The sequence below is a fragment of the Serpula lacrymans genome (genome assembly GCF_000218685.1).
Source record: "Serpula lacrymans var. lacrymans S7.9 unplaced genomic scaffold SERLAscaffold_20, whole genome shotgun sequence".
Lineage (NCBI taxonomy): Eukaryota > Fungi > Basidiomycota > Agaricomycetes > Boletales > Serpulaceae > Serpula > Serpula lacrymans.
Window position 1 is genome coordinate 53322 of NW_006763309.1, and position 60566 is coordinate 113887.

At 43.1% G+C, this 60566-nt stretch overlaps 14 protein-coding genes across 14 annotated transcripts; 4 read left to right on the forward strand and 10 right to left on the reverse strand.

Annotated features, from left to right (window-relative positions):
* Window positions 1–243: 243 nt before the first annotated feature.
* On the reverse strand, window positions 244–639 carry SERLADRAFT_443871 (uncharacterized protein; the record flags this gene model as incomplete). Its single annotated transcript, XM_007324495.1, has 1 exon — window positions 244–639. The coding sequence occupies one exon, from the start codon at window positions 637–639 to the stop codon at window positions 244–246; it is 396 nt and encodes a 131-aa protein (XP_007324557.1).
* Window positions 640–6644: 6005 nt separating this feature from the next.
* Window positions 6645–7703, forward strand: SERLADRAFT_412091 (uncharacterized protein; the record flags this gene model as incomplete). The annotated part of the gene is made up of 4 exons (XM_007324496.1): window positions 6645–6907; window positions 6959–7107; window positions 7153–7551; window positions 7588–7703. 4 exons carry the CDS (start codon window positions 6645–6647, stop codon window positions 7701–7703), a joined length of 927 nt encoding a protein of 308 aa, XP_007324558.1.
* Window positions 7704–9560: 1857 nt separating this feature from the next.
* Window positions 9561–10096, reverse strand: SERLADRAFT_403728 (uncharacterized protein; the record flags this gene model as incomplete). The annotated part of the gene is made up of 1 exon (XM_007324497.1): window positions 9561–10096. The coding sequence occupies one exon, from the start codon at window positions 10050–10052 to the stop codon at window positions 9882–9884; it is 171 nt and encodes a 56-aa protein (XP_007324559.1).
* A 3869-nt stretch (window positions 10097–13965) lies between these two features.
* On the reverse strand, window positions 13966–14603 carry SERLADRAFT_403731 (uncharacterized protein; the record flags this gene model as incomplete). Its single annotated transcript, XM_007324498.1, has 1 exon — window positions 13966–14603. The coding sequence occupies one exon, from the start codon at window positions 14251–14253 to the stop codon at window positions 14011–14013; it is 243 nt and encodes an 80-aa protein (XP_007324560.1).
* Window positions 14604–15160: 557 nt separating this feature from the next.
* On the reverse strand, window positions 15161–16973 carry SERLADRAFT_443875 (uncharacterized protein; the record flags this gene model as incomplete). The annotated part of the gene is made up of 3 exons (XM_007324499.1): window positions 15161–15601; window positions 15717–16022; window positions 16950–16973. The coding sequence occupies 3 exons, from the start codon at window positions 16971–16973 to the stop codon at window positions 15161–15163; spliced, it is 771 nt and encodes a 256-aa protein (XP_007324561.1).
* A 1402-nt stretch (window positions 16974–18375) lies between these two features.
* Window positions 18376–19483, reverse strand: SERLADRAFT_412092 (uncharacterized protein; the record flags this gene model as incomplete). Its single annotated transcript, XM_007324500.1, has 4 exons — window positions 18376–18497; window positions 18556–18597; window positions 19168–19205; window positions 19362–19483. The coding sequence occupies 4 exons, from the start codon at window positions 19481–19483 to the stop codon at window positions 18376–18378; spliced, it is 324 nt and encodes a 107-aa protein (XP_007324562.1).
* A 6237-nt stretch (window positions 19484–25720) lies between these two features.
* On the forward strand, window positions 25721–26058 carry SERLADRAFT_443876 (uncharacterized protein; the record flags this gene model as incomplete). The annotated part of the gene is made up of 2 exons (XM_007324501.1): window positions 25721–25832; window positions 25910–26058. 2 exons carry the CDS (start codon window positions 25721–25723, stop codon window positions 26056–26058), a joined length of 261 nt encoding a protein of 86 aa, XP_007324563.1.
* A 6376-nt stretch (window positions 26059–32434) lies between these two features.
* Window positions 32435–33944, forward strand: SERLADRAFT_443877 (uncharacterized protein; the record flags this gene model as incomplete). Its single annotated transcript, XM_007324502.1, has 6 exons — window positions 32435–32515; window positions 32554–32687; window positions 33121–33269; window positions 33348–33514; window positions 33567–33800; window positions 33852–33944. The coding sequence occupies 6 exons, from the start codon at window positions 32435–32437 to the stop codon at window positions 33942–33944; spliced, it is 858 nt and encodes a 285-aa protein (XP_007324564.1).
* Window positions 33945–41069: 7125 nt separating this feature from the next.
* SERLADRAFT_353225 (uncharacterized protein) lies at window positions 41070–41300 on the reverse strand (the record flags this gene model as incomplete). Its single annotated transcript, XM_007324503.1, has 1 exon — window positions 41070–41300. The coding sequence occupies one exon, from the start codon at window positions 41298–41300 to the stop codon at window positions 41070–41072; it is 231 nt and encodes a 76-aa protein (XP_007324565.1).
* A 2969-nt stretch (window positions 41301–44269) lies between these two features.
* SERLADRAFT_343518 (uncharacterized protein) lies at window positions 44270–44506 on the reverse strand (the record flags this gene model as incomplete). The annotated part of the gene is made up of 1 exon (XM_007324504.1): window positions 44270–44506. A coding segment is annotated over one exon (237 nt), but the record flags the coding sequence as incomplete, so codon positions are not given.
* Window positions 44507–44517: 11 nt separating this feature from the next.
* Window positions 44518–44959, reverse strand: SERLADRAFT_403732 (uncharacterized protein; the record flags this gene model as incomplete). The annotated part of the gene is made up of 1 exon (XM_007324505.1): window positions 44518–44959. The coding sequence occupies one exon, from the start codon at window positions 44957–44959 to the stop codon at window positions 44795–44797; it is 165 nt and encodes a 54-aa protein (XP_007324567.1).
* A 7729-nt stretch (window positions 44960–52688) lies between these two features.
* On the reverse strand, window positions 52689–53893 carry SERLADRAFT_480614 (uncharacterized protein; the record flags this gene model as incomplete). The annotated part of the gene is made up of 1 exon (XM_007324506.1): window positions 52689–53893. One exon carries the CDS (start codon window positions 53714–53716, stop codon window positions 53477–53479), a length of 240 nt encoding a protein of 79 aa, XP_007324568.1.
* An 831-nt stretch (window positions 53894–54724) lies between these two features.
* On the reverse strand, window positions 54725–57220 carry SERLADRAFT_403735 (uncharacterized protein; the record flags this gene model as incomplete). The annotated part of the gene is made up of 10 exons (XM_007324507.1): window positions 54725–54973; window positions 55043–55281; window positions 55330–55739; window positions 55798–55926; window positions 55984–56064; window positions 56125–56306; window positions 56373–56740; window positions 56796–56927; window positions 56974–57050; window positions 57115–57220. 4 exons carry the CDS (start codon window positions 56284–56286, stop codon window positions 55584–55586), a joined length of 528 nt encoding a protein of 175 aa, XP_007324569.1.
* A 21-nt stretch (window positions 57221–57241) lies between these two features.
* SERLADRAFT_454124 (uncharacterized protein) lies at window positions 57242–57638 on the forward strand (the record flags this gene model as incomplete). The annotated part of the gene is made up of 2 exons (XM_007324508.1): window positions 57242–57301; window positions 57360–57638. The coding sequence occupies 2 exons, from the start codon at window positions 57250–57252 to the stop codon at window positions 57593–57595; spliced, it is 288 nt and encodes a 95-aa protein (XP_007324570.1).
* Window positions 57639–60566: the final 2928 nt, after the last annotated feature.

Below are 60566 nucleotides of genomic sequence, written 5' to 3' on the forward strand. Positions count from 1 at the left end.
GCTACAATTAGCAAGGTAGTGCTTGTCTATACTCGCCACAACGCCCCCTATCTTTCTATATTCCAACTATCCCTCCTCCTCAAAACCCACACCCATACATCTCTGGGTTTTACTTTGAAGGATCTTTATATGTACCACCCCACGAACAACCAGACCACTCCACTGTTCTAGGAGGCAAAGCCCATAAACAAGTTCCATGGAATCTGGGAGGATTGTGTGTTAGTTTATTTTGTGTGTGGTTTTCTAACAGCAGTTCTCATCATCGACATCGGTTATGGAGGAAGGTGCTGGGGATGGTGGAGTGGGCATGGGTAGAACAAGATCTGGCAATGATGGGCAAGATACTGGTGGAGGCAGCGATGGCAAGTGTGGGGGGTGGCGCCCTGGAAATGTGTGTCCCGTTATGGCTGGTAGGGACAACAAATCTGAGGGAGGGGAGGTGAGATACCCTTGTTGGGCGAGGATATTCCTTGCGTTGTTGCATACTGTCTGGCCTCCTAAACATAGGAAGACTTTGACCGCTTCTCTCTCTCCATTCTCGCAGTTTTTGTTACGCTTGAAATGTGCAAGCCTGGTAACACTGGGTTTCAGATATACAAGTAGTTTCTGATAAGCTCGTTGAGAACGAGTTTGAGACATATTCTGATGATGAGGGTTTTGACTGATGAATACCAAGTTACACTGTTGAAGTGTACAATCATATTGGAGATAGTAACTACAATACAGGCCTATATATATAGTGTCTACTTTAGGGTAGGTGTTTGTGTTGAGCAAACAAAGACGGGTGGTACTGTAACAGGCAATGTATGTGGGAAGTATAGGTAGGTAGCGGAGTGTAGCTACTTGTAAGAGAAATAAAAGTTCATGGTGAATACAGTTTGTAACAGTTCTTCCTCAAGCGTTGTTCCAGGGATTCTATCTGCAAGTGTTCCATGAGCAAAGTTGCTCCAATACTCAATACGGAATTGTTGTCCCGCGTAAGCTCTTCTACTAATAAAGCTAGTGAGAGGGTGACTGCATGTAGTTCGTCGGCAACAAGGAGTGATTGTTGCCAGCAATGGAATGTATCCAAAGGGTAGGTGGTGTTAGGGCAGGTGGTGTTAGACTGATAGAATAGATAAAAGTAAGTGCGCCTATCTGACATCAATTCAGTGGCGTCTACAATGTTGGTTTGTTCACGAGTGTGTGGTGAGTTGTTGCAGAAGATCCGCAAATATGTTTCTATCTCCTGGTTTACCCTTTCGGCTTCTCCATCTGATTGGGGGTGATATGTGGTCAATAGATTTACTTCCGTGTTGAGTAGCCTAGCTAGTTCTTTGGTAACTTCTGATGCAAACTGCGGTTCTCTATCGGATATGAGTTTGTTGTGTAGTCCAAATCTTTTAAACACGTGTTGGTGGAATAATTTCGCCGTTTCTAGTGCGTCAATGGTTTTCTTGCAAGGTGATAGTATTACCCCTTTGTAAGGCTGTGGTCCACCACAACCATGAGACTGTTGTATCCGTTGCTTTCTGGTAGATTTGTGATGAAATCAACGGATAGGTTCTTGAATGGTTCCAAGGTTTTTGGGCCTGGAATTGGCTGCATGGGTATTTTGGCGGGGTTGGTGATTGCCTTGCTTTGTTGGCACATGGCGCATCCTGTGACATAATCTTTGATCATCTGCGTCATACACGGCCAGTAGTAATGTCTTGTTACTAATTGGGTTATTTTTAGATTTTTAGTTGTCCTGGGTGTCCGGCAGTTACCAAATTGTGACAACACCAACAAGACACAGTCTTGGGGTACTGGAGCACAACTACAACAAGCAGAAGAAGAGGAAAAGGTGGGAGTGGTTACCCATTTGGTAGGACCGAGTTAGTTGTTGGTAGACAACAGGAGGACTTGCTGAGTCCCTCCCCATGTATTGCTCCTGTATATATACTAAAATACATGAGGTACTGTACAGTTGTAAATAAAGTTTAAAGTCTAATGTTTAGCATGTGACATGGAGAATGAAAAGTAAAAGTACAAAAAGTGAAGCGCAAGTAGGTGCTAGTATGTCAAATTGTAACACAAATCATGTTGTTGCTGAATGCATGCATGCTTTTCTTTCGGTTCCTGTGGGAATGTAATGGAAATGGGTCAGTGTTTGCTACTGTTGAAATTGTCAAGGTCAAAGCCTGGGCCTTGTTAGACAACATTGTGCAATTGAGTGTTGATATCCAAGGGCTGGTAGCTCAGTTGGTTAGAGCACCGCCATATATAGGCAGAGGTCCTGGGTTCAATCCCCGGCTGGTCCAATTTGCTTTTCTGTACTCTCTGAGTCCACTGTGGATTATTACAGCTACTCCGGCAAAAACAGTTTTTGGAAGTAGTGGTGTGTCTTCTTCTTCTTCTGTGTACAAGTCTGGTCTTCTGGAAAATTTATCTGGAATTGTCATATGCGTTCTAGGTACGTGTTTCAGGGTATAATTATATTGTGAAAGTAGAAGTTGCCAACATCTTTGCCGTGGCGTCAATTTTCTGGCTTCTTGCCAATACATGAGGTTCTTGTGATCTGTTAAGATTTCTGCCATGTGGGCACTCCCTAAAATGTAATATTTCCGTTCTTCTAGTCCTCTGATGATGGCAAGTAGTGTAAAACCTCTATCCCCTATACCGAGTTAACGGAGGGATAAAAGCTCAAATCAAACAAGTAGCGTTTCAAGTAGCGATTGAGAATTAATCAACAACTGAGGAAAGTATGTACATGGTGGTCTACTATATATATGTTTCTGAGAGTTAGCCATGAGGCGCTGACTGATGTTCTTTGTAATGGTTCTAGACTCTTGTCACGTGATGATCACGTGATCTGATATAACTACGTATTATGTTATCCGCGCTAAAACAGCAGCTTAACATATCTTATCTGTCATGTGATCAGATGTCAAAGAAAATGAAAAAAGAAACTAGCGCTCAGACTAGCGCTTCTGGTTCAAGTCGTGACAAGTAGTTTCTTGTCGTAAATTTGGTAGTTTTTTTTGGCTGGGGATAACATTTTGGAGAAGAAGGTACATGGATGCCAAACTCCATTGTCATTGGGCTGGTTCAAAACTGCTCCAGTTGCGTGTTTCGATGCATCCGCCGCAATTTGGGATGGTTTGTTTGGGTCTGGCATTTGGGTGACTGGCGCTACGTTAAAACAGTATTTTAGTAGTGTAAATGCCTTTTCTTCTGTTGTGGTCCAGTTCCAAATCCTTCCTTTTTCTAATAGCGCATTGAGTGGCCTTGCGAGTTCCAAGTAGTGGCCAATAACTTTGTGATAGAAGTTACCAAAGCCAAGGAATTTTCGGACTACGTGGACATTGGTTGGGGTAGGCCAGTCTTTGATTCCTGCCAGCTTGACGGGGTCCATTTTTACCTGGTTGTGACAAATGATCATGCCTCATTTACATCAAACATGCATTTTTCTAGTTTCAGGTATAGGTCGTTATCATGCAGGCGTTGCAATACCTGTTTTGTCCGTAGGACGTGTTCTTCTGGTCCCTTGCTGAATATAAGCATATCATCCATGTATATGATGAGCCATCCTTCATCTATTATGTCTGCAAAGAAGTTTTTCATCATGCGTTGGAAGGTGGCCGGGGAATTGCACATGCCGAAGAACATGACTGTGGGTTCAAAGAGTCCTTTCCTGGTTTTAAATGCCGCTTTCCATTTGTCTCCTTCTTTTATCCGAACATTGTTATATCCTCAACATAGGTCTAGTTTTGTGAAATGTGATGCTCCACGGAGTTTATCTATGAGGCCAGGGATTATGGGTAATGGATAGGGATCGCAGACTGTTTGTTTGTTGAGTTGACAATAATCTTGATAGGATTGTAAAGATCCATCCTTCTTGTCTATATAGAAGAAGGGGGAAGCCATCGGAGATTTTCTTGGTCTAATATATCCTTTTCAAAGATTGTTGTTAAGGAATTCTTCTAGTGCTGTGTTTTCTTTTGGTGAAAAAGGACAGATTTTGCAATCTTTGGGTCTGAATTCTGGTTTTAGGTTTATGGTGTGATCGTATGTCCTTCTTTTGGGCAATCTTTTGGAAGCCTTCTTGCCAAAGACTTGTGCAAATTCTTTGTAGACTTTGGGTAGTTTCATTATCCTCTTCCCAATATTGTTTTGGATTGCTAACTCCATAGTGGTGTTAGTTTTCGCAAAAATCCGAGTTTCATGTATGTAGTTGATTAATAGCTCTGGCTGATCAATTGTGATGCTGCAAATTGTGGATTGGTTAGAGTGGGATTGGATTGTGCAAATAGCATATTAGGGTTGACCTTATGGAGCCACGGGTATCCAAGGAGAATGTCTTCTCCTCCTAGTCCGGTGATAAGAAATTTACACATGGTGTTCCTTCCTCCTGCTTCTATCCATTGATAGGTGTAGTGGGTGATCTTTCATCTGTTGCTGATGGTTCTATTTACATTCTTGCACGTGATGGGTACATTGAGTTGTTAAGGGGCAGGCTGTGTTTGATTGCAAATTTTGTATCCATAAAGTTGTCTGTCGCCCCTGAGTCTATGACTGCTTTGGTTCCAATAGTTTTTTGTTGTAATGTCCATAATGTCAAAGTGATTGGACATGTATGATGTAAAAGGGTACCACCACATCGGCACTTCTCTATCAGTTGATCTTGGATAAGTGAAGGCTTTGAATGTGGCCTGGTTATGATGCAGCAGTCTTTATTACTGCATGTAATCATACCCCAGCATTTTTTTGTTGACTGCTTTCCTCCTTCCCACTTCTCTGCACCCTTATCTCCTTTGTGGTCACCACCATTTACCCAGTATGCCCAGTGCACTTGAAGCCATCCTGTCCTCTTCACAAATTCCCAGTTGTACGTCTCTAAGAAGCTGCCATCTGGCCAGCCATCCCAGATAAGTTCGCCTCCTTCATTTTGTGGTCCAGCTAGGGAGAGACCTGAGCACAGAATATATTGCTGGTTGAGAGTGTGTAACAACCAAGAGTTAGTTACTCTGGCGCACACTAAGACACACTATAAAGGTAGTGAAGAGGGAGTGGTTACCCCTTAGGCTGCAGTGAGTTTGTTGGTATACAACAGGAGGACTCGCTGAGGAGTCTCCTGGGTCCATCGGGGTATATATACTAATACAGAGTGTTTGTACTTATGTACTGTACAGTTGATAAAAGCAGTGGCTGATGATGTCAGAGGGCGCAGCCGGTGTGACCAGCTCCACTGCATGAGAGATTTGTAGCTGAAATAGGAATAAAGGCAGTGCAGCGCGAGAAAGAGGAGTTTGAACCAAAGGGAAAGTGCCGCATGGCACAGTGTGTGAAAACTACAGTGAAAGGTTAAAGAGGAGAATGAAAATTAAAGGTCCAAAAATATGTTATTGTAACAGAGTGCTCATACCTGTGGTTTTCTGTGATATGATACCACCATTATTCTTTTCGCGCTTTACTGGCACTGTCATTAGCTGGATAGTGGGGTTAAGGCTATTACTATTTGCCAGATGTTGCCGCATCTGTCCAGTTGGCTGTTGCTCACGTTGGACATAACCACAGATAGTTACTAAATAACATATCAGTTAACATTAACTTATAATGAAGCTCCAGCAAAATCTACTCACCAGAATCATCATATATTGGTACTAAAATATGCGTCACCAGCACTGAAATAGTGTTTATATCACCATTGGGCCACTCATCTTGGAAAGGTGTTTTGGCGAGTCAAAATATGTCAAAATGTGTTGGATAAAGCTCTACAGTCATATAGCGTGTTACTTAAAGTCAGAAAACAAAATAAGCAGCTATAAAACTCACCAAACCATCTTTTGACCAAGTTGTTGTATTAGTATCCCAAATGCAACACTGGCTGTAGAATCCCAAGTCACCTATCACCTGACCATCAGTAAATTAAAAAGAAGACTTATATACTCCTCAGAAAACAAAAGTTCATCCCCTTGCAACCAATGGTTTCAACAAAATTCTGACAACTGAGCTAAGGGATGCCATGCTCAACTTTTTCTCACAAATGGGCCAGGACTTGCAAAGCTACCATCCACACCTAATATTGGTGGGAGGGGATGGGTTGATGTTTGAAAAGTTAATACAGATGAAAAAATACCTACAATTCCATAATAACATGTTCAACAGTTTCAAACTCATCCAGCCAATCCTTCAAGTTGAACTGTGGCATACTGAATGGACTAACCTCAGTTGTTTCTTTGGAACACATTGGGGGGATACACTCGCAAATGATCTGTCAACACTTTCCTATAACGCCAATCAGATTGGGTGCAAGCCTCCTACAAATCTAAAAAAAGTAGACTACTATCCTGCATTCCACTTTGTGAATGTAGTCCTGGATGCATGCATGCTTGATTGCTGGAGGTGAGTTATTGTGACATTGAGTTTGTGTTGTTGGCTCATTAATAACAGGGTACAATTCAGAGCCAGACCTGTTTATCCATTTCAAAACCATGGCAATCTGCAATGAACTCCCAAGTTTTGATCCATTGAATAGTGTGGGTGTGACCCTGCACTGAAATATAATAGTATCAATAGCTATGAAAATGCACTGCAAGCACATCAACCTAACAAGCCATTGTTGGTGAATCTTGGATCACTGTGGTCCCCCAAGACCCTTATATTTCTGTGACTTTGGCCACATGCCAGAGCAAGCAAGCTGCAAACAAAAAAAGGAACAGTCAGACAGAAAAAAGCAGAAAAAAAGGGCTGGCCCAGAGGAAAAAACAGAAGAGACTAATCAGCCCTTTGAGGGGGACCGCACACTGGCACAAGCCATACATTTCATGTCAGACAGCCTTGTAGCTCGTGAATTTGCCTATGCTGTCACTGATGGCAACACTGAATGGGTATACAAGCACTTGAAAGTGATAGTATTCAGTTTTGCAGGTTCCTTGCACACAAAGTACTCCACATATCTTCTTGAGATGATATGCACACTCCAATATGAATGCAGTCCTAAACTACGAGATGCCATCTTGAAAAACTGGCTGGTTAACTTGAAGGGAATGCCTGAATCCTTTTGTGGTGCCGGTGACTTATTGCAAGAGCACTACAACCTCCTCCTTCAAGAATTCTTGGTCCATATTGATATTCTGTGGGATGGTGAGCTCATGTGTAACATCATTTCACAAAATGTTAATGAATTAGCTCAAATGAAGAAGGATATGCTGACAAGTTTGGGACTTGCCCACCGCACAAACAAAGAACCTGAGCCTCATAATAACCCCAAAATAGAAACATTACTTCAAACCTACTGTGAAACCGAGCTTCACTTCTTATGGCAACAAAGAGATTATGGGGAATGTGAAGTATGCAATTTTGAAAGAGGCATAAAAAAGCTAGCACATGGGAGACTCAAAAAGTGGATTGACAAGACAACCAAGTCTTGTGGCTTGATGGTTGGCATACAGAAAGTACACAATGGTGGAGATAGAAATAGAATGGAGGCTCAAACTGCACCAACAGAAGAGCAGTGGAGTAGCAAGAGTGATGCTGAAAGTGAAATTGAGGAAGAACATGAGTTTTTACAAGACTTGCCTAACCTTGGTAATTGATTTATTGTCAAAGGAGATTTGATACTAGATTATGCTGATGATGAGGAAGATGAGCACACTGCTGTACTGCAGATAAACAAGTTAGGAAGTGATGGTGAGGATGTAGGGGATGAAGACACTGATATTGATGACAAGGGTAACTAGGGTCCAATGACCATGTTCTCCTGGTTCTGTAGATCAAGATTAGTGTGTGTTATGTTCACTAGTATTAGAATGCTTACATTATTGTGTTTGCACATGTGAGGCTGCTGAGATGACTCAATCATTTGGCTGAGAGTGGCCCCCCGCTTGCATTTGGGTGATGTCAAAGTCTGGAAATCCACAAATGACTGGAGAGGCTTCCAGACAATGTCAGAAATGATAGGGCCTTGCTGAGTATGAGAGTTCCATCTTGCATTGTATACAAGAACATTGTCTCTGGGAAAAGGCCATCAGCTAAGCTAAGCAAGAATACAGAAAATAGACGGGGTAAAATTGCTAAAGGCGTCTGGGAGAGAACTGAGTAGAGTCCTTATGTCCAAACACCTATGCGTCGTTCAACCCGCAGGGATCAACCAAGGGATTCAGAAGAAAGTGCTGAAGACTACAATGGAGTGGGTCCGCAGGTGAGTCCGCAGGTCCACAGGTCAGTTTGCAGAGTCCGCACTTTTGAGTCTAAACGGAGTGGATACATCACAGCAAGTTGTGATCTTGCTGGAAAGGCGATAATACAAGTGTGGGAGTGATAATATGAGCTGAGGATGAATATAGAGTGGAGAATACGACACTGCAATGACTCCTGAGAGTCCGCATTTTGGGTCTATACGAACAGAACATCACAACAAGCTCGGTGCTTTGTTGGAAATTTTGGTTATATGGCTGTGGGACGTCTACAACAATTCTGAATTGAGTATGGCGACTTATTCAGACAAATTCTGAGTATATGGGGGATCAAAAGATAGATTTCCTTCCTTTTGGAAGTACAGTTTTATAGCAGTACCAAAAAGGAAATAGCAAAAATAGTGTAAAACATATGAGAACCAATAGGAGAAACAAAGGATAAACATTAGAAAGTGCCCATATGAAAATGTAAGAAAAAGCGAGTCATATCCTGCTAGTCCGACATCCAGACTGTTCCATACCACGAGGGACAACTCCTATATTCCATAAAAGGAAAGGGGTAGTTGATCTGTGGACAGTTGTAATGCTCTGGAGTCCATGTGGAGTCTTGCACGTGCGTGGAGTGCTGAATTAGCTCCTCGTCTGACGGGTCCAAAGTCCAAAAAGTGCGGACCCTATATGTCCGCAAATGCGGACTCTATGTATCGGCAAACATGGACTCTGCGGACTGTTGCATATTGATGCATGGTTTGTCGTAGAACTGGATTGATATGTTGGGAAATAAAGGGATTACTATGCCAGCGTCTAAGTCAACTCTACAACGGCACAGCTGAGAAATTTACCTTGTTGTACCTGTCTCTATAATAGAGATGTCCTCGCCCTTGAGTTTGTCCACAACCAATGCCTCACATTTCTTGCCTTTGTGCTTGGGCCTCTGCATTAATATTGGCTTGGTTGATGTCACATGTACACCAAAGGTCAGATTTTATAGCCTGCATTGTGGTCCACACAAGGCCCAAATAGGGCTTAATGAAGACTTTGGGCTGAGATTAGCAATCATGTTGATTGAGTAGATCAACTCATGGCTGTCCATGAGGAGTTTGATGGTTAAGTTGGGAAGGAACACAAAGGATGGGAGTATGTTTGTACCAGTGTCACCAACAGTATCAAAGATTTCAAGATGACAGTTTTGAAGGAGTCTGGTGGCATGCTCATGCATGTCCTTGGTAATTGTGAGGCAACGATAAACTATAACAAAAACTAAACCTATCTCCTTCTGCACCTGCAGGGAGTAAGGGTCCAATGAGCTTTGAGGTCGACAGACGCTAGAAATATAGCGAGTAGAGGACTTTTGAGAGGTAAGCTTCAAAGGTTCTTGTTGAGGAGTAAAGCGGGTAAATTCAGTAATAGAAAGCTAAGGAGCTATACATGAATAGGTACGTCTTTATATAGGGAACTGTCCGTTCCTCAGACCGAAAGGAGAATATACGAAAAGTGGTCTGAGGAATTAATCTACCAATAAGAAAAATGGAGAGTAACTATTGTATGACTTCTGGCTTGATTAATCAGCAGGTGAGAGACTTGTACTAATAATAGAAGATTGTCACGCGTGGTCAGGAACCGTATCCTCATGATGAGGTACCATTCTAGATAAGGCGTTATTAGTATTACCAGGCTTTACTGGGGCTTGGAGCTGGTTGGCGAGATGCCTACTACCAGTCCCTACCCAGTGTGCTGGCTGGCTGGGAGCGATGCCCAGTCTCTGATCTGTGATATAAAATGGTAACAATGGTTAAGAAAGCCTGTGAGGGCTATGAGAAGTAGAACGGCAAACGATACCTCTAGCCCTAGAGCCAGAGGCGTAATGGGAAAAGCGTTCGAGAACCAAGACATAGTGAAGATAAGGAAATAATAAAATGGTCCTTACATTACCCCCCCCTTTTATATTCTTGTCCCAAGAATCTTAGCGCCGCAGTCCGTGAAGCGGTTCGTGATCCAGTCGAAGAAGCGGGGTTTTTCGGTTGTAGTAGTGAAATTTTCGTAAGGACAAAATCGTAAAGCGGCGGAGGCGATGACACGTGGGGCGGCGGGTTGTTTGCGGTGGAAGGTGGCAATAAGCGAGGGGGAATTTTTTAAATGGTGGTCGGGTTCCCACGTCCTCTCTGTGATCGGGTATCCCTTCCAATGGACGAAGTAATCGAGCTTAGCCCCTTTGAGTTTAGTGGGCCGAGAAGCAATGATTTCTTCGGCTTCGTATTCAACTGCGCCATCAACTTGGATCGGCGGAGGTTTCGAGGTACGAGGTTGATTAGGGAACTCCGGCGTGTGATACGGTGATAAGAGGATTTCGTTGAATACGGGATGGATCGCCTTCCAGGATCTAGGGACATCAAGGAGATAAGCGGATGGGCCGACTTTTGCCTTTACCGTAAACGGGCCAAATCGTTTGTCATCTAACTTCTTCATCGGTCAATCGGTGGAGTTATGAGTTCCCTCTAACCACACCTTATCTCCTTTGTGATATTCTCGTGCTTCCGTGCGTTTCCGGTCATAGTACTTTTTGAGGTTTTGATTCGCGAGTAATAATGATTGTCGAGTTTGTTTGTGTAGTTTTGTCATAGAGGTTGCGAAATCTTCGGCAGCTTGCGAGCGCCCTGAAGGCTTCTGACCGGTTCCTTTACGAGGGTGAGAACCATAATTTACAAAGAAGGGGGTCTGATTGGTTGCGGAGTGAAGATGATTGTTGTATGTGAACTCGGCAATGGCTAGCCAATCAGCCCAGTCGTCTTGTCGGTGATTAATGAACGTGCGTAGGTAATGTTCCAGGTCTTGATTGATTCGTTCGGACTGCCCGTCAGTTTGGGGATGGTAACCTGTTGACAGACCGGGTTCAATCCCAAGGGTTTGATAGAAGTCCTTGGTGAAGTTCGACATGAATTGAGGTCCTCTATCCGATATAATCTTTTCCGGGATGCCGTGTAGTTGTATAACCGAATCTCGTAGTTGTTTGGCGTAGCCTAACGAATCAAGAGTAACGTGCGTTGGTACGAAGTGAGCCATTTTCGAGAATCTGTCAACAAAAACCTGGATAGCGTCGTATCCGTTTGACTCTGGTAATGCTCCGATGAGATCCGTTGTGATTATCTGCCAAGGACGATCAGGGATCGGATTTGGATGGAGGGGAGCATGCGGTTTTTGACGATGCGACTTTGTTCTCTGACATATCTCGCATCCTGCGACATATTTCCTGATATCTCTCCTGAGGCTAGGCCACCAGAATGATCGGTTTACTCCTTCGTGCGTCTTTCTTTCTCCTGGGTGTCCGCTGAGGCTCGTGTCATGTTCTTCTTCGATAATACGTGCCCTCAACTTTGGATCTTGGGGTACGTAGATTTTGTTTTTGAAGGACCCTAACGTCAACTCGTCTTCTTTCTCATTTCCTATCCAGACGATTCCGTCTCGTTTCTTCCAAACCTTTGGATCTTCTTTCAACTTCCTTACTACGTAATTGTCTAGTTTGTGCTGCAAAGCTAGCAGCTCGTCCAGGTAGTGTTCTTCTAACACGTCCTCCATAGTATAAATGTTTGCTTCCGCGAGCTGAGGTAGAAGGACTTGTCCTTCGTTGTCTCTCTCGCCTCTCGGATGGTCTACTCTTCGGCTAAGTAGGTCCGCTTTCGTGTTCGCCGAGCCTTTCACATGCTCTAGCTTGAAATCATATCTCGCTAGTGTGTCCATCCACCTAGCTTGTCATCTGTTTACCTTCTGGGGGTCTCGGAAGTAGGTGAGGTTTTGATGGTCGGTGAATATGGTGAACTGGTGTTTAGCTCCCATGAGGAGGTGTCGCCATTCTTCTAACGCATGCATTACCGCTAGCATCTCTTTATCCCAGATAGCGTAATTTCTCTCTGCAGGGTTCATCGATTTTGACAGGAATGCGACCGGTCTCCATTTCCCTTCTTGCTGCTGGGATAACACTGCTCCCGTGGCGTAGTTGGAGGCATCACATTCAACTTTGAATGGATCCTCGTCGTTAGGGATTGCGAGTGTGGGCGAAGTGGTGATTGTCTTTTTGAGAACGTCGAACGCTCGTTGTTGGTCTTCAGCCCACTCCCAGTCTACCTTTCCGGTGAGAATCGTCAGCGGTTTGGCAATCTTTCCGTAGTCTCTGATGAATCGTCTGTAAAAGTTTGAAAACCCTAGGAATGACTGTAACTCCTTCTTTGTTCGTGGTATCGGCCATTCTGCAACTGCCTGTACTTTTAGCGGGTCCATACGAATTGTATCATGGGAGATGATCATTCCCAGATATTCGACTTCTTTCTTTTCAAACTCACATTTCTCTGGTTTGAGATATAATTGATTGTCTGCGAGTATCTGAAGAACTTTGGATACAATCTTCCTGTGTTCTTCTAACAAGTCGGTGAATATCATGATGTCGTCGAGGTATACAATAACTGATCCTTCGTTGATTAGGTCTCGGAGAAGTCGGTCCATCATTGTCTGAAAGGTGGCTGGGGAGTTCGTGAGTCCGAAGAACATAACCAGAGGTTCGAACAATCCTCTGTTAGTTCTGAAGGCGGCCTTGTGCTCATCTCCTTCTTTGATTCGAACATTATTATATCCCCAACGGACATCCAGCTTGGTGAAGAATCTCGCTCCTTTGAGTCGGTTTATCAATTCTGGAATGAGGGGTAACGTATATTGGTTTTTAATCGTGAGGGCGTTGAGTTTCCGATAGTCTTGTACCGGTCTGAGAGATCCGTCTTTTTTCTTGATAAAGAAGAACGGGGATGCGTAAGGGGATTTCGATACTCTGATCCTCCCTGTCTCCAGGTTCTCTTTCAAGAATTCGTCAAGATGAATTTGTTCGTCTCGGTTAAGTGGATACGTTTTACAGTCTAGACCTTTGGCTTCTGGTAGGAGTTCAATTGCGTGGTCCCAGACTCGTCGTGGGGGTAGTTTGTCAAATGACGCTTTTGTGAATACTGGCTCAAAATGATGATAAAACGGGGGAACGACGTCTCTGAACGTGAGTGTTGACTTTGCTCGTTCTGATTCTTCCGCAATCTGTTGGCTTTTGGTCTGAGATACGTTGCTTTCGACGGAAATTTTGTCAATCCTGCTCTGTAAGTCTACAGCGATGACTCTATCTCCGTCTTCAGGGTGATACTCCATATCATCAGAAGGGTACGTGATGGTGTTGGTTTGCCAGTTGATGTCGGGATTCGTGCGTCGTAGCCAGTCGTGTCCTAATAAAATTCTGGCCTCTCTTTGTCCAGTGACCAGGAAGTCCATTAATTCCGTGCGACCTGCCACAGTTAGGCGAAGTGTCACATATTCCGTTAAAGGTCCAGTGCGATTCTTGGTTCCATCGGTGTTTGAGACAATAACACGAGTTGGCAGTGGTTTTGTGGAAATGTTGTGTTGCCGAACAAAGGCTTCGTCAATGATAAAATCTGTGCATCCTGAATCTATCAAAACTGGTATGACATGCGTCTGGTGATCGTCGATAGTGGATAATTGACATTGTAGCGAGAGTTTGCGTTGATGAGATGGGGGAGGGATGAGAAATCTTTGATCACATTCAACTGCTCTACGATATACTCTTCATCGTGTTGCTTGAGTAAATTGATTGTATCCGTCGTGATGTGTGGGTAACACTGGGGTGAGGCCCAGTTCCGAACCAATGCTTTGGCTCTTTCTTCTTTCTGGTCTTTAATTCGTCGAGCCAACCATTCCGCTGAATGTGGCTTAGCGTATTTCTCGGCACATGGGTTTTGGGAAACATGTTTCGATTTATCAGTTACAAATACATTTTCCGAACCGTGCTTACTGGTCAGAGAGTCCGTGCTTACTCCTGACCTTCGAGAAAATCCTTCGTCTTTGTCTCCTCCTGGGTTGTGGTTGCTTCTCTAGCTGCAACTTTCTTCAGAGGGCAGTTCCTTGCGATATGACCCGGCTGGCCACATCCGTAACATAATCTGAACCGACTCTGTTGGTCCGTATCCATGGGTACACCTTGTCCGGGGAACACACCTCTCTGAGGTTGATCCTCGAACCTTCTTGCATACTGATTTGTCTGGGGTCTCGCCATCTGCTGTGGCTGCGGCTGTTGCACATGCTGGTGCGTATACGTCTGTTGTCTGTAGATAGGTCGCGACGGCTGCGTGACTTCTCTCTTCCGTCTTTTGTCTAACTGAAACTCTTCTCTTCGTGCCTCCCATGTGTAGGCTTGCGTTTTCCACTCAGCAAATGTTTTTGGTAGGTCTCTCTGGATGATGACGAAATCACAGATTCGAGAGTGAAGATTCTTTTTGAGAATTCGATTGATCACGTCGAAGTGAGTGGTAGCGTCATATCCGGCCTTGTCCATGAGCGTTGTGAAATGGCTAAAGAATTCGTCGCAATGCTTATTCTCCTGCTTGTATGTCTCAATCTCGTTTACCGCCTGCGATCTTTCGTTTGGATTCCCGAATACTTGGGCTAGATCGGTTAGGACGGTCGAGAGAGTTGGCCATACGGGGGTAGTTGCGTCGAGAGCTTTGGTAAGCACGTTCTCTTTCCAAGCTTTTACTGTCGACGTTCCTTGGTCGCTGATTTTGGACAGGAGGTAGATGAGCTTCGTCTTCTCGTCTGGAAAGTAGGATGCGTAGGCGGTTAAGTACAACTGTAGTGCTTGGCGCCATGCTATGAATCGTTCCTTCTCTCCTTTGAATTTGAAGGGTTCTGCTGCGAGAGTTACTTTGCCGTGTAGCTGCGTGGGGTTAGACATGGATGACTAAATCAAAAACTTCTTTCCCGTAGTTTTGGTATTCTCTGAACAATCGACAGACGTTCCTGATCTGTCTTTGTTCTCTTTCCCAATTCCTTCCTTCGAGGATCTCGTGTCCAATTTTAAACACTAGTCTGCGAAATTGCGATATGCAGGCTACTATCCTTCGTATTGCGTCGCGGCAGAAAGGGGTGACAACTAATACGTGGACTCCTGTTTTAAGATAATCTCATTGGTTGAAGGCGTCGTTCTGTTCGGGAGTGAGGGGGACGTCGAAGAAGAATGGTATTTCTCGATAGAACTTGATGAGATCGGTTTCGTAAATTCCAATTCTTGTAAAAAGAAGTTCAAGAGGGGTAGGATTAAATGACGCTGTAACGTATACGTCAATTTTGGATGGTTCGAGGTAGGGCGTAAGGAATTCTAGGTAGGGTGCGGAGTAGGGTCGTCGGTGGATGATGATTCCACAGGGAAGTAGGTAGTGGATTTCTCTCCCGTCCTGTTCTGGTGAGAACGCAAGTTGGGGAGTTTCAACGTAGTTTGGAAGGTGATAGATGCGTGGAGAGATTCCGTCGGATAGTATGAGAAGAGCTGTCTTATGTTCTGCCACTCGTCGTCTGAGGGCTCGTTTTTCTTCACTGTCGTTCCGACGAGGGGGTTCTAGAATTCTCTGTTCGTAGACTTCGATCGATAGGTGCTCTAGGTGTATCGAATTGAACCTGAACAATTCTCTGGATGCTTGATCGGATTCCCAAAAGCAGGTTTGAGCAGCTGCTGATGCGTACTCGAGTAAGCGCGACGTATTGACGGAGTTGGGAGATTTCGAATGCTAAATCGTCGACGGCTAGAACTAGTCCTTCTAGTTCAGAGATGGGGGAAGAGGCGGCTGATGAGTCTTCGTAATACTCAGTTTCTGTGTTGCTGTGGGCAGGCTGGGGGTGCGTGGCAGCGTTGACAGGTACTGCAACGTGGAGGTCTCGGTTGTTGAGGGCGCGATGGAATTCCTCGAGTGAACGTCGTTCTTCGTCCGTTACTAGGCTCTCTCTGATGTTCGACAGTTTGACGATTGTAGAAGTGATCAAAGACGACAGCTAGGGTGAGGACTTGAGCTAGAACAAGTAAGAGTATTACTTCGAGGTGGGTAGGAATGTTGGAGAGAACAACTAGCTAGCTTAGCTAGAAGGCAAGTGGTTGTTTTGGATGGGGAGGAGGACGGTGAATGACAACACGTCCGAGGGATGAAGGAAAAGGTGGGTTAGGGCTATAATGGGTTCAAGCGAGATGGTACGCTGTGAACGGATTGTAGAGTGAGCTTTCTATTTTGTGAGGCAACGATAAACTATAACAAAAACTAAACCTATCTCCTTCTGCACCTGCAGGGAGTAAGGGTCCAATGAGCTTTGAGGTCGACAGACGCTAGAAATATAGCGAGTAGAGGACTTTTGAGAGGTAAGCTTCAAAGGTTCTTGTTAAGGAGTAAAGCGGGTAAATTCAGTAATAGAAAGCTAAGGAGCTATACATGAATAGGTACGTCTTTATATAGGGAACTGTCCGTTCCTCAGACCGAAAGGAGAATATACGAAAAGTGGTCTGAGGAATTAATCTACCAATAAGAAAAATGGAGAGTAACTATTGTATGACTTCTGGCTTGATTAATCAGCAGGTGAGAGACTTGTACTAATAATAGAAGATTGTCACGCGTGGTCAGGAACCGTATCCTCATGATGAGGTACCATTCTAGATAAGGCGTTATTAGTATTACCAGGCTTTACTGGGGCTTGGAGCTGGTTGGCGAGATGCCTACTACCAGTCCCTACCCAGTGTGCTGGCTGGCTGGGAGCGATGCCCAGTCTCTGATCTGTGATATAAAATGGTAACAATGGTTAAGAAAGCCTGTGAGGGCTATGAGAAGTAGAACGGCAAATGATACCTCTAGCCCTAGAGCCAGAGGCGTAATGGGAAAAGCGTTCGAGAACCAAGACATAGTGAAGATAAGGAAATAATAAAATGGTCCTTACAGTAATTGACTTCTTTTTAGGCATGGCCTGGGCATCCTCTTTTTGACACACAGCTTCAGGGCCTGTGTTAAAAGAAAGAGCACATGATGAAGGGTCCTCCAGACTACAGCCAAAACACTGGCAAGAAGAAGTTGTAGCTGGACGTGGATGGCTCATACAGGTGGAACAAGTGCACTGTAAGTCTTTACAAGGATTGTTGTACAGTTAATTTTATTCCATGGCCTTACATGTACAAGGTGCCAGGACGAGTTTTGCCATGTTTATGGATATACATAATGCCCCATCTCTCCTTTTGTTGTGTCCTGTCAGGCCTTATCCTGCCAACCTTCTGGTGGAATTCATCAGCATTTTGCACCACTCCCATCATCACAATCAAGGTAAAATTGATAGGGTCGTACCCAACACAGAGTCCATTGGTTGCATTGATTATGCGTGTTATGGGGTTTTTATGAAACAGTCTCCGGGTTTTAATATTGTACTTGGGTGAGTTAAGGGAATTGTACATGCGGATATGGAGATCCAGACTGGATTGTTCAGGTGCGTTGGCCCATAAATATGTTTGAAGTTGGGAATTGAAGGTATATTGTTGGGCAGAAAATGATGGTTTTGTGGTCAGAGTGGAGGATCCATTGCAGCTGGGAAAAGTTCCAACCCCCAAGTCCATGCTTCAACTCATGTATTAACAGTTGAACATCTGGGCGTAGGTTGGACCTTTAAATGAGGTGGTATTCTCCTGCTTTCAGTCCAAGGAAGTTACATATTCGGTCTATTGTCATCCATTGTCAGGCCTGAAACTAGTGTGGCAGTAACAGCAATCTGCACAACTTGGGGGGGCATTTGGGCAGCAATGTACCATATCTGTAGGAAGGCATTTTGGAAGCTATTGCCCCAAGTATCCAGTAAGTGGATCTCATCTATTCCTAATGCAGTTAGTTGTGGCCGCAATCCTTTGTCATGCAGGAGCTCCTCAAAAAATTGTGACGACAGCTGTTTGAGTGACAGAAGGATCATTGAGGCTTGGTGGTGAGTTATATGCCATAAATTTTCTTGCCTTTTTGTTAAAGCTTCATGAAGGGTGTGGCTTAGTCTCTGTTGCTGACCTTATACAATACATGTGACTGTCAATATATGATACTAGTAGTTGGTATATGAAGACAACAATATTGGTAATAAGGTCTGCTCCGAATTTAAGGCCCTTTGCGGGAACCCCCCACTCAATGCCTTTCAGCCACAGAGTAGAGAGCTATTACAGGTCCGCAACAGCTTAGAAGCAGTTCCAACCAACCCCGCTTAGACATTACCCCACAATGAAATCAATCACTTCCCAAAGTCCTGTGCAAAGCCTTGTGTACAGATAATCAGTAGCTTAATAGTATTGATCAATTAATGTACAGTAGTTACAAAAATCAAAGCCGTTTCCCATTAATCATGTCCCAAACACCCCAGCAAACACCTCGCTGAACAGCACAAACATCAAGCCAAAAGCTTGAGGATGTGTTGGCAAGTATCTATGATGCTCGGTGATCTCTGGCCAACTTTTTGCATCATCTGTTTAAGACAAAGAATGAGAAAGGAGAGAAACTTGAAAGATCCAAGAGACACTCACACATGGTAGTGTCTCTGATCAATGGGCCATGCACAGGCTCACCTACATTGGTGGTGATTCTTGAGCTGATATACCAACAAGCAAAGAGAATCTCCCTTTGGATAGATGCCCCCTGTAACAACCAAGAGTTAGTTACTCTGGCGCACACTTAAGACAAACTATAAAGGTAGTGATGAGGGAGTGGTTACCCCTTAGGTAGGACCTAGTTAGTTGTTGGTATACAACAGGAGGACTTGCTGAGGAGTCTCCTTGATCTATTGGGGTATTTATACTACTACAATCTTATTTGTACATATGTACTGTATAGTTGATAAAGGTAGTGGCTGATGATGTCATGGGGCCTAGCCCGCATAATCAGCTCCATTGCATGAGAGAGTTTGTGTCTAAAAGGAGAATAAAGGCAGCGCCGCGCGAGAGAGTGGAGTTAGAACAAAAAGGAAAGTGCCACATGGCACGGAGTGTGAACTACAGTAAAAGGTTAAAGCGAAGAATGAAAATTAAAGGAAAGGTCCAAAAATTGTGTTATTGTAACACATCCCTGGTAAATAATCAAATCTACATACCAGGGAGTGTTAGCTTCAATTAAATTCAGCATGCAAGCCTTGCACTCACTGCCTGGGCCCTTGAACTTGTTGTTCACCAGATCCATGCTGAGTTAAACAGGATGATCTCTGCAAAGGCAGGTCTACAAGTGTGGGCAGGCACTACTCATGAGGGACGTCGGACACAAGGTACCCAGGTCACATGGGATATTAAAAACAACTTCAGTTTTGCCAAGCTTGAAACCACCATACGGAAGCACGCACCTGTATTCTGGCACTTGATTTGCTCCTACTGCAACTCCGAACTTGTTTATGGAGACAACTATGTCCTGCATACAAACCGGCCTCAAAATCTGGTAGGTGGACTTATCATATGGCTGGTCCATTTTTAATCAGCTCTACAGGGTGCCATTGATAGTATAATATCACTTACCTTTATACGTTCAAAAAACGCCAGCTATGGTGCATTGTGTCGGACCTTGTACCTGTTTGCAGCTAAAGCCCATTGCTCAATCATTTGGGTTGAGAGCCAACTTGGACGCTGCACTGTATACAACACAGCATTTTGAGCCCTTGGGTCCATGGCCTTCCTACAAGAAGCTACAAAGCCCAGCTCAGGAAAATTTTTTAGTATAGTAGGGGACAACATATAGGTATTTGCACAAAGGAGAGACCATTGAATCGGCAGAAAAGTCAAATAATCAAGAGCTTTGCTGGTACAGTAGTTTAGCTGGAAGACGTTGAGCTGGAAGACGTTGAGCTGGAAGACGTTAACCCAGAAGCCTTTGATTTGGATGAGTTAATTAGGAGACAACAGCTTCTTGGCCGCAAGAAACTTATAGTCAAGGGATCACTTAAAGACATAGATACCAATCATCTGCAGAGAGTGATGGGCATTCACTTCCTGCAGGCCCTCATAAATTTTATACCCACTATGTCAGTCTATCACTCGGAAATGAAGGAGGCCTATAAAACAATCTCACTAAAAAGGACATTGTCTGGAACTGGGGTTCCAAAGAACAAGAAGCTTTTAATAAGCTTAAACAGGCATTCACAACAGCGCCCATATTAGCATTTCCAGAATTAGACAAAGAGTTCCAGCTAGAAACCGACTTTTCTGATTTTGCTACTGGGGCTGTTCTATCACAAGGTTTGAACACAGCCACATACCACACATTTATTCACTACACCATAAAGGCTTACAAAATATACTATACATGTGTAATATATTAACCTTTTATGGACTTGTCATTTTTTTTACACATTGAATTATCACAACTTATACTTGGATAAAGCATTACTATAAATATGTACTATGGTCTTAACAGCTATATAGGCTATTAGAGCTATAAGAGCCATTATAATGCCTTGGCCAGCTATATAACATTATATATGTGTGCTCAAACTTATAGTACTATAAGAGCTATAATAGCATTTATAGTAATGCCTCTGCTATATAGCACTATCAGAGCTATAATAGCACAAATAGTATTACCTTTGCTATATAGTACTATTAGAGCTATAATAGCATAAATAGTATTGCCTCTGCTATATAGCCAAAGTGTTTTTCCTGATGCACCTGGGTGGCAAGTCAAAATATGACCTATGCTAGTGGCATAGAGAACTTGAATGCGACACACCTGTGGGATGGCCTCCCGCCCTTGCAGTCTCCATCAGCAAATTAAAACCCTGCTCTTCCTGCTTCCATAAATGTGCCCATTAATATCTCCCTTTCCCTGCCTCATGCTTCTACATCCTTGCTGCCATTGCCTCTCATTGCTGCTCCTTCACAACGATCCATATCCAGCTTCTCACTGCCTCAGGTAGATATGGGATCACCACCTTCCCAGCATGTTGTGTCAAGGAGGACTAGTAGTCAACGCCATTTGGATGAAAGGTGTACAAGTGTCACAGCACCAGCAGCATCAACAGTGTCAGCGCCATCAGCAACATGCCATAGCCTACAAAAAAAGCAACACCACCTTCTGTTACAATTGACATACCAGCACCTACTTACGCTTCACTTTTGTACTTTTACTTTTCTTTTTTCCAAGTCACATGACCAGTCATGTGACCATTTACTTTACTTTATATTTTCCACTTTTCATAGTCACATGACCAGTTATGCATCACCTGACCAGTGTCTAGGCTCACCATGTGACAGGTCACATGTTAGACATCGGACTTTAAACTTTATTTACAACTGTACAGTACCTCATGTATTTTAGTATATATACAGGAGCAATACATGGGGAGGGACTCAGCGGGTCCTCCTGTTGTCTAGCCCAACAAACTCACTGCAGCCTAAGGGGTAGCCACTCCCTATCATCTTCTTTATAGTGTGTTCCTGTGTGTGCCAGAGTAAATAACTCTTGGTTGTTACACCTTTGCACAAATGGTGGGGGATCTAATAAACCTGCCAAGTCCAAACAGCTGTGTCCGAGGGTGTGTGTCTCATTTGCATTGTTGAGAAGAGATTGTGGTGGTGTTTGGAGAAGATGAGCCAAAGATTGGCTCAACTCTGGCAAAAATGTCAATGCCATCATTGCAACTTTGGTGTCTACGCACTGGGACTCAGATATCCATAACCCCAGTGTTTGGATTGATAGTGTAAAGTTGGCAATGGAGGGGAGTGGGTATCTGGATGAGAGCTTGGGTTCCGTAGTGCAGAGGTGTAGGGGTATTAATGGGAAGGACATTTGCGTCAACTTCCTGTTGATGATAAACTACATGCAGCTGGTGACAAAATGTCAGAGGTGAGTCATTTTGATATCCATTAGCATCTGATGAATTTGATCTAGTATGCTACACTTTCTCTAGCATTAAACTCCATACCCAACAGTCTCTCAATGGTACTTACAATACAGAAGTTGCCCATCTCCCCATAAAGCCCAGCAAACAAACTTTTCAAGACTGGCATTCAATTGGCAGTAAATTTGCTGCAATCTCCGGAGGCGGGTCAGTCTATATACTAATTCTGCAACTCAGGGTAGTAGGAGAGGAGGGTCTTCAAGACTTTTTTCTCATAGATAATATTAGCCAAATTTGCAAAAGATGCTTTTTTGGAACAGATCTTGTGCCCAATTTCTTCAATAGTTCTTTCCACAGTAGCTTGAGAGTCAAGTCAATGTGATCCATATCACTCAATATGAACAGGAACATGGATCAACTGGAATATACACAATTAGAATCTTGAAATCTTCTCAGGATGTATTCCAACATAAATTCTTTCAAAACCAGCCAAGAATACTTTAATGAGCTGATGGAGATCAGTCAAGTCTTTGGTGCTCCTTGCTTTGATAGTCATGGAAAATTCAATTATAGCCATAAGATGGGAGAAGTTCTGAAGCACTGAGGAATTCATCCCTAGCTCAATGCCAATTGGTATTTTGTACCAGTATAACAGTGCCATCCACTCATAGACTTTATATTGACTTTGTCTTTTCAAGTGGGGATCTCAAACTGGGCCACAGAATGAGGGTGGCAGTGTTGACATTCCTGAAGCAACTAGTTTACCAAACATCTCAGCCTTCTGTATGTTGAGGTGGATGAGTTCAGATTGTGAACTGTGGATTGTCCACAAATCCCATATAAATGCAACAATATTTTCAAAAAACAGATGGAAAGGATCAATTGGGAAACATGAAGGGTGAATAAATGCTGTTGTTGCTGCTGCTAGAGGCATGCAAGAAATCCCTGCCACCCTTGTAATTTTAGCATGAAGATTTTTAACTGTGGTAGCATCAAGTTTGTTGATTGTGTTACAATAACACAATTTTCGGACCTTTCCTTCATTTTCATTCTCCGCTTTAACCTTGTACACTTTAGCTTTCACACATGGTGCCACGCGGCACTTTCCCTTTTGTTCAAACTCCTTTTTCTCGCGCTGCGTTGCCTTCTTCTTATTTTAGATACAACTCTCTCACGCAGTGGAGCTGATCATGTGGGCTAGGCCCCATGACATCATCAAGCCACTGACTTTATCAACTGTATAGTACATAAGTACAAACACTCTGTATTAGTATATATACCCCAATAGATCCAGGAGACTCCTTAGCGAGTCCTCCTGTTGTATACCAACAAACTCTCTGCAGCTTAAGGGGTAACCACTCCCTCTTCACTACCTTTATAGTGTGTTCCTGTGTGCGCCAGAGTAACTAACTCTTGGTTGTTACAGATTGTAGCCCAATAATGATCTTCTGTGCGTATTGGCAGGTTATCCAGGTTATATATGGGATGATCACTGTTGTATTTATTGTTTTCTGGTGGTGACAATAGGTAGTACTAAGCCTTGGCACTTTTTTCAAGACTGGATCTTGCCCTTTTGACCAAAACAAATCTATCACCATAATTTGCAGTATGTCCTGCCATCCCATTTAACTTTGCTGAGCCTAGCACATCTCCCAGAATCATAGTCATGTACATGTGATTTATGAAATAGGAGGAATCTATAGCATCCCACATCCATATACCTTGACTACACTGTGCTGCATCCTGGAAAAGGGGATATATAAATGACTCAATACTTCCTGGACTGTGGGGTCCGGGAATGGTCATGGTTAATATGATATTGTTGGAATGGTACCTCATTTCTGGAGGTATGTTGAGCAATATCAGAATCAATATCCAAGTATCAGACTGCTTCTTCATTGTAAGCTGGGCCCCATCTGTGGATAATGCAAAGGCAATGTCACACTCATCCTGAAATAATCCCATGTCCTTATAATGGTGTTCATGAACACTCCCACTGGGGAAATCACAATATTTTGCCTGAGCCTGAGTCCCAGAACTTTGTGAGTCAACTGCAAGTAACTTCAATGTTTCTTGTAAACATCTATCCCTGTATCGCAGGAGTTGGGATGTTTGTTTATTTGCAAACATTGCTTGGATAATTGGAATAAAAGATACATATTGCATTTGTGCTCTGGGCTTATTTTTAGATCCAGCAACGTAGCACCTCTCCCCACATGTGATTTGACCCTTTATGGTGTGAGGATAAGCTTCCAAGTCCTTAAAGTCACCTGTATATGCAATACAACTTTTTGGGCACATATCAATCTTTACAGGCTCAATCTTGGCCAGTGATCTAGCCAGCTTGCAAACAGCATATAGTGACAATGTCTAACTGAGTAGCTTGTTGTGATACTTGTGCATGCAGCTCATATGCCTTGACAGTGCCATTTGACTTTTTCCATGCAATGTAGTGTTTAAGGCTGTGAATCTCTGACTCTGTCAGATCAGCCCTCCTCTATCAGATTCACAAGACTATCTGGAATCTTCAGAAGATGATGGTGAAGATGAACGGGTTTCACATCTAACTGTTCAGCAAAAAGGCGCGGAAAAGGAGAAGATAGTCATACACACATGATTGTAAGGACCATTTATTATTTTCTTATCTTCTCTATGTCTTGGTTCCCGAACACTTTTCCCATTACACCTCTGGCTCTAGGGCTGGAGGTATCATTTGCTATTTTACTTCTCATAGCCCTCATAGGCTTTCTCAACCATTGCTACCACTTTATATCACAGATCAGAGACTGGGTATCACTCCCAGCCAGCCAGCACAATGGGTAGGGGCTGCTAGTAGGCATCTTGCCAACCAGCTCCAAGCCCCATCAGTGCCTGGATATACTAATAGACGCTTTAGTCAGGATCATACCTTATCATGAAGATACGGTTCCTGAACATGCACGACAACACTTACTATTAGTACAATTTCTCACCTGCTGATTAATCTTTAAAATTGTACAATAGTCATCCTTTTTCTTATTGGGTAATTTTCCCCTCGGACCACTTTCCTTTTATTCCTCTTTTGGTCTGAGGGATAGACGGTTAGCTATATAAAGCCTTACCTACTCATGTGTAGTTCTTTAGCTTTCTATTACTTGAATTATCTGCTTTACTCCTTATCAGAAACCCCTGAGTCTACTCCCATATCCTCTATTTGCTATATTCACTAGCATCTGTTGATCTTCAAGACTCACTGTACCTCTTACTCCCTGCAAGTGCAGTCGGAGATGGGTATTGCTTTTGTTATAGTTTATCATTGCCTCACAATGATTATGATGAGGATAAGGGTGCTAGACCAGATGGTAAGATATAATCATTCCTAGAGGAAAATACTTACATGCTGCTAAGACGTTGATTGACTTATTCTGGATGATCAAGTATGTTTCTGAATACTTCTAACATTCATAAAGCTAACAGCCTATATAGCAGCCCAAGTCCAGCCCTGTTGTTATACAGGAGAGGACTAGTTTGTCCAGAAAGTCTTCTACGTCTACCTCTATTTCTACACATGCAGCTCTCTCTTTACTGCCAAAGATGGGGAAAATGCGTAGGATTACCCTTGGTATATTTCCCAGTCATCTCCTGGATCTTGCTGGTTGTTTGTACAACAAAATCCGAGCCTTCTTTTACCACCAACAGGTTGCTGAGATGAAGGCTCAGGGAAAAGAGTTCAGAGCTTAGGTCACTTGGGTGCCTTTGCTCCTCGAAACAATGAAGTAAACCACAACAAGGTGGCCCCTGCTCCGGGGTGGTGCACAAGCAATAAAGGAAAGGGGGTGGCTCCCAAATTTGTAAATAAATTTGTAAATTGATTATCAGAAGTATGTACTTGTATGAAGTATTGTGACTGTAATATTTATGATACTACCGCTGCACTAGCGTCTCCCTTGGAGTGTGGCCCCGGCAAGACAAACACTAGGGTGCTTGATTCTGGTAAAAATAGGGGTACAAATATAGAAAATCCTAAAGTAGACATGTTTCTCTCAATATCTCTTCTTCTTCTCCGGAGCCACTTTCCACAGAAATCCCAAGACGTGTGTTGATGCGCACATTTTTATTCCAAAAGGAGATCTGTTTAGACATTGGTGTGGAAAACCTTGCCCGGGGCATAGTACACCCAACCAGCGCACTGCTTGATTCAGGCGCTGTTGATGATGAGAACTGCTGTTAGAAAACCACACACAAAACAAACTAACACACAATCCTCCCAGATTCCATGGAACTTGTTTATGGGCTTTGCCTCCTAGAACAGTGGAGTGGTCTGGTTGTTCGTGGGGTGGTACGTATAAAGATCCTTCAAAGTAAAACCCAGAGGTGTATGAGTGTGGGTTTTGAGGAGGAGGGATAGTTGGAATATAGAAAGATAGGGGGCGTTGTGGCGAGTATAGACAAGCACTACCTTGCTAATTGTGGCACAAGGTAGGTTTGAGAATGACAATATGACGAGGTTCCCAGTGATAGCAGGCTCCTGACGCACAAACTGTAGTGCTCAGAAGGACCCCAACTGAAAGGGATGACAATGACTTCAAAAGTGGGAAGTGACGATGACAGCAGTTGACAGTGGTAGAAGTGGGAAGTGTTGTGACCACACTGGATCACAAGTAGCAGAGTAGTGAACTTGAGAGTAGAGAAGAAGTCTGGATTGGATATCTTTGTTGTTTTTACAAGGTAAAATACAGGGGTTTATATAGTGAAAAGAAAGGTAGGCTATGCACAGTATAGCTGCGCAAAAAGAATGAGAAAGAACATGAAGGAAGGAATGTACGCTGACAAATCCTGCATAGTTGCTACAGGATAAGATCATCAAAATAAGGGAAAGAAAGGGATAGAACAATGAATGCTGTGAGTAATGTCACAGGTTTGTACAGCCATAAAGTAAAGTCCAATAGCAAAAAGAGAGCAAGAAAATCATGATGTCATGGGAAGATGCAGTAAAAAAAGGGCAAGGCAAAACACTATCAGTATCAACACAGTTCCTTTATTGTCAGTCAGGCATTCTAAAAAAATATGTGTCCATAAAAATGATTCAAAAATCAAAAATAATTGCACTGTAAATGAATGTTCTGCTGAAAAAAAAGAAACTGGAGCCACCGGTCCACCACCTAGTCCAAATCCGACAGTTCCATGGCCTTACCAATGGACTGGTTGTGTTGGACCACCTGATCAAACGAGGGAGGGAGAGGAGTAGTTCCAATTTGGAACAAGTGAGTCCCAGGCAGCGTGTGGTAGGTGTAGCTGTAGCGAAGACGATGGACAAAAGATAAGTGTACCCAAGTGAATGGGACAGCGATGAACATGGGCGACACAAGGGGATGAACCTTCTCCAGCTCAAAAACTACCCACCCACCCTCCAACCAGGCAAGACGAGTGACCGATATTTTGATAGTATGTGATGGCAGATCGACGTCATGAAGATGGACCTGTTGCCCTATTTGGACCGGCCGCCGGGGCTTTGCTGATATCAGCAGTGGCACGTGGTAGTCAACGGATCGGCAACGGAAGCGGATAGGAAGTGGTGACATCAGAAATGGTGGGGGTGCAAATAAAATGAGGAGGAGGAGGGTGGAGGTGACGAACAAGTGGATTAGAATGGGGATCCAGAAACGACCGTCAGGTGAGAATAAAAAGGAGAGGAAGGGGCCCATGGTGGGGCTAGGCAAAGGAAGGGGAGTAAGGGAAACAACAAAAGCGAGGGCGCAATGCAATGTGTAGCCAGTGGCGACGCGAAAATTTGCCGAAATGCCAAAACACGGAAAGTACCAAATGGAAAAGCAAAGGTGAGCGTAACTGGATTGCCTAATAGAGGTGGTGCTGATCAGCCACAAGTTTGAAAAAGGCAATATTAATTACTATTCCACGTGGCACTGTGCCTGTGTGGCGCAAAGGCGAGTCTTTTCGAATATTCGCTTTGTTATTGACACCTGTCCATGCTACCAATCAATTTTGGTGCATGACAATGCAGTCAATCAATCAGGTCCAAATTTGGACGAGGTCTTGTTTGGCAGGTATGAGTTGGATTTGCCAGAAGATGATCCACTTGAGCCGCCCAGTGATGATGAATTGGGAGTGGAGGGAGTCTATGAGGATGACCAACAAGCCAACAGTGAGGCTGAAGATGGTGGGGAAGAGAAACCAGTGAGGAAGAAACAGTGTTGCACACTAGAGATCCCTGCTTGAGAAGCACGGTGTCAGAAGAAAACAAATTGCCAAAAGGAGTTGGCATGGGCATTGAAGTTGATCGACAAAAAAAATCAAGTCCTGGAAGACACAGTGGAATGGGGGCGAGCACGGGCTTGAGGCGACGCAAGCAAGGGCTATTTGAAGCTATCTGCAGTTGGTGTTGAAGGGAATAAACGGGTTGCCGGTGTCAGAGATTGCAGCACAAAGCAGTAATCTTGCAAAGACAAGTGGTGGTCGAGCGATCAGACAATGGGCAAATGCATGGATAAAGACTGAGGATTTACCAACCTCTCAGCGGGGCCGCCATGTCAAAGTCTCAAGTCTTCTTGATGACCCCAAAATTGCTGCTGAATGCCGCTCATACCTCCAGTCCAACAAGTGGGCAACAAACCCGCAGAAATTCTCCAAATTTGTGAATCAAACCATGTTACCAGTTGAAGGGGAGAAATATGCAAAGCACATTGTTGACAAGGAGATGCCTCAAGGAATGAAATGTTACCTTGAGCTGGTTCTTTTCCCCCACATTCAAATCAAAGTTGGAAAAGGCATCTCACTGACTGTTATGATCACACAATTTTCAGACTTTCCCTTTACTTTTATTCTCTGCTTTAACCTTGTACTATAGCTTTCACACATGGTGCCATGCGGCACTTCCCCTTTCTCATGCTACATTGCCTTATGTTGGACACAACTCTCTCACACAGTGGAGCTAGCCATGCGGGCTAGGCCCCATGACATCATCAGCCACTGTCTCTATCAACTGTATAGTACACATGTACAAACAACCCTGTAGTAGTATATATACCCCAATAGATCCAGGAGACTCCTCAGCGAGTCCTCCTGTTGTATACCAACTAACTCTCTGCATCCTAAGGAGTAACCACTCCCTCTTCATTCTCTTTATAGTGTGTTCCTGTGTGCGCCAGAGTAACTAACTCTTGGCTGTTACACTGACCACTGCGTGGAATTGGATGCTTCACCAGGGATTTCATTATATGCAATACAAGAAGGCTGTCTATTTTGATGGGCACAAGTGTCCCAATGTGGTGCAATATTGGCAAGATGAGTTCTTGCCCGAGATGGCCAAGCATTGTATTTGGCTGGTTGAATACAAAGTTGGGAACATTGGCGAAGAAATCAGAAAAATCTTACCACGGGGCACCAAGAAGCTTGTCCTATTGGCACATGACGAGTCAACAATGCAAGCTAATGATGGGCCAAAAGCCGGCTGGGGACCAAATGGTGGACAGCCACTACTGAAGAAGGGAGTGGGTCGAGGCTCACATTGGAGTAATGTAATATCTTCAATAGTTAGTTGGCTGAAGAATGCGGGTCAGCAGCTGGAGTATGGAAATAATTATGATGGGTACTGGACAGGGGAGCTCTTTGTTAAACAGGTCTGTGTCTTATGGTTCCAACTTTCTCAGTTGAATTGACAAGTGACATTGGGCAGCTCAAAGAGAAAATTATCCCAACCTTTGAGAGGCTGCACGGCCCAGAATATCAAGCTCTAATTATGGTTGATAACTCTCAAGGTCATTTGGCATAGCTGAAGGATGCCCTCTGGGTTCAGACCATAAATTTGAACCCCGGCGGCAGGTGCCATGCATGTGAGATGGTGATTGGGTCTTGCAGCCAATAATGTTCCCCGGACCATAACAAATATCCCAGCCAGCCGGAAGGGATGAAGCAAGTCCTTTAGGAGCGTAATTTGTGGCGCCCCGGTATGCTTCTCATCTGCCGAGATGATTCCAAATGTGATCTGAAGGCAACAAATTGCTGTGCCACCTGCACCCCTTCCATACAGCCCGGTTTTTGAGAACAGATATCCCTTGTCCAAGAAACCATTGAGGCTGCTGGTCATCTGCACATTTTTCTGCTAAAGTATCACTGTGAGCTTAACTTCATTGAAGTTTTTTGGGGTGCAGTCAAAAGATACCTTTTCAAGCACTGCAATTGATCTTATGATGGTTTGCAAGAGCAGTTGCCAAAGGCTCTTGAATCAGTGGATATTCACACCATTCAGAAGTGGGAGCATCAGATGATCAGGTGGATGGATGCTTACAGAGGTGGTAAGGATGCCACAGAGGCTCAATTTGTGGTAAAGCAATTCAGCTCTCGTAGATACTCCTTGCACTGTCATGTTCCAGAGACTGTGACACATAGATTAGATTAGAACACCCATAAAAGGATAATCAAGTTACTATATTGAGCCTTGGTGTTTGTACGCAAAATCACGACCAGGTAGGGATTTTGATAAAATTGGATAATGACCAGACCAGGGATTGAACCTGGAACCTTCTGGATACATGCCAGCTGCTCTACCAATTGAGCTATATGGCCAAGATTATACAATGTAGGATCTTAAACATGACATGCAACCATGGATATCTTACACAGAATAGCTGCTGCATACTGGGCTGGCTTACAAATCAGAGGTATTATCCTATGGAGTATTGGTATGTCAGAGTATATTCTAACAGATTTATATCTCGCCCAATTTTGAGAATCTTGGGAATCCCTCTGATGAAAGTTTCCTTACACCTAATACATGCCTTTTCACCAGAGGAATAAGAAAATGAACCATTTTTACAGGTGCTATTTTTGCTGTACAAAGTTGGTGACCTCTAGTCAGAGTGCACCATAGAAAGCTGGGCTCATTTTGAGTCCATGCTCAAAGAGCACTTCCAAGATGTGTTTGAAAGAGCTAAGTACAAGATAATGTACTTCAAACAAGGAACTCTCACAGCACAAAAGTACTTTGTTAAATTCGGAGCAACACAAAGATGTGCAGGATACAACATAAGAAGGCACAAACAATTCTTAATTACATTGATCAGAAACAATATCAATGGACCATTGATAAAACAAATCATTTACTTGGGAAACATCCCAAAAACATATATGGAATGGAAGACAAGAATAGTGATGAATGATCAGCTCTGGCGTGATCAAGTAGAGAACAAGAAAATGATGAAGGGTATAGCCGGCGGCAGCTCTGGTTCTGGTACCAGGGACCCAACAGCAGGTACCAACAAGGAGACACTCCGGAGAAAAAGGCTGAGACAGTGGAAGAGAAATTAGACAGATCCGGAACCACTTACGGTAGAGCTGGAAAAAGGATGGAAGTAGATAAAGTGAAGTATCAGGCTGAGGGCAGATGCTTCAAATGTGGAGAGAAAGGGCACAGAGATCATAAAGAAGGAGGTAGCATAGCTGCAAAACAAAGGTTCAACCTTAGGGCCATGCTTGAAGGAATGAACAAAGAAGAGAGAGATGAACTCTTACAGGATTTTTAAAGAGGCCAGCTGTCATTCCTTGTCAGACTGAGCCTACAAACAATAGATATGCTTCCCTTTCAATCGAAAATTTTGCTGTCTCAGAAACATGTATTAGTTTAAAAGAAAATGACATTAGCCAAAGATACAGCAAATCTGAAATTGAAAGAAGCTATAAAAGAGGAAAACCTGAAAGGGAAACAGGCTGAAAATATTCCCAAAGTTGCTGTGCACAAGGTATCTAGAGGGGATAGAACCATAAAAAGTGCAGCAACTGAGGAGACAACACACAAAATGTGGTGACTCAATTGGGAAGCACAAATGGTACTGATGTTTCAACACGCTCCGAAGAGGTCAGGCACCCCTCTAATAAAAACCTAGAAACAAAGGATCATAAAGAATCATGGACAGCCGCATGGGTTGCTGACAGACTTTGAGACCAAAAGGAAGAAAGATTCATTGGTATCTTGAACAGCTGGATGCACAAAAAGAGAGGACAAGATATTGACAAAAATCTGATCAAAGAATTGAATGCATGACCACTACACAAAATGGTATTAACATTAGAAGAATTGAGACGCCCTAAACAATTTATCAGGGGAACTCAAGGAAACCAGATGAACATCACTTGCAGATTAACAAATTGCTAAGGAACATGTGCACATCAACCAGCAATGCGAGTTGGAGGGAAAAAAATCTGGAGATATGAGGACGATATGCAATAACTGACTGAAGAAAATGGTCCCTTACAACAAGAAAACCACCATCTTCAGCAAGAAATCTCATGATTGCAAACAGCCCTCAATTCACAAAGCAGCTCTGCATAAGTAATCCATACAATACAATGCAGTTGACTAACATATCTACTCCTCTAGTGCTGGCATCTCCACAATTTATCCAAGCAACTCTGCGTCACATGCAGCCATTATCTCGCAAGCAAATCTGTTGTATCCACCCAAGAATCCCATCCCTGCCCTGACAAATACCCAGTTGAAGTCTTATGGCATTTTGACAACTGCAAGAAGGACGAGGATGGTGGGTTAACAGCTCAGAATTCTGCTTGACCCGCAATGGAGCATGTGATCTGACATGCGGATGGCACCATGGTCTCCCAATGAATGGTCCACTATCAAAGCCAGCACCCATCTCGCTCAATTCAAGCTTGAGCAGGTACCCCTGCCAAAGTGCTGATCCCAGAAACGGTCAAGAAACTATTATCAATCCACGTATCCAACTCAGTGGAAGGCCATCCTCCCGGAGATAGAGTAGCAGCAGCTGCTGCTAACTCTGTGCTCAAACCACTGGAAGGCCGAGCACGTCCTTGGCCAGGTGTTGAAGTCCAGTAAGCTAGCTAACAAGGTGGATATTAGTGGTGACAATGAAAACACCAATCTCACTACTATATTATCAGGAACAGGAATGGCAACAGAGCCTCAAAAGAGGTGTCAAGCAAGGTCAAGTGTCTTGAAAACGGCGAAGAAACAACAACCTGTGACCAGTGTTGTTTCAGAGGGCACCCACTCAGACATTGGGATGGCAGTGGATCACTCTCATCCGCAGGTATTAATGCCTCCACCTGCTGCCAGTGCCTGTTCAAAAGTCGCTGGCTCCTCCGTCTTTTTTGTCTGTTGCTCCGGATATCAGGCCAAAAAGGTATAACATAGGATTAATAGAAGTCAATTCCTCTATATCCAATTTGAAAGGTATTTGTTCTCCATTTTTTTCATTCAAATTTAGGCCTGAAACATTCTAGGTATCATCTCTCGTGATTTCAGCTCATTCTTCTCTGGCATTAATCTTCTCAATGCCATGGAGTTATCCCCTGACTTCTCCCCGGGCCCCCCTTCCCCCCCTGTGCTCAAATTTATTGAGCGTATTGAGCATGCTGATCCACACCCCTCTGACTTTGACAAAGACAACCACGGTATCTCTTGGGGCCACCATTAGTTTACCTCTGGATCTATGACTTTTTCAGCTCTACTGACATCCTGGGATACAATAGGTAACTGCAAGACAGCTAGGCATCTAATTGCTGCAGCTGTAAAGACGTGTCAAAATGCAAGATATGTATGCTTTCAGGACAAGATTCATTCTTTGACATTCCTTGCAGATAAGTATCTGAGCAACATTCTCGACCTTTTGTGGGCAGCCTGGAAAACGGCCAAAGGGGTAAGTACTTGGTTTTCTCAAAGTATCCATTATCTGATCAATAATTCTATAGCCAATATCTAAGGGTAAGGCCTTGTCTGATTTATCCTTGTTTTCTACTCTTTGTTGGACTGTGTTGATAATCTCATCCACCACTTCGGCCTCTATGGCACCTCCCTCATCTATTTCCACCGTCTCAGCTCTCACTGTACTTGCATCGGTGGCTGCCTCTGTCCTGTCTATTTCACAAGTCACAGCTGGTGATTCTGATTCACCCAACGAGGAAGAGTGTTGTGCAGAATTCCAGGTAAGTGTGTTATATCTGTCAGTGAAAAACTAACTCACGCTCAATTCACAGACCTTGAAGAAAAATGAGTTGATTGAGTGGATCAAGACCAGTGGGGTCACCGTCTCCAACTTAAAACAGAGGAATAAGAAAGGTATTGATTGATTTTTTTTACCACTCTAACCATCTGATATGATTTTGTAGATCTTGTAACAACTATACTGGCCTTACCCCCCAAGAAATAGCCCTCCAAAAGGGAAATTAATTCATTTTTATCTAATGTCAGTCTCACATTTGTGTTTCTCATTACACAACTAACTTGTATTACTATTACAGCGGAAGGGGAAGAAAAATCCGCCCACAGTCAAGAAATGATTGAAGACAAGATTTTAATCTGCTTGCACAATATGAACATGTTTTTTTTTTGGTCATTATGCAGTAGAGGCTTTCTCTTGTTGCTCTCCTACAATTTTTTGTGTGCTTTCCTTATGCTTTCTTACATTTTTGTATGCTTTATATGTACATATACTTTGTATAATTGGGACTATTTGACTGCAATGTGACTAAGTTGAACTATTTTTTGCAACAACCGGCAATTGAGACTACACTGGACTACAGAATCACTTGACTTTGTTGGACTCTTGCTTGACTTTGTAGGACTCTTGTTGGACTATGTTCTCCCTTATCCTAGACTGAGAAACACAACTTTATTGGACTAAAATTGACTATTTCCTGCAGATTTTAGTCACAGTTTTTGCAAGTTGGACTGCTGCTGGACTATATGGGACTATATGTGACTGTATGTGACTAACCATTATTACTGAGGGTGACACTCAGTAAAAAGTCACAGGCAAATGATGCACACTGGATCTGTCTACCAGAAGCATCACTGTGTTGTCATTGATGTCAGTGGAGCAAGTCCTTTTGCATACACCACCCATTGTGAGTACTTCTTCATCTTCCCATAATTCTCGTTCCTCATTGTCTGATGGGGCACCTGGAAAATTGACCTGGGTACTATCCCCCCAGGAATTACCCTCCAGTGAGTTATCCTCTGCTAGATTATAGTTGTTATCACGTCCCGGGAATGGTTTCCCAGTATAGCCCAGATGAATTACCAAGCCAAGAAGGTTCAAAATGTGTGCCCACCTATTGCTCAACTCTATGAAATGGTAACCTCTGGTGAGCATCCCTGCAGCATGTCATGCAATACTCTGGTTTCCCCAAACATTCTGTGCACTGCCAAGTTCCTTCTCTAACTAAACAAAGGCTGCAGGTCTGTCCTAGGGACCACCTGTAACCTGCTTGAGGACTTGCAGATACTCTGAACAATGATCCAGCCATTATCTCATGTAATCATTTTGTGACTAAACCAATGTCAGACAAATAATGACGGATGTACTTACTCAATAGACTATCACAATGCACAATGGGATCTGCACCCGTGTACAGTGATTCTGGACCTTCTGGGCATGCAACCAATCAGTAGTACACCTTGGTAGCTTAGTTGGTAAAAGCACCGGACCACAAAAGCTGGGGTCCCAGGTTCAAGCCCTGGCCAATGCATGTTTTCTCATACTACAAACAAATGTTATAATTTGTCATGGACTTGCCTTCCTTGAAGTTATAACCAATAACTCAAGGTGTAACAACCAAAGTTTAAATACTCTGGCACACAACTCAGACAGGCAAAGAGGAGAGTGGAGGAGGGGATAAACTGCTTATAATAGGACCAAGTCACTGTAGTTGTGAGTAAACCACAGGAGGACTTGCTGAGGAGTCTCCTTGATCTATTGGGGTATTTATACAACAACTACAGACTATTTGTACATGTATACTATACAGTTTGGTAAAAGCAGTGGCTAATGATGTTGTAGGGCGCAGCTTGTGTGACCAGCTCCACTATGTGAGGGAGTTGTATCTAAAAATAAGAGGAAGCTGCGCAGCGCAAGAAAATGAAAGTTTAAGTGGGGTTTGAAAGAAAGGAAAAGTGCTGCACGGCACAAGTGTGAAAGAAAGTTGGAACAGAGACTGAAAGTTGAAGGTCCACAAATTGTGTATTGTAACACTACCCCCCTCCTAAGGCTTGACTTCCAGGTGAGACCAAATAGAGTTAGTAGTTAAATGTTTGGGTATTGGTTGAAAAATGGAATTAAGAAGTTCCAAATCCATGCCTTTAAGCTTCCAAGGAGCCAAGGGATTTTTAGAATAAACTTCACAAACAGCATCGCAGGAATTGTCCAAATGGGCTTCTGGTTTCTATGTTCTGTCCTTATCTCAATAGCCCTTCCAGAGAACTAGGAACTCTAATTTTGTAATGGATCAATTTTTCTATTGCATTCCCATCATGTCATGGTTATCCAACCCATTCCCAGTCACTCCTCTCGCCATTGGATTAGAAGTCATAGCTAGTACTTTCTTACTTTTATCTTTCTTTTTCTTATTTTCCTTTCATGTTCATATTCTATCATACTTACAGTGTAGGAGACTCCTCTCCCACCCCCAAGAAGATATTCCAATGGCATAACTCCAATCAAGAGCGGTGCTCTGGAATACTTCAGTGAGACATTAATCAGTGATAAGTAATTATGATAGATAGTACCATTTTTCCTCTTTTTACTACTGCATAGTTGTTTAGTTAGACCACTTTCTTATTCTTTCTCTTTTTGATCTGACTTTTATGATTTGCTATATAAGGAGTAGATACTTGATATATTATTCTTTAGTTCAATATTAGTTTGGATTTGCACTCATACCAATACTCTTCAATGTCAATACCTTGATCCACTGCCTTTTTCAAAGGATTTGGCCAGACATTTGGTGTTGTTATATAGCTTCACATTAGTTGCCTGACAAATTTTCCATGCTTGAAGTGTGCATTCAAAACATGTTCCACTTTAAATTCTTCTTCATCTCCCTGGGTGGCTACAACCGGTCTATATATTGTCCTGATACTGGCCATTTGTAGGGTTCCACACAGCTAGTCCAGTATTCCCAGGCTTTGAAGTAATCTAGTGTTCCTGAGCTTTGTAGTAATACAAGATTCCCAGGCTTCTACTCGTTCCCGGTATCCAACTGCAATGTGCCTGGGTTTTACCCTTTTCATTGAGCAAGCTACTACAAATAGTTACAAACTTGCAGCAGTGATGTACCCAGATCAAGACAGTTCAGCTGCTATTCCATATCTATAACTGTATAACATGATCATGTGAAGGTACTGACCACCCTGGGGTCTCCATCCTGCACATTGTATGTATATACTCCCTCATGTAATATGCAAAACATATTCTCTCACCACTACAGGACAAAACCCCATGATTCAGTAACTTCCCACTAAATGCAGTAATACATCAGGAAAACATGATGTGGCTATAAATGCAATAAAGTGCAAAAAATATGCTATTATAGCAAAAATATTATTCAGATCTGTTCACTTACAAAGTCCCTTGCTATAGTGTGTTATAGTGTGCACTATAATGCACTATAGTGCACCAGATGCAAAAATATGCAGGCTTATACATTATAGAAATTGCCTATAGCATAAAAAGCCAAATATATCAAAGTCACCCCAGCTGTATACGGCCTTGCAATAGATTGATATAAATGGCTTTAATTCCCCTAAACACCGTTCAAAGCTAACTAGATCAATCCCAATCATTTCACTTCCACTTATTTTCAAAATGTAAAAACAATCAAAAGATCAATGATTAAAAAAGCGCAATATACACAAGTGGTAGCTACAAGTATATAAAATTACTGCTTAAAAGCCCTGGCTGCCTCCTCTAAAGTATTAAAGTCAAATATGAGATGGGAGGGTTTAGAAAAAGCCAAAGTAACTGGGACTGTCTCTGTAAAATATAATAATAAAAAATTAAAAAATTAGAGCAAACTATTCACCATACAAACTCTTTAATATCACCAAACACGCCTGCCAAATATTGTCACCATAACACAATTTTTGGACCTTTAATTTTCATTCTCCTATTTAACCTTCTTAGTTTTCACACACTGTGCTATGCGGCACTTTCCTTTTGTTCAAACTCCACCTTCTCGCGCTGTGCTGCCTTTTCTTATTTTTAGCTACAAGTATCTCACGCAGTGGAGCTGGGTCACATGGGCTGCGCCCTCTAACATCATCAGTCACTGCCTCCATCAACTGTACAGTACACATGTACAAATAGCTTGTAGTAGTATAAATACCCCAATAGATTAAGGAGACTCCTCAGCGAGTCCTCCTGTTGTATCCTCACAACTAACTTGTTGAAGCCTAAAGGGTAACCACCCCCTCATCATTACCTCTATAGCTTGTCTGAGTTGTGTGCCAGAGTAACAAACTCTTGGTTGTTACAAATATGTTGGGGAACATTCCCTGAACTCTTGAATTGGATTCATATAATGCTCCCATCTATAAATTAAATGAGGCAAATATAAAAAATTACCAGAAAACAAATAGTACATACTGTGGAGCAAATGAATTCTCAGAGAAATCTACCATTCTATTATTGATAGTGCCAAGTAAAGCACATTCAACAGTTAAATTGAATTTGTGAATAAAAGAGTGAGAAAAACCTTACACAGCATGCTACCAGGGCAAGTGCAGGGGCATTATGGAGATATGGGCTGTCTTTCTTACTATATTTCCTTCCTTCACCTTTAGGTCCCTACCACTGACTTTGAAAGAGCATTTTAAAGATGTCGTTTTTCCATGGTAGTAGTCCCACTATCAAACTTGAAGCAAAAACCTGCCCCGGTGAGCTCCAGAATGGCCTCATTGTAGTCTCCTACACTTGCCAAAATATCATACCACTCTGCTTTGGAGAGACAATCCTGGCATACTAGTGTCTCCCAGTTGCTGATGATAGAAAGCGCATAAACTAACACACAATCCTCCCAGATTCCGCGGAACTTGTGTATGGGCTTTCCCTCCTAGAACTGTGGAGTGGTCTGGTTGTTTGTGGGGTGGTACATATAACAATCCTTCAAAATAAAACCCAGAGATGTATGGGTGTGGGTTTTGAGGAGGAGCGATAGTTGGAAGATAGAAGATAGGGGCTTTGTGACGGGTATGGAGAAGCAACTACCTTGCTGATTGTAGCACAAGATAGGTTTGAGAACAATAAGGTGACAAGGTTCCAAGTGATAGTAGGCTCCTGACACACAGACTGTAGTGCTCAGAAAGACTCTAATCAAAAGGGATAACAATGACTTTGGAAGTGATGAGTGACAATGACAGCAGTTAACAGTAGTAGCAGTAGTAAGTGTTGTGACCACACTGGATCACAAATAGCAGTGAATAGTAGACTTGAGATTAGAGAAGAAGTCTGGATTGAATTTCTTGTTTTTACAAGGTAAAATACAGGGGTTTAAATAGTAACAAAAAGGTAGGCTATGCATAGTACAAGGAAAAGAAAGAGATAGAACAATGAATGCTGTATAAATTATGTAACAGGTTTGTACAGCCATAAAATAAAGTCCAATAGCAGAAAGAGAGAAAGAAAACCATGATGTCATGGGAAGATGCAGTAAAAAAAAGCAAGGCAAGCGGCTGATGATTTAATAGTGGAAGGCAGCAGATTGATGTCATGAAGATGGACCTGTTGCCCAATTTGGACCAGCCGCTGAGGCTTTGCTGATATTAACAGTGGCACATGGTGGTCAACAGATTGGTGATAAAAGTGGATGGAGGGTGGAGGAGCAAAGAAGACAAGTAGGAGGAGGGTGGAGGTGAGCAAAGGTGAGTGTGTCTTGCTATTCTACATGGCACTGTGCCTATGTGGTACACAGGCAAGTCTTTTGAATATTTGCTTCATTTTTGACACCTGTCCGTGCTACCAATCAATTTTGGTGCATAATAGCAGTGCCCAGTCCCCATCTGCATGTGAAGGATCTATATCAGCATTTTCATTGTTGGTTCTGTCATGTCCGTCTCCATTGTCTCCATTATCAAGATCTCCAAAGGAGATAGTATTTCCTCAAGTTTGAACCTCCCAAATCTTTGGTTATCTTGGGATTATGCTTCTCATGGCCTGCTGGTTGGCATAACCCCATGCCCCCCACATGGTACCCTGGACTCCCATTTCAATACTCCTGCACCAGACTTCTAGTCCACCATACACTTTCCTATGCATGTTCTCGTACTTCTCATGGACTCTGTAGTTTACACCTTATGATACACTCCCTGCACATATATTTCTCTTTTGCTAGATAATTGTCTGCATGGAACTCTGTACCTACATTATGAGTTACTCCTTATGAGCTCCTACTCCTCCAACAGTATATCAGTTGTAGCTCCTGTACTCTGTTCCTGCAGTTCAAATATCAACTAGATTCCCTCGCCTTTTTACCAGTCCCTTTCTAAGTCTTTCCGCTTCTTCCCCAAAGGGCCTTTACTCTGCTACTCTCCCCCGTCCATTCTGACAAGTTAGGGACCAAGGTCCGCAGAAGGGCCTAATGCATGAGCTAAGCCAACTCCCAACTCCCAACCTTATACTCCATTACTCCTTCACTCCATCACCATACTCCATAACTCCAACGCTCAAAAAGGTCTTGGTTCTGACACACAAAAACTAACCCATATTCTTCAAAGCAGCAACAGCCGACAAAATTGTTGAGTGACCACCACCACTTTTATCATCCTCACCATCACCAGTGAATTTTTTCCAAAGACAGTGTCATTGCAATAATCCAACCACATCAGGTCTTGCTCAAGTTGGACATGATCTACTTCTGTTGTATTATTATCTACCCCTGCTCCAAAGGTAATCTGTTCCCCTCCTCTATAGTATTGCTTTTGATACTCAACTATGAAATGTCTTTCTTTCTGCTGAGGAGTCTCCTTGATCTCTTGGGGTATATATACTACTACAGGTTGTTTGTACATGTGTACTATACAGTTGATGAAGGCAGTGGCTGATGATGTCATGGGGCACAGTCTGTGTGACCAGCTCCACTGCGTGAGATATTTGTAGCTAAAATTAAAGAAAGGCAGCACAGCGTAAGAAGGTGGAGTTTGAACAAAATGGAAAGAGCCACATAGCACAGTGTGTGAAAAATATAGAAGAAAGTTAAAGAGGAGAATGAAAATTAAAGGTCCAAAAATTGTGTATCGCAACACTACCCCCCCCTCCAAGGCTTGACTTCCAGGCGAGACCAAGTACCAGAGGTAGTAGCTAAATTTTTGGGTATAAGTTGAAAAAGGGAATTAAAAAGGGTTGAATCCATGCCCCTAAGCTTTTTAGGAGCCAAGGGACATTTAGAATAGAATTCTTGGACAGCATTGCGGGAATTGTCCTAACGGGCTTTTGGTTTCCACATTCTGTCTTCATCTCCATAGCCCTTCCATAGGACTAGGAACTCTAATTTTCCACACTTCAAGCATGCATCCACCACCCGTTTAACCTCAAATTCTTCTTCACCTTCCTGGGTGACTACAACCAGTTCAGGCCAGTCCACATACTGTCGCGGCAGCAGCCCTTTGTAGGGTTTCACACAGCTAATATTGACCGTGGGTACTACCCTCATTTGTTTTGGGAGTTCCAGCTCCACTGTGTTGGGTTTGACTTCCTTAATCCGGTAAGGACCAATCCACTTTTTGGTCAGTTTTCTAGACTACTGATCTTTTAATTTTAAGTGGTTGGTGTCTAACCAGACCAGGTCGCCGACCTTGTAATCAGGGGCCTTAGAGCGTCTATGCTCTGCCTTGTGTTTTATCTGCTCTGCAGTTTTGAATAGCGCCTTGCGCATTTTGTCTATGACAAACTTCATGTCTTTAGCCATGTTCTCTGCAGCCTTATTTTTGCTTTTGCCAGGTTCCACACCCATTCTGGGAAGGTACAATCTTGTAACCTTGAATGGTGCTTTTCCTGTAGCTGACAACTGTTTGATATTATATGAGACCTGAGCTATTTTTAGCCACTTGGCCCAATCCATCTGCCTGTGATTAATAAATATACAAAGGTATTGCTTCAATTTTTGAGCCTCTCTGTTTGTCCATCAGTCTGCGGATGGAACACTATGGATAACTTAGGTTTGATACCCAGCATCTGGCAAAGCGTTTTTTGTAAATTTGCCAGCAAATTGTGGTCCCCTATTGGAGATAACCGTTTTTGGTAACCCATGGATAGACCATACAAAATCTTTAAATAGATCTGCCATACCAGCGGCGGTAATAGTTTTGTTGGTGGGAATGAATACCACTTCTTTGGAGAAGCAATCTACTACCACCATTACTGAATCATACCCATTTGATTCAGGTAGACCCATTGTGAAATCAACTGATATGTCCTGCCAGGGACCAGCTGGCATATCTTAGACAGGATTTTACGTATTCCTGTACATCTTTGATCATGCTAGGCCACATGTAGTTTCTGGAGATCAACTCCATTGTTTGTTGCCACTCAGGGTGCCCAGCCACTGGAGTGTTGTGATGTCTATCTATTGCCTTGATCCTTGTGGACTCAGGCACATAGATTTTGTCTTTGTAATGGAAGAGCCCGTCTTCCCATAAATAATGTGAATTTCCATCAAGGTGCGCCTTCTCTTCTGAGGAGATGTCTTTCTTGAAGACTTCTAGAAGATCGGAGTCTTGCCTGATTTGAATATTGGCAACCCTGGATTAATCTATCAGGGTGACACCTTTGTTGTCATCTTTGATGCCATTGGCATGATCCTCTCTTCTAGATAAAGTGTCCGCTTTCCCCATAGAAGTTCCTGGCTTATGAATTAATTTATAATTAAACCTAGACAAGTACACCGCATAGCAGGCCTGTCTTCGGTTCAAGTCTCAGGCCGTCATAAAATACTCCAGATTTTAAACTGGTGCCTAGCACCTTCTAAGTAGTGCCGCCAGTGCTCTAAAGCTCTAATGATGGCCAGCATCTTCTTATTGTAAATTTGATAGTTGCGCTCTGTAGGCAACAAACTATGCAATAAATCAGGGCATTTAATTGATAGAACAGCTCCAGTAGCAATATCAGAAGAGTCGGTTTCTAGCCAAAACTCTTTGTCTAATTCTGGAAATGCTAACATGGGCACTGTTGTGAATGCCTGTTTAAGCTTATCAAAAGCTTCTTGTTCTTTGGCTCCCCAGTGTTCAATTGAGAACTTTTAGGAAGTGTCTAGCCACTCGCTGAGAGCTAACAGGGACAGAACTAGAGTCCAGTATGAGTAACTTTATTATCAGAGAGTACAGAATGTGTACAGTACCTAGAGTCCAGTATGAGTAACTAAAGAATAGGAATACTAGACTCTGTAATACTAATCCGAAGTTTTGTAAACAAAGGTAAACAAATCAGCCACAAAGGCGAAATTATAGAATGCTCAGTGAATACTGAACAATAGAGCAAAAGGAATAAAGAGGAAAGTGATTTAGAAAGAAGAGAAAAAAGATAGCATAACTAGGTGCAGAATCACCAAAACTAACACCCAGTGCCAGACAATGTCCTTTTTTGTGAGATTTTTCAACGCTCTTGTTATCTTTGCAAAGTTTTTAATAAACCTTCAGTAGAAATTGCCTAAGCCAAGGAAGGCCCTAATTATTTTGATGTGAGTAGGTTCAGGCCTATGCAGTATAGCTTGAACTTTCTCAGGATCCATCCTGATTCTGTTCTGGCCAATTATCATACCAAGGAAGTCTACTTCCTTCACTTTAAAATTACATTTTTTGGGTTTGACAAATAAGTCCTGTTCCTGTAAGTGTCAAAAGACTTCTTGCACAATCCTGTCATGCCCAGCTTTGTAAATATTATTAAATTATCAATGTAAATGACGACACAGTTTTCCCTATCCGCAAAGATCTCATTCATCATGCTCTGGAAGGTTGCCAGTGAATTGGTCAACCCAAAAAATATAACAAGGGGCTCAAAGGATCCTTGGCGGCACGTGAACGCGGCCTTCCAAGCATCTTTTTCTTTGATGCATACATTATTGTACCCCCATCTAAGATCCATCTTTGTTAAGACCTTGGCGCCAGCCAACTTGTCTACTAGCTAGCTAATCAAAGGCAGCGGATACGTGTTTTTAACTGTGTGCTTGTTCACGTAAAAATAGTCCATAATCATACGCTTCTTACCATCTTTTTTAGGAATGAAGAAAACTGGGGATGTCATAGGGCTTTTGGAAGGTCTGATGTAACCCTTCCTAAGCTGTTTGTCTATGAAGCTAGAAACCCCATCTCTTTCTGGAGCAGAGAGGGGAATCATGTGTCCCTTTCTAGGTTTGAACGTGTTCTTTATATCTATAGCATGGTCCCAAGGCTTAGCCTCTGGGAAGCGCTCTGATTTATGTTTAGAAAAGACTTTCCAGAAGTCATGGTACTCGGGAGGTATCAGCCTCTTAATCTCTTCCTCGGGTTTTACCTCATCATTATCATTGTCAATCTTATCTAAAGATCTAAGCTTGGCATAAATCTGACCAGTGTTTATCCTTTCATCAAGCTCAGTTTGATGGACGTGACTCGGCTTACCCAAGTCATGACACTCCTGAGGGCAACATGACAATGTGACAACCCCTGTCTGCCAGTCAATCTCAGGATTGTGTTTAAATAGCCAGGTCCAGCCTAAGATTAAATTAATCTTCCCTAGTTGGGTAGCTTTGGCAGTGATTTGCTCCCTGTGTCCTTGATACTCAACAACAAAAGCACATTTGTGCGTAATGCAGCCACCTGCGTTAAACGTACAGTCAATGTTATAGACGGGAATAGATACATCTAATTTTACAAGGGGGAGTCTAATTTACTCCGCTCAGACCTGATCTATGAAGATGCCGTTAGCGCTGTCATGCACCAAAGTTGATTGGTAGCATGGACAGGTGTCAATAACGAAGCAAATATTCAAAAAGACTTGCCTTTGCGCCACACAGGCACAGTGCCACGTGGAATAGTAATTAATATTGCCTGTTTTGAACTTGTGGCTGATCAGCACCACCTCTATTAGGCAATCCAGTCACGCTCACCTTTGCTTTTCTATCCGGTACTTTCCGTGTTTTGGCATTTCGGCAAATTTTCGCGTCGCCACTGGCTACACATTGCATTGCGCCCTCGCTTTTGTTGTTTCCCTTACTCCCCTTCCTTTGCCTAGCCCCACCATGGGCCCCTTCCTCTCCTTTTTATTCTCACCTGACGGTCGTTTCTGGATCCCCATTCTAATCCACTTGTTCGTCACCTCCACCCTCCTCCTCCTCATTTTATTTGCACCCCCACCATTTCTGATGTCACCACTTCCTATCCGCTTCCGTTGCCGATCCGTTGACTACCACGTGCCACTGCTGATATCAGCAAAGCCCCGGCGGCCGGTCCAAATAGGGCAACAGGTCCATCTTCATGACGTCGATCTGCCATCACATACTATCAAAATATCGGTCACTCGTCTTGCCTGGTTGGAGGGTGGGTGGGTAGTTTTTGAGCTGGAGAAGGTTCATCCCCTTGTGTCGCCCATGTTCATCGCTGTCCCATTCACTTGGGTACACTTATCTTTTGTCCATCGTCTTCGCTACAGCTACACCTACCACACGCTGCCTGGGACTCACTTGTTCCAAATTGGAACTACTCCTCTCCCTCCCTCGTTTGATCAGGTGGTCCAACACAACCAGTCCATTGGTAAGGCCATGGAACTGTCGGATTTGGACTAGGTGGTGGACCGGTGGCTCCAGTTTCTTTTTTTTCAGCAGAACATTCATTTACAGTGCAATTATTTTTGATTTTTGAATCATTTTTATGGACACATATTTTTTTAGAATGCCTGACTGACAATAAAGGAACTGTGTTGATACTGATAGTGTTTTGCCTTGCCCTTTTTTTACTGCATCTTCCCATGACATCATGATTTTCTTGCTCTCTTTTTGCTATTGGACTTTACTTTATGGCTGTACAAACCTGTGACATTACTCACAGCATTCATTGTTCTATCCCTTTCTTTCCCTTATTTTGATGATCTTATCCTGTAGCAACTATGCAGGATTTGTCAGCGTACATTCCTTCCTTCATGTTCTTTCTCATTCTTTTTGCGCAGCTATACTGTGCATAGCCTACCTTTCTTTTCACTATATAAACCCCTGTATTTTACCTTGTAAAAACAACAAAGATATCCAATCCAGACTTCTTCTCTACTCTCAAGTTCACTACTCTGCTACTTGTGATCCAGTGTGGTCACAACACTTCCCACTTCTACCACTGTCAACTGCTGTCATCGTCACTTCCCACTTTTGAAGTCATTGTCATCCCTTTCAGTTGGGGTCCTTCTGAGCACTACAGTTTGTGCGTCAGGAGCCTGCTATCACTGGGAACCTCGTCATATTGTCATTCTCAAACCTACCTTGTGCCACAATTAGCAAGGTAGTGCTTGTCTATACTCGCCACAACGCCCCCTATCTTTCTATATTCCAACTATCCCTCCTCCTCAAAACCCACACTCATACACCTCTGGGTTTTACTTTGAAGGATCTTTATATGTACCACCCCACGAACAACCAGACCACTCCACTGTTCTAGGAGGCAAAGCCCATAAACAAGTTCCATGGAATCTGGGAGGATTGTGTGTTAGTTTGTTTTGTGTGTGGTTTTCTAACAGCAGTTCTCATCATCGACAGCGTCATCCACATCAATATTGGGTGCAGGTGTAGGCTTTGTGGAGTTGGAGGGCAGAAAATGGGCTCGAAAGAAAGCTGCAGATGATCTAGGAATCTGCAGGACAAAGGTAAGCATCAATTTGGACCATGTTACTGACGAGTTTCTGACTTTTTCATCTGCTGTGTCACGATCCCTAGCTTTTTTTGCATCATACTGTTTCTTTCTCTTTGACTGCCCATTGTATCTAAGTGACCTGCTGGACTCGGCTACCCTCCAGTCTGTAACCGTGTGCTTTTTCATCAAGTTCAAGAACACTGTCTCTTTGGGTTCAGGTCTTTCGGCTTCCTTCATCTGCTCCAAAAAATCAATCTCCTCCTGCATTTGGAGATCCAGGCTATCTCTCAACTCTTTCCCGTTCATCTCTGATAGCAGATCATCCAAGTGATACCCGACTTCTTCATCTTCGGAGTTGGAGATTGTGATGATATTCTGAGACCAATGAACTCATGGGTTTGAGTGGGAGATATAGGAGCAGAATCTGGGGGAGTAGCTGGAGCAGATGCAGATACATTGGGTTGAGAACTCAATGAAGGCAAGGGTGCATAAGAGTCTCGTGGGTGTTGGGATGCCCGAGCATTAGCAACACAGATTCTGAGGTTTCTCACAAGTTTTCTACCCCTAGCCATATGTAAACAGCAAAGGTATATTGTGCAGACCAAAGTAAAAGGATATATCAATGACAAATTGTGTGCCCTGCCAATTAAAAGTTTTGACCTCAATTTTGCATGTCACGTGACTAAAGGCCCTGTGTACAAAGTTGGTGACCTCTAGTCAGAGTGCACCCCAGTAGCTCTCCTTCCTCAATGTCTGTTCTTTCATCTGCCAACATCTTTTTTTCTACTCATTCTGTCCTCAGGGCAGCTACTGCTCCACTTGTCATATAAGATGGTGCAAAATTGACCTTGTTAACTTTTATTGCAAGATATTCTGGGTTAGCCCCAAAATGAAGCTGTAGGGATTTGAAGAAGTTCCGGAACTTCTTCTTATTTCAGTCATATGGCTCTGGTTTAGTTAATGTGGTTTTCCGATACCCTGCTCCTTTTTCTGCGGGCCGGGCCATCTGTTGCTGCTGCACAGTGAGCCTTTTCCGCAAGCTGGCAACTTCTTCGTCTTTTTGTAGGAATCTTTGCTCCCACTCTGCACTGTTGTCTTGAATTGCCAAATTCACGGCCATTTGTATCATTAATTCCAAATTTTCCATCCGCCAGAATTCTTGTGTTGGCGATGGTTCTCTTTACAGAGTAGCTGGTAATGCATCTGCTAAGTCCTGCATTTCCAGTCCTGGTGTTGATGGGGATAGTATGTGTGGGTCTGTTTTTTTCCAGGTGTTGTACAATATTGTCAAAGGACAGCTCTGGTGTGAAGTATCTTGTTTTACGAATGCAAAAGGTATGCAATATATGGTTCCCCAATTAATAAGATTGGATCTATGTAACAACCAAGAGTTAGTTACTCTATTGTTTCTCTTTTTGGTAAAGGGTTCCTCTTCTGTCCCCTACTACTGTGTACGTAAAGGTAACTAATAAAACTATGGTAAAAGGTATTCATAATAAGTCTGGGTCCAAACAGTTATCCAGATGTAACCGGCTTATTAAGCTCTCAGTTCCTCCCCAACTGGCGGACGCAAGTGCACAACCTGGTAAGGGGTATGCAAAATGGAAAGGTAGGTAAAAATGTAGCTAATAAAATTGTAATGATTCCATGTTGTTACAATCTCTAAGTATTGGGTTATAGGGGCGGATGATAGCTGAGAGGGGGATTGTCTCAAAAAATGAGGATGGGGTGTTTTGGATGAAGGTGGTGATGGTGTTGATTGGTGAGGATGGAACATTGGGACAAGTGAGTTCAAAGTAAAGTTTTAGTGTGATGAATAGGATGAAGGTAATGGTCGGGAATAGGATGATGATTAGGATAGTCTTTGTTTTGATCATTCACCAGGTGCCTTGTTATGAGCTTTTGATTATATAACAACCTATACCCTATACCGAGTTAATGGAGGTATAACTTATCAATCTCAAGCAAGTGGTTTTAAGGCAAAGGTATATAGATGAAATCAAAAGCTAGGGTATGTACATGCAGATGTGGCTACTTATATATATGTAGGCATGTGTCAGCCTTGAGGCACTGACTGATGTACATGAGGTTGCAGCATGGTGCTTGGTAAGTAATCATGTGACTTAAAGTCACATGATGAGATAAGATAAGATAGATAAGACTAAGTGATTAGATAAGGAGAGATAAGATGCCTGACTTGATTGTTTGGAGAGATATTGGTATGATCAGTTGACTGAGACTGATGGGCTCCACTAGCTGCAGGAGCTAATACTGCAGGCTGTAGAGGATGGCCCCTTATTTTCATTTCATTTTCTTTTTTGCACTGTCTTCAATCTTTTTTTTACCCATTCATTTTCATTTTCTCATCTATGGTTGATTGCACTGATGAATACAATGTCCCCAGTTCTCCTGTGGCCATTGCTAAATGTGTGGGATGATGATGAACCCATACTTCATACATTTGCGGATGACTTGGAATCTTTCTTCTGGGTGATATTATGCGTGTTGTTGAGCATTGGCGCCGAGCGTAATAGTTTAACAGGTAAAGAGAGAAAATGGCTCCTTGCAATACTCACCACAGACAACCCTTGCATAAGTGGACACGTTAAAGGATCCACGCTGTGGATGCTGGAGACCTCAGTCCTGAGAGCAAAACACAAACTTTCCCCTGTTTTCAAGATTTTTTTACCCTTTTTCACAGACATCATACCGCTCATGAACAAGGCTACGATGGCTGTTGATGAGCTCAATTCAGACAACTTGGTTGAATCTCTAATGACACTCGGAGACATTTTTTACAAGATGTGGTTTAAAGCTTTTCCATGCTCACTTATACCTTTCACAAGCCCAACACCCATCCCACCTGAGTCCCAAAACCAGGAAAATACAAGCCCTTGCACTAGCCTCATTACTGAAACTCTCACTTCAAGCTCTGCTTAAAAGGGACCTGCTGAAAACCTGACTCAGTTTGCAGAAAAAGCCATTTGACATGTTCAACTAAAACCTGCATGCTGTTTACAGGTGCTTGCTTGTGCACACCTTTCCCCTGTGGAGCGGCAGATTGCACTTGCAGAGTATCAAGATGAACTCCAACCCCTAGACATTGTATTCACAATGCCTGACAGCATGAAGGTAAGCTTGTTTTACTCCTCTTTTGTTTACCATACCCAGCATGTGCTTCAGATGTATATTGACAAAAACTCATTCATAACAATTATCTGCCCGACTTTAAGTGCCTATAAGAAGAACAATGGGCAAGATAGATTATTAATGGTAAAAAATTCATCCCTTATCCTTCAAGATTCAGTGCTCAAAATGACCTGCAGGATAAAGTTGAGAAACAATACCCAGCTGCAACATCAAGTGCAAGTCAGGGTGAGTCAATTGCAAAGTGCGTGAAAGACAAACTCACTGACCACCATTTTGATATCAAGGCTGAGGAACGTCACATTCGAAGTCTATTCCATAGCATTATTATCTCACATCACGCTGGCTCAATCAGATCACAAACTCAATTGGAAAAGAAGATCCTACCTACAGCAATAAGAATGTTGAGGCACTCGACATCCTTGCACTATCCCATAAGATACTAAAACTCAAATTCTATGGTAAAAGTCTCACCATCAATTGAAATGATAGCAAGGTTTGCATTCTTGGTGCATCCACAGTATTATCTTTCTTTTGATATTAGACTTTCTCATACTTTGAGGCTTTTAGCGATATGTTCTTGTCAAGTTTGGATCCAGTTCAAAGTATTGGAATCAGGTTGACACTCACTGGGTGCATAGTCAAATATATACATGAGAAAAATCTGGAAAAAAAACTTGAAAACGAAAATACTTTTTTCAAGATATTTCTCCCATAACTATTTTTCTTTTCAAATGGATGGCTCTTTGCATCATCCAAATGGTGAACACTTTTGGTGAACACTTCCATTTGAAAAACAAAAAAAAATTATGGGAGAAATATCTTGAAAAAAGTATTTTTGTTTTCAAGCTTTTTTTCCAGATTTTTCTCATGTATATATTTGGCTATGCACCCAGTGACTGAGCTTCAGAAAATCTGGGAGAAACACCACAAAGACGCTCACAAGATTCACAAGTATGTATTCACTTGTTCATTTCTCATTGCTTGCTAATAAACTTATCACACAGAGTCTTCAAGTCAATTTTAGACAATGGGGAAGTCACCTTAGGCAGAACTTTGAGGAGGCTCTCAGGGTCTTTCAGAAGGGGTTTTTATGTCATGAGAAATAGGTCTCAGAGACCCACCATCCTTCCAGCCTCTGTAGTCCCCAGTAGCAATTGGATTACTATACTTGGCATATAGCCAAAATCACTGCTGAGAGCCTCTTCAGAGGTTTAATCTATAATTTCTAAAATATTGACACTCCTTGTGCACTCCCTGAAAGCCTCTTTTGTACTATTTGTATGCTTGTATGCTCTTTGAGAACCTCTGTGGGAGCCTCCCCATCAATACATCAAAGGAATGTTCCAGAAGAATGTCCCAAATATAGATATAAATCATCCCTTTATGGTAAACTTCTGTGCTATCATAACCTCACTGTGAGCCTCTCCATCACTACATCAAAGAAGAGTCTCCCAAATAAGGATATGTACTGTCCCTTTATGGTAAGTTTCCACACTACCACCCAAAACATATCTGCTTTTGGATATGCTGATATAACCCCTATTTTAAAACAAATCTATTTACTGCCCTACTTGATATTTCTCAGGCTAATTTATGTAAAACATGTACTAACTACTATTCTCATTGAATATAGGATCAATTCACATTGGGAATAGATTGTAAAATCCAATGTTATGTTTTTTTTAACATATAAACATATGTTTGTTTTCTAATTTCTGGGGGAGAATTAGCTCATGGAGGCTTGCTGTAGTGATGGAAATTGTTCCCAAGCATAAACAGGCTTTATTGGACACCATGATTGGCAGGATATATCTGAGAGATCTCACAGTATGTTTGCAATTATGCATAAATTGACATCTGACCTAGAATTAGACATACAGATGCTCTGGGAGCCTTTGAAAGATATGCAGGCCTTCCCAGATAACACATAAGTGTGTCTGAACAATTATAACACCATAATTATGGGTAGGTATACGCTTATCATGTATCCTGAAACATATGAGGATATCACTGCAAAAATAACATAAAAAGTGAAATAATGCATGATATATAACGCAACAGGAGCTTCCTACATGATGGAAATATGCAGGAGACTTATAAATTTGATTCTATAATGCTTGTGGAGCATCTGGATCAGTACAGTAGCCTTGGGTATGGAAAATGTTATTAGAAGCTATGTTTGATCTCTAACTTGTATATTACCTACTATTAACATACATATAGTGTTCCTATAGCTGACATACAGCAATCTACACTTTATGAGCATTATAGAATGAGCTATTTTTGAGACACTGCCGAGCAGAAGGCTTTTATGGTACCAATAGAATACTACTGAGACATGGACTGGGGTCATTATAGAGACTCGTGCTGTTGACAATCAGACTTCCTCAGAAAACCTTGTTAGAGTATATCATTGAGACATTGTATGATTTGACGTTTTGGTATTCTACAGACATTCCTACATCCTCCAGATATGTCCAGGCCTAACCGGGCCAACCTTATCCCGAAATGTCAATGTGTCATCTCGCCAGGATGGCGGTGTAGGATACATTCTGAACCTCGATGGGGAGGAGCCTGGTGTACTATAGCGGTCACATGATCAGGTTCACATGTAGGTACATGTAGGCGCCAGCGTCGCGCAGTGTATCGTGATTGCTACATCATACAGCTTTGTTTCATCCAAGACAAAGGCCTTTCACGATGAGTCAAGAATCCCCGCATTCAGAGCCATCCGCATCAAAAACGCAGGACTCAAAGCCAAACATCACTCCTCCTCGCCCCCCCAATTTGACCTCTCGCGAAGTGAAAAGCACTCCTCTAGCCAAAAGCACACACACGTCACAAAGGTATTCTGACCAAAACGTGATGCTTAAAGAGCGGGCAACACGGGATCAAAAGATGATGGAAGAACTGGTTCACCATGAACTACATGATGCACACTTCGAGAGCAAAAAGGTGATGGAACACTTGTGTCCCGCAGATGATGGCGTTACGCACCACGTCCTGGAAGAACTCAGAGAACAAGGAATTTTCTCTGACCAAGGGTTTAATTTTGATCAAGCAAATTGGCCCCAGCCGACTGCGGGAGAGAGTGCCTATTACTTACCATTCACAAAACTTCTGAACCGGATCATCAATACTTCCGAATCTCACCTTTCCGCAGACCCTAAAATCCCTAAGGACCGCTATTATCACGGTCTACGCTTCTACAATTACAATAAAGCAATGAAGGGCGGGACTACCCATGCATTGAAGCCAGATTTAGTGTCTTTAAACGGTGTCGCCGACGACTCGGAGCTGGATGGTCGAGTGTCGTGGCAAGATCTCGCTATCGCGTGCGAGGTGAAGGACAACTGGAATGGGCTGATTAAACAGGCTGGTACATACGCACGATGCACCTTCGTTGCTCACGAGAACCGTTACTTCGTTTTGATTATCGGCTTCAACTACAAAACTTCCGAAGTTCGATTCTGCATCTATCAAAGATCTGGCGTAATTTGCAGCCCTGCACTGAGTCTAGAGACAGAGGATGGCTTTACCGCTTTTGTAAAGGGCATAGTGGGCATACTATCATGGGAAAACGATTCGAAGGCTGGGATCGATCCATCGCGGAACAATCACTACTTCTTGATCCCAAACTGGGGTCTTTACGAGGTCGTTGGCTTACTCTGTCGTCGGCAATCTATACGGGGCCGTGTCACACATGTTTACAGTTTGCGAAAGGTCGATGACGCGAGAAAGATATCCGATGATCCACCCAGCGATATCATAGACCTTCCGAGTATACATACTTCCACTTCTCGATATCCCACCTCCACCTCCACCTCACGCCTGCGCACTGAAGGCGTCGCACCCTCTTCTAATCGAACCTCTAACGTCTCAAGTATTGGGAAACGATCACGCGAACCTGTCGTCGAAACTGGAAGCAGCAAGCGCCACAAGTCACACTCTGATCACACAGCAGGCAATCAGGATCAGGGCTCCGAGCAGCTTGAATGGCAAGGAATTGATCGCAACGATGAATCCCCCGTTTTCCCCACTTACCAACCTTCACCCATCCCTGAACTCGACCTCCTTCCTCCGCCGCTTTCCATTGTCCTGAAAGACGCATGGGCTTTGGAGGGCCGTGACGAGATGGAAGTTTTTCGTGACATTCAAGGAGAGATGGGAATACCTGAAGTTTACGCCCAGTATAGGGTTAAGCACGGAAAAAAGGGAGCATGGGTTGAGGAGGAGATTCGAAAAATATTTGATCAGGAGGAAATAATATACCGGGGGAAGAAAACACAATCTGAGAAGGAAGAACACAAGGAAGGCAAGAAGATGGAGAACAGAATACACAAGCGGTTGATATCGAAAACAGAGTACCGTAAGCTCCACACGGCTGTGGGGCCGTACGAATTCTTAGAAGGCATCTTCCACGGAATGATGGGTGAGTATTGCCCGTTTTGACGTCGCTCAGGACTGATGCTCCCTTTCTAGGTCACTATAATATGTATAAGGATGGATGGCTGCACCGCGATGTCAGCGATGGTAACGTTCTATTGTTTCCAGTGCCCCAAATACGAAAGCCTCTAACACGGTAGGTCCTCTTAAATTGATAATGAGCTCAAAGCGGTATTGATGTTCAAGTATTCTAGGTTCGAATGCACCAAGAACTTGACAAAGTGCGTGAGCGTGAGCAATGACGGGGACCAGGCAATCAGATGGCGAGAGCTAGATCGCGAGCTTGAGCAACGTCGTTCGGTAAGTAGCTCATCTTCGGGCTAGCCTGTTATTTAGTCTTAAAATCTTTTCAGGGAACACTCCCTTTCATTTCTATGCGCTTGCTGAACGCGTGGAATAAAAATCAACCCGTGCTTCATACATTTGCGGATGACTTGGAATCTTTCTTCTGGGTCATATTATGCGTGTTGTTGAACATTGGCCACGAACGTAAAAGCTTAACGATTGACGAGGGACGATGGCTTCATAAATTACTGGCTGCAGACGATCCTGACTCGAGCGAAACGAATAAAGGATCCACGCTGCGGGCGTTCGAGAAAAGTCTCCCAGATAATGATTTTTCCCCTGTTCTGAAGGTTTTTGTACCTTTTTTCACAGAAATCATGCCACTTCTGGACGAAGGTCCGAAGGTTGCCAAAGGCGTTGACTCAACCAACTTGGTTGAATCTCTAACGACACTCGGAGATAGATTTTACGAGATGTGGTTCAAAGCTTTCCTACGTGCACTGCCGTCATTGCCCAAGACCTGGGACGAAGTTTTCATAACCCCAATTTGATTACGGAGACGCTCCAACACCCGCCCATGTCGTCTCATTCTACATATTTCCGTCTCTGCTCCCCCTACCATCATCCCAGGATTATCCTGTACATATTAATATGCATGTATCTACTTTGTTAGTTTGCTATTCGTTGCACCCTGAGAGGTACATACTTGACAATGTGATTCCATTTATTCCTGGTCGCAGGAATTTTGCCTGGGTGGATACGGTTTGAATGGAATTATATAACTAGAATATGGCATAGCATGGCCCTCCGGGGCAGACCTGGACCCAGCTTTCACTGGTTTTAATCGTGAACAATCTCTTTCAAGGTGGGATCACATCATAGCCACGTTCTGGCCAGTGATTGACCCTATCAATGATTAACAACATCAGTCAACATCACATGCATCTGTATTATCCTCAGTATTTTCATTCAAATGAAAATTAAGTCACTCACTCTTTCCACTCGGCACCCTTCAGGTTTCGCCCTCAAATTGACATCCCCTTCACAAACCACGAGTCCACTTGACCCCAGAAGTCCTCTCCCTGGGTGACACAGCCACCTGTTTGTCCTTTACTTTTTTTCCTGGGCCATTCATTCACATCATCCAAGTTGCCTCCATATTCCTCACTCTCTATTGCTGCGCTACTGATGAGCTCCATGTGTTCATAGCCGAAACACCTTTGCAGTGATATCTGTCAGAAAACAAATTAAAACTCATGTAAATCAAACACCAGTAACGCAATATGGAATGTATATGCGGTGTCCGGTTTGTCACCTATCCGCCCTCTTTTGTATTTCAGTGCCATGCTGTAAGTGAATTTGGCGACTTCAACAGCTTTTGGCCCAGTGATACTGTCTCGAATCTTGACTCAGAAGGCTGTCAGCTAATCTACAGTGATTGCAGCATAAACTTATACTGACATCCTGCCTAAAATTATTCCGAACACTTGAACAGACATCTCTTATTCCAGCTGCCAGCTGACGTTCTCGTGCCGGTATACAAAACACATTCATCAACCTCATGTTTTCCTTTTCTATTTGTAATGTTTTCTGAATAACCAAAAGCTGAGCAGCAGAATTTGTACCAAGAATTTTCAAATGGATTACCTCAACTTCAATGTTGATTGATTTGAATCCTGTGCGGGTGGGTTGAAAGATGATGTTTTGTGCAATAATTCGGATATTGGCCTGTTGATAAGGAAATTTCTATGAGTAATACAAAAGACTCGGTTGCCCATACTCAACTACCTTTTGCTCGGCTGTAAAACAGAAACTGTCCTCTAAGCGTATCTTCAAGTCTGCAAACAAGGCCCTGATATTTTCACCAGCAAATGGGCTGTTTCTGGCTTGTCGACGCCGTTCTGCCACTTCGCCAAATAATGCTGCCAGGAGGTATAAGCGAGTGGCCATGTCTGGTTTAGTCAATCCTCCTTCCAGTGAGCCCAGATAATATGAATTAGCAGAACGAATAAGCACAAAACATGTTGTAACTGTACCTTGACAAAATCATGTAGGCTTTCCCTTTGTGCAGGCTCTAGTTTCTGGTCACAAGCCAGTCTGTCAATAAACAATGGCAGAATTATATACCCAGGCGCTGAACTGGGTGCCGTGCGCATTTCTGCATCGGTATGTGGAGCTACCACTTCGTGCTCCTGTGATACACCAACAGAGATGCTGAGGGGGAAGGACTTGTTGCATTGTGTGGGTCCAGTGCTGAGGATGGGGTGTGATTGAGCGGTGGCCGATTTCCTGCATTTCCACCAAATGTTGTCAGAGTGTCAATACGAGGGAGGCTAAGGGAAAAATGGGCCACTCCTGAGTCCATGAAAGGACGTGGGGATGGCAAGGTAAACCTTGAGCTTTCTTGTGAATAAGGCATGATTAAGCGGGGAGTTGAGACATTGAAGCCTGACGTACCGTTTTTATACCATTCCGGATAGAATTCACGTGAGCCCTCCAAAAATGTGCCATGCGCCTGCAGCGATCAACGTGAACGCAACACGCTTTTGTTTGCTGATGTTGGCTTGTCGTTCCCGGAGACTGATTGCAAGCTGGCAATGCGTCAATTTATGACTTGCATAACGTAGAACAACTCACTATCCCATTCTCAACCATGCTCACACCTCTTGTCACACCGGTTACCATAAAACGACATCGCAGCCAGCGCATGTCATCTGCTATCCGTTTAGTATGGTGCGTCTCAATGTCTTGCCACAAGGCTCATTCCTCCCAACTCACCTGTTCCAGACCGCATGCCATGGCTATTGAGCCTTCCCACAAGCGCCGCCGCCTTGCTAAACATGTCAGATTGTCACTGGAAACACGTGAGTGGTTTGTTTACTCTGATAACAAGCATGACTTACTTGATGGACCATGACATGGGCTTTGACAGGCGGACAAACATCCGCAAACAATCCAGGACCTAGTGAGTATCTCCAAATGCAACATCATAAATGCCAAGACTGACCTTTGATTCAAACCAGACCAGCAACTGCCGAACTCCTTCCAGACACTCTCATCCCCTCAATCGTTTCCTAGCACCTCAGCAGGTCACACCTGCGATTCCGTCATGTCAACACTACCCGATGTGATTGAAGCTCTGGCCAAATTCCATGTGAAAGAGCTGTTAGTGGAAGTGGAGCACATGAAGCACACTATAAGCACTTACCTGCGGGGGCGCCAGTTTCTTGATCAAATGGAGGCTGATTGGAGCTTCTGAAGCAGTGTATTACTACATTGAGTATTGTTTTGATTGAGCCTGTGTGATAGAGTTGTTGCAGTGCGATTGATGAGACAAAAATTGTCGTGGGCAACACATCAGAAATGAGGCTCAATTGAAACCTAAAAAAGAGCATGTTAATACAAGGTATGATTGACGTTGACAAAATATGCAGTCTAGAATATATTGAGTATACTATTGCTGGGCTTAGTTAGCCTGCAGCTCAATGTCAACGGAAGCAAATTCGCAAGTTCAAACCTTCTTGCCATGGTGTGCGGAAGCAAAAGTGCTGAACAGGCCACATTTAGCAGCACACAACTCAGCCAATTCAAATCACATTGACAATGTTATCTGGACCGCAACCTCACAAATGAATGACCTGAGAAACTATTGTTGTAGGGGCTGGACTGAGCTGGACTGCAACCTCGTAGATGAATGGCCCGAGAAGCTATCATTGTAGGAACTGATATAAGCAGCTGAAGGATCTCATATTACATCAGAACCACTATTGCAAGGTATCTACTGCCAAAGCTATGAAACTTGAGATGCTTGGACTGTACCAGGGCTTGTGGCATTTTGTGAATGGCGTCCCAGCCCTGTATTTGTCAACAAACTTAATGCCTTCTGTGCAGTACCTGATCTCCGTGCATCAACTTCACGTGCCACACTCCCAGTCAAAACTTCTTCAATGTCCAGGATAGGCGAGTCTATTCGGAAATGCTGCACATGTGCAGCATCTCGCATTTGGGCGGTGTTGAGGATGAGGTCCAATGGGTGCCTATGGGCCACAGTATGCAGAGTGTGATCAGTCCGCACTCGCTCTTGATGCACATAGCGGATCCCTAACGCATCACATAGATTGTCGTTACAGTTGTGTTGCACATTGACCGTACACATAATGTCCTAAGAATGTGTAAAAAATGTAAAAATATGATTATGTTGTAATGACTTGCCTTAACATGTAGGAGACCCCATCCATCAGTTAAGATAGTGCGAGGCATTGAATAAGCATCTGAGTGTTGACTTGTAGATACCAACTGGACTAGAATGCCATCTGCGAGTTGTGTAAGCTCATTTGGTGTGTTACGCACGAAGTGCTTAACAAAGTCTGAGGGTTCGTCGAGGTTTATAAAGAGACTTATCCGAAGACAAGTTCGAGAACGTAGTTCTGAGTAGAGGTCTTCCAATGAGAGTTGGTCTTCTTCTGAGTAGAAGTCTGATCTTAGGAGTTTAGCTTTGTAAGCGTAAACTGCGTAGAATTGTATTGGAGAATACTACTGCTGTTACATGGTATTTATAATGGAAAGGAATTGGTGATAGGAGTTAGGTCCTATCTAGGGCAGATCCGTCTGTTGAGGACTAAGTACTATAATAGGTACTGTGAATGCGAGAGGAACAGAAGTGTACGTGAAGGAAATGAGTCATCGGTTTGATGGTATGACCGATGAGTAAAAAGAAATGAGTAGTCCTTAAATGTCCAATAGAGATCGTAACATGGTGTGCCTTTTACTTGCAAAATTTCTTCCACTCGTGCCATATAAATGAGGTCAAGAGACCCTCGTGGCCGGACAACTACAAATTGGCCCAGGGCACATTGGTCACCGTTTGAGAGCACAATAGTATCATTGGTTTTGCAAAGACGGGAACCAGCATCGGGCATTGCATGAGGGAGTTTTTGCCCTGTCAAGGTGGAAGCAAATGAACGCGCAACTTTATTGTCGGATACACAAAGTCCTGTAGTGGCGAGAGTTAGAACACGAGTAACTGGCTATCACTAAGTGATGAAGAGGACTTACCAACTTGTAGCCTCGGAAAGTGGGGATCAATACCCAAGTAATGTGAAACTGTATTTGGGGATGCAATTAGTGATAGAGGGCCAGGCACAACCTCACGCCAGTCAGATGCACAAAAAGAGAAAGATTGTTGTCCTTGCATAGGAATGGGGCCATCCAGTATGTGCTCGGCAGGTGAGGCAGGCAAATAAACAAATTTGCCTCCACTGAGGTGATGTTGAATGCGGTTCCCTTGCGCAAATGCTCATGCAAGGTCGCAAGAAGGGGCATGTCAATTAGAATGGATACTTTTGGCCCGTATAACTGCATTAAACAACTCAAATACTTCAGTGGCAAACAGAATTGCGGGACCAAAGCGACAGATATGTTGTACTAAGTGTACAAAAATGTGAAATTTTGGCTTGTTAAACCAACGACATGTCCATTGTGCTGAACATAATAAGAAATATTCTATTTTTTTTGTGAGTATGTCCTAATGACAGTCATGAGTAGAACTTTATATTAAACAAGCTGCCACTGACCAAGTGTGCATTGATGTCATGTATTTCTGGCTGATAAATCAATGGAATCAACTTGGATAATGCAACCCGTGTGTTAGTTTTGGTGATTCTGCACCTTTGTGCTACCTCTATATTTTCATTCCTTTCTCTATCTATTCTTCTATCATTCACTATTGATTGTGTTCTCTATTATTTCGCCTTTGTGGCTGCTTTGTTTACCTTTGTTTACAAAACTTCGGACAGTACTGCAGAGTCCAATGCTTCCTATTCTCTAGTTACTCACATTGGACTCTAGGTACTGTATACCTGTCATACTCTTTAATAATAAAGTTACTCACATTGGACTCTAGTTCCAGTCCCTGATTGCTCTCAGCAAGTGGCTAGACACTTCCTTCAAGCTTTGTTCATAACAGGTTATGAGCCCTGTGCTCTAGCCATCTTCCTGACCTCATATCTCACCATCCAAGTGTCCTACTGCTTATCCATCGTAACCATCGTCTTCTGGGACTCTTATTATCTCATCCATCACCTCAGATTACTCTGATCTCATCTTGATCTCCAACAACAACTCCTTGTTGCAAGTTACCCCCATTTTGAACACTTTTTTGGTCTTATCTGCACCATATCTCGCCCAATCCTTATCTGATTGTCCTGTAACTTCTACCATCGTCTTCTACG